The sequence below is a fragment of the Carcharodon carcharias genome, chromosome X (assembly GCF_017639515.1).
Source record: "Carcharodon carcharias isolate sCarCar2 chromosome X, sCarCar2.pri, whole genome shotgun sequence".
Classification (NCBI taxonomy): domain Eukaryota; kingdom Metazoa; phylum Chordata; class Chondrichthyes; order Lamniformes; family Lamnidae; genus Carcharodon; species Carcharodon carcharias.
In genome coordinates this window covers 19689931-19756308 of record NC_054507.1, presented here as the reverse complement: position 1 = coordinate 19756308, position 66378 = coordinate 19689931, and positions in this window count along the sequence as shown.

Sequence of the window (66378 nt, the reverse complement as noted above, 5' to 3'; positions counted from 1 at the left end):
CTTGCTCTTGCTCGGTCTCCTTCTCAGTCTCGCTCTTGCTCGCTCTCCTTCTCAGTCTCACTCTCCTTCTCAGTCTCGCTCTTGCTCGTTCTCCTTCTCAGTCTCGCTCTTGCTCGCTCTCCTTCTAAGTCTCGCTCTTGCTAGATCTCCTTCACAGTCTCGCTCCTGCTCGCTCTCCTTCTCAGTCATGCTCTTGCTCGCTCTCCTTCTCAGTCTTGCTCTTGCTCGCTCTCCTTCTCAGTCTCGCTCTCCTTCTCAGTCTCGCTCTTGCACGCTCTCTGTTTCAGTTTCGCTCCTGCTTGCTCTCCTTCTGAGTCTCGCTCTTTCTCGCTCTCCTTCTCAGTCTCTCCCTTGCTCGCTCTCCTTCTAAAGCTCGCTCTTGCTAGATCTCCTTCACAGTCTCACTCCTGGGTGCAATCCTTCTCAGTCTCGCTTTTGCTCGTTCGCCTTCTAAGTCTCGATCTTGCTCGCACTCCATCTCAGTATCGCTCTTGCTCACTCTCCTTCTCAGTCTCGCTCCTGCTCACTCTCATTCTCAGTCTCGCTGCTGCTCGCTCTCCTACTCAGTCTCGCTCTTGCTCACTCTCCTTCTCAGTCTCGCTCTCGCTCGCTCTCCTCAGTCTCATTATTGCACGCTCTCCTCAGTATCGCTCTTGCTCGCTCTCCTTCTCAGTCTCTCTCTTGCTCGCTCTCATTCTCAGTCTCACTCTTGCTCGCACTCCTTCTCAGTTTTGCTCTTGCTCGCACTCCTTCTCAGTCTCGCTCTCCTTCTCAGTCTCACTCTTGCTTGCTCTACTTCTCAGTCTCGATCTTGCTCGCTCTCCTTTTCAGTATGGCTCTTGATCGCTTTCCTTCTCAGTCTCACTCCTGCTTGCTCTCTTTCTGAGTTTCGCTCTTGCTCGCTCTCCATTTCAGTCTCAACCTTGGGCGCTCTCCTTCTCAGTCTCGCTCTCACTCATTCTCCTTCTCAGTCTCATTATTGCACGCTCTCCTTCTCATTCTCGATCCTGCTGGCTCTCCTTTTCAGTATCGCTCTTTCTCGCTCTCCTTCTCAGTCTCGCTCCTGCTCGCTCTGCTTCTCAGCCTCTCTCTTGCTCGCTCTCCTTCACAGTCTCGCCCCTGCTCGCTTACCTTCTCAGTCTTGCTCTTGCTCGCTCTCCTTCTCACTAGCTGCTGCTCGCTCTGCTTCTCAGTCTCGCTCTTGGACGCTCTCCTTCTCAGAAACGCTCCTGCTAGCTCTACTTCTCAGTCTTGCTCTTGGCAGCTCTCCTTCTCAGTCTCGCTCTTGATCACTCTCCTTCTCAGTCTCTCTTTTGCTTGCTCTCCTTCTCAGTCTCGAACTGGTTGGCACTCCTTCTCAGTCTCACTCCTGCTCACTCTCCTTCTCAGTCTCGCTCCTGCTCGCTCTCCTTCTCAGTCTCACTCTTGCTCGCTCTCCTTCTCAGTCTCACTCCTGCTCGCTCTCCTCAGTCTCGGCTCTCCTACTCAGTCTCGCTCTTGCTCGCTCTCCTTCTCAGTCTCGATCTTGCTCGCTCTCCTTCTCAGTCTCGCTCCTGATCGCTCTCCTTCTCAGTCTCGCTCCTGCGCGCTCTGCTTCTCAGTCTCGCTCTTGAGCGCTCTCCTTCTGTCTCGCCCTTGCTTGCACTCCTTCTCAGTCTCGCTCTTGCTCGCTCTACTTCTCTGTCTCACTCCTGCTCGCTCTCCTTCTCAGTCTCGCTCTTGGGCACTCTCCTTCTCAGTCTCGCTGCTGCCCGCTCTCCTTCTCAGTCTCGCTCTTGCTCGCTCTCCTTCTCAGTCTCACTCTTGCTCGCTCTCCTTCTCAGTATCACTCTTGCACGCTCACCTTCTCAGTCTCGCTCTCGCTCGCTCTCCTCAGTTTCGTTATTGCATGCTCTCTTTCTCAGTCTCGCTCTTGCTCAATCTCTTTCTCAATCTCGCTCTCCTTCTCAGTCTCACTCTTGCTCCATCTCCTTCTCAGTCTCGATATTGCTCGCTCTCCTTCTCAGTCTCGCTCCTGCTCACTCTCCTTATCAGTCTCGCTCCTGCTCACTCTCATTCTCAGTCTCCCTCCTGCTCGCTCTCCTACTCAGTCTCGCTCTTGCTCACTCTCCTTCTCAGTCTCGCTCTCGCTCGCTCTCCTCAGTCTCGTTATTGCACGCTCTCCTCAGTCTCGCTCTTGCTCGCTCTCCTTCTCAGTCTCTCTCTTGCTCGAACTCTTTCTCAGTCTCACTCTTGCTCGCACTCCTTCTCAGTCTCACTCTTGCTTGCTCTACTTCTCAGTCTCGATCTTGCTCACTCTCCTTTTCAGTATCGCTCTTGATCGCTCTCCTTCTCAGTCTCGCTCCTGCTTGCTGTCTTTCTGAGTGACGCTCTTGTTCGCTCTCCATTTCAGTCTCAATCTTGGGCGCTCTCTTTCTCAGTCTCGCTCTCACTCATTCTCCTTCTCAGTCTCATTATTGCACGCTCTTCTTCTCAGTCTCCGTCTTCCTCGCTCTCCTTCTCAGTCTCGCTCTTGCTCGCTCTCCTTCTCAGTCTCGCTCTTGCTCTCACTCCTTCTCAGTCTCGCTCTTGCTCGCTCTCCTTCTCAGTCTCGATCTTGCTCGCTCTCCTTCTCAGTCTCGCTCCTGATCGCTCTCCTTCTCAGTCTCGCTCCTGCGCGCTCTGCTTCTCAGTCTCGCTCTTGAGCGCTCTCCTTCTGTCTCGCCCTTGCTCGCACTCCTTCTCAGTCTCGCTCTTGCTCGCTCTACTTCTCTGTCTCACTCCTGCTCGCTCGCCTTCTCAGTCTCGCTCTTGGGCACTCTCCTTCTCAGTCTCGCTGCTGCCCGCTCTCCTTCTCAGTCTCGCTCTTGCTCGCTCTCCTTCTCAGTCTCACTCTTGCTCGCTCTCCTTCTCAGTATCGCTCTTGCACGCTCACCTTCTCAGTCTCGCTCTCGCTCGCTCTCCTCAGTTTCGTTATTGCATGCTCTCTTTCTCAGTCTCGCTCTTGCTCAATCTCTTTCTCAATTTCGCTTTCCTACTCAGCCTCACTCTTGCTCGAACTCCTTCTCAGTCTCGATCTTGCTCGCTCTCTGTCTCAGTATCGCTCTTGCTCGCTCTCCTTCTCAGTCTCGCTCCTGCTCACTCTCCTTCTCAGTCTCGCTCCTGCTGACTCTCATTCTCAGTCTCCCTCCTGCTCGCTCTGCTACTCAGTCTCGCTCTTGCTCACTCTCCTTCTCAGTCTCGGTCTCGCTCGCTCTCCTCAGTCTCGTTTTTGCACGCTCTCCTTCTCAGTCTCGTTCTTGCTCGCTCTCCTTCTCAGTCTCTCTCTTGCTCGCTCTCTTTCTCAGTCTCACACTTGCTCACACTCCTTCTCAGTCTTGCTCTTGCTCGCTCTCCTTCTCAGTCTCGCTCTCCTTCTCAGTCTCGCTCTTGCTCGCTCTACTTCTCAGTCTCGATCTTGCGCGCTCTCCTTTTCAGTATTGCTCTTGATCGCTCTCCTTCTCAGTCTCGCTGCTGCTTGCTCTCTTTCTGAATCTCGCTCTTGCTCGATCTCCATTTCAGTCTCAATCTTGGGCGCTCTCCTTCTCAGTCTTGCTCTTGCATGCTCACATTCTCAGTCTCGCTCTCGCTCGCTCTCCTCAGTCTCGTTATTGCACGCTCTCCTTCTCAGTCTCGCTCTTGCTCGCTCTCTTTCTCAATCTCGCTCTCCTTCTCAGTCTCACTCTTGCTCCATTTCCTTCTCAGTCTCGATATTGCTCGCTCACCTTCTCAGTCTCGCTCCTGCTCACTCTCCTTATCAGTCTCGCTCCTGCTCACTCTCATTCTCAGTCTCCCTCCTGCTCCCTCTCCTACTCAGTCTCGCTCTTGCTCACTCTCCTTCTCAGTCTCGCTCTCGCTCGCTCTCCTCAGTCTCGTTATTGCACGCTCTCCTCAGTCTCGCTCTTGCTCGCTCTCCTTCTCAGTCTCTCTCTTGCTCGAACTCTTTCTCAGTCTCACTCTTGCTCGCACTCCTTCTCAGTCTCACTCTTGCTTGCTCTACTTCTCAGTCTCGATCTTGCTCACTCTCCTTTTCAGTATCGCTCTTGATCGCTCTCCTTCTCAGTCTCGCTCCTGCTTGCTCTCTTTCTGAGTGACGCTCTTGCTCGCTCTCCATTTCAGTCTCAATCTTGGGCGCTCTCTTTCTCAGTCTCGCTCTCACTCATTCTCCTTCTCAGTCTCATTATTGCACGCTCTTCTTCTCAGTCTCCGTCTTCCTCGCTCTCCTTCTCAGTCTCGCTCTTGCTCGCTCTCCTTCTCAGTCTCGCTCTTGCTCTCACTCCTTCTCAGTCTTGCTCTTGCTCGCTCTCCTTCTCAGTCTCGCTCTTGCTCGCTCTCCTTCTCAGTCTCGATCCTGCTCGCTCTCTTTCTGTCTTGCTCTTGCTCGGTCTCCTTCTCAGTCTCGCTCTTGCTCGCTCTCCTTCTCAGTCTCGCTCTCCTTCTCAGTCTCGCTCTTGCTCGTTCTCCTTCTCAGTCTCGCTCTTGCTCGCTCTCCTTCTAAGTCTCGCTCTTGCTGGACCTCCTTCACAGTCTCACTCTTGGGTGCACTCCTTCTCAGTGTCGCTTTTGCTCATTCGCCTTCTCAGTCTCGCCCCTGCTCGCTCTCCTTCTCAGTCTCGCTCCTGCTCGCTCTCCTTCTCAGTCACGCTCTTGAGCGCTCTCCTTCTGTCTCGCTCTTGCTTGCACTCCTTCTCAGTCTCGCTCTTGCTCGTTCTCCTTCTCAGTCTCGCTCTTGCTCGCTCTCCTTCTAAGTCTAGCTCTTGCTAGATCTCCTTCACAGTCTCACTCTTGGGTGCACTCCTTCTCAGTCTCGCTTTTGCTCATTCGCCTTCTCAATCTCGCCCCTGCTCGCTCTACTTCTCTGTCTCACTCCTGCTTGCTCTCCTTCTCAGTCTCGCTCTTGGGCACTCTCCTTCTCAGTCTCGCTGCTGCCCGCTCTCATTCTCAGTCTCGCTCTTGCTCGCTCTCCTTCTCAGTCTCGCTCTTGCTCGCTCTCCTTCTCAGTATTGCTCCTGCTCGCCCTCCTTCTCAGTCTCGCTCTTGCACGCTCTCCATCTCAGTCTCGCTCTCGCTCGCTCTCTTCAGTCTCACTATTGCATGCTCTCCTTCTCAGTCTCGCTCTTGCTCGCTCTACTTCTCAGTCTCGCTCTTGCTCGCTCTCTTTCTCAGTCTCGCTCTTGCTCGCTCTCCTTCTCAGTCTCGCTCTTGCTCACTCTCCTTTTCAGTATCGCTCTTGATCGCTCTCCTTCTCAGTCTCACTCCTGCTTGCTCTCTTTCTGAGTCTCGCTCTTGCTCGCTCTCCATTTCAGTCTCAATCTTGGGCGCTCTCCTTCTCAGTCTCGCTCTCACTCATTCTCCTTCTCAGTCTCATTATTGCACGCTCTTCTTCTCAGTCACCGTCTTCCTCGCTCTCCTTCTCAGTCTCGCTCTTGCTCGCTCTCCTTCTCAGTCTCGCTCTTGCTCTCACGCCTTCTCAGTCTTGCTCTTGCTCGCTCTCCTTCTCAGTCTCGCTCTTGCTCGCTCTCCTTCTCAGTCTCGATCCTGCTCGCTCTCCTTTTCAGTATCGTTCTTTCTCGCTCTCCTTCTCAGTCTCTCTCTTGCTCGCTCTCGTTGTGTCTTCCACTTGCTCGGTCTCCTTCTCAGTCTCGCTCTTGCTCGCTCTCCTTCTCAGTCTCGCTCTCCTTCTCAGTCTCGCTCTTGCTCGTTCTCCTTCTCAGTCTCGCTCTTGCTCGCTCTCCTTCTAAGTCTCGCTAATGCTAGATCTCCTTCACAGTCTCACTCTTGGGTGCACTCCTTCTCAGTCTCGCTTTTGCTCATTCGCCTTCTCAGTCTCGCCCCTGCTCGCTCTACTTCTCTGTCTCACTCCTGCTTGCTCTCCTTCTCAGTCTCACTCTTGGGCACTCTCCTTCTCAGTCTCGCTGCTGCCCGCTCTCATTCTCAGTCTCGCTCTTGCTCGCTCTACTTCTTAGTCTCGCTCCTGCTCGCCCTCCTTCTCAGTCTCGCTCTTGCACGCTCTCCATCTCAGTCTCGCTCTCGCCCGCTCTCTTCAGTCTCACTATTGCATGCTCTCCTTCTCAGTCTCGCTCTTGCTCGCTCTACTTCTCAGTCTCGCTCTTGCTCGCTCTCTTTCTCAGTCTCGCTCTTGCTCGCTCTCCTTCTCAGTCTCGCTCTTGCTCGCTCCCCTTCTCAGTCTCACTCTCCTTCTCAGTCTTGTTATTGCTCGCTCTCTTTCTCAGTCTCGCTCCTGCTCGCTCTCCTTCTCCGTCTTGCTCTTGCGTGCTCTCCTTCTCAGTCATCCTCTTGCTCGCTCTCCTTCTCAGTCTCGCTCTTGCTCGCTCTCCATCTCAGTCTCGCTCCGGCTCGCTCTCCTTCTCAGTCTTGCTCTTGCTCGCTCTCCTTCTCAGTCTCGCTCTTGCTCGCTCTCCTTCACAGTCTCTCGCTTGCTTGCTCTCTTTCTCAGTCTCGCTCTTGCTCGCACTCGTTCTCAGTCTTGCTCTTGCTCGCTCTCCTTCTCAGTCTCACTCTCCTTCTCAGTCTCACTCTTGCTCGCTCTCCTTCTCAGTCTCGCTCTTCCTCACTCTCCTTCTCAGTCTCACTCTCCTTCCCAGTCTCGCTCTTGCTCACTCTACTTCTCAGTCTCGATTTTGCTCGCTCTCCTTTTCAGTATCGCTCTTGATCGCTCTCCTTCTCAGTCTCGCTCCTGCGGGCTCTCTTTCTGAGTCTCGCTCTTGCTCGCTCTCCATTTCAGTCTCAATCTTGGGTGCTCTCCTTCTCAGTCTCGCTCTCACTCATTCTCCTTCTCAGTCTCATTATTGCACGCTCTCCTTCTCAGTCTCCATCTTCCTCGCTCTCCTCAGTCTCGCTCTTGCTCGCTCTCTTTCTTAGTCTCGCTCTTGCTCGCACTCCTTCTCAGTCTTGCTCTTGCTCGCTCTCCTTCTCAGTCTCGCTCTCCTTCTCAGACTCGCTCTTGCTTGATCGCCTTCTCAGTCTCTCTCTTGCTCACTCTCTTTCTGTCTTGCTCTTGCTCTGTCTCCTTCTCAGTCTCGCTCTTGCTCGCTCTCCTTCTCAGTCTCGCTCTCCTTCTCAGTCTCGCTCTTGCTCGTTCTCCTTCTCAGTCTTGCTCTTGCTCGCTCTCCTTCTAAGTCTCGCTATTGCTAGATCTCCTTCACAGTCTCACTCTTGGGTGCACTCCTTTTCAGTTTCGCTCTTGCTCGTTCGCCTTCTCAGTCTCGCTCCTGCTCGCTCTCCTTCTCAGTCACGCTCTTGCTCGCTCTCCTTCTCAGTCTTGCTCTTGCTCGCTCTCCTTCTCAGTCTCGCTCTCCTTCTCAGTCTCGCTCTTGCACGCTCTCTGTTTCAGTTTCGCTCCTGCTTGCTCTCCTTCTGAGTCTCGCTCTTTCTCGCTCTCCTTCTCAGTCTCTCCCTTGCTCGCTCTCCTTCTAAAGCTCGCTCTTGCTAGATCTCCTTCACAGTCTCACTCCTGGGTGCACTCCTTCTCAGTCTCGCTTTTGCTCGTTCGCCTTCTAAGTCTCGATCTTGCTCGCTCTCCATCTCAGTATCGCTCTTGCACACTCTCCTTCTCAGTCTTGATATTGCTCGCTCTCCTTCTAGGTCTCGCTCCTGCTCACTCTCCTTCTCAGTCTCGCTCCTGCTCACTCTCATTCTCAGTCTCGCTCCTGCTCGCTCTCCTACTCAGTCTCGCTCTTGCTCACTCTCCTTCTCAGTCTCGCTCTCGCTCGCTCTCCTCAGTCTCATTATTGCACGCTCTCCTCAGTATCGCACTTGCTCGCTCTCCTTCTCAGTCTTGCTCTTGCTCGCACTCCTTCTCAGTCTCGCTCTCCTCCTCAGTCTCACTCTTGCTTGATCTACTTCTCAGTCTCGATCTTGCTCGCTCTCCTTTTCAGTATGGCTCATGATCGCTTTCCTTCTCAGTCTCACTCCTGCTTGCTCTCTTTCTGAGTCTCGCTCTTGCTCGCTCTCCATTTCAGTCTCAACCTTGGGCGCTCTCCTTCTCAGTCTCGCTCTCACTCATTCTCCTTCTCAGTCTCATTATTGCACGCTCTCCTTCTCAGTCTCCGTCTTCCTCGCTCTCCTTCTCAGTCTCGCTCTTGCTCGCTCTCCTTCTCAGTCTCGCTCTTGCTCTCACTCCTTCTCAGTCTTGCTCTTGCTCGCTCTCCTTCTCAGTCTCGATCCTGCTCGCTCTCCTTTTCAGTATCGCTCTTTCTCGCTCCCCTTCTCAGTCTCTCTCTTGCTTGCTCTCTTTCTGTCTTGCTCTTGCTCGGTCTCCTTCTCAGTCTTGCTCTTGCTCGCTCTCCTTCTCAGCTTGCTCTCAGCTCGCTCGCTCTCTCAGTCGCTCTTGCTCGCTCTCCTTCTCAGTCTCTCTTGCTCAGTCTCGCTCTCTGTCTCGCTCTTTGCTCGTCTCTCTTGCTCGCTCTCCTTCAGTATCGCTCTCTCGCTGTCTCGCTCTCTCTTCTGAGTCTCGCTCTTGCTCGCTCTCCATTTCAGTCTCGGGCGCTCTCAGTCTCGCTCTCACATTCTCCTTCTCAGTCTCGCTCTAGTCTCTCTTCCTCGCTCTCCTTCTCAGTCTCGCTCTTGCTCGCTCTCCTTCTCAGTCTCGCTCTTGCTCTCACTCCTTCTCAGTCTTGCTCTTGCTCGCTCTCCTTCTCAGTCTCGCTGCTCGCTCTCCTTTTCAGCGCTCTTCTCGCTCCCTTCTCAGTCTCTCTTGCTCTCTCTTGTCTTGCTCTTGCTCTCTCCTTCTCAGTCTTGCTCTTGCTCGCTCTGTCTCGCTCTCCTTCTCAGTCTTGCTCTTGCTCGTTCTCCTTCTCAGTCTCGCTCTTGCTCGCTCTCCTTCTAAGTCTCGCTCTTGCTAGATCTCCTTCACAGTCTCACTCTTGGGTGCACTCCTTCTCAGTCTCGCTTTTGCTCATTCGCCTTCTCAGTCTCGCCCCTGCTCACTCTCCTTCTCAGTCTCGCTCCTGCTCGCTCTCCTTCTCAGTCACGCTCTTGAGCGCTCTCCTTCTGTCTCGCTCTTGCTTGCACTCCTTCTCAGTCTCGCTCTTGCTCGCTCTACTTCTCTGTCTCACTCCTGCTCGCTCTCCTTCTCAGTCTCGCTCTTGGGCACTCTCCTTCTCAGTCTCGCTGCTGCCCGCTCTCATTCTCAGTCTCGCTCTTGCTCGCTCTACTTCTCAGTCTCGCTCTTGCTCGCTCTCCTTCTCAGTATTGCTCCTGCTCACCCTACTTCTCAGTCTCGCTCTTGCACGCTCTCCATCCCATTCTCGCTCTCGCTTGCTCTCCTCAGTCTCATTATTGCATGCTCTCCTTCTCAGTCTCACTCTTGCTCGCTCTACTTCTCAGTCTCGCTCTTGCTCGCTCTCTTTCTCAGTCTCGCTCTTGCTCGCTCTCCATCTCAGTCTCACTCTCATTCTCAGTCTCGCAATTGCTCGCTCTCTTTCTCAGTCTCGCTCCTGCTCGCTCTCCTTCTCCGTCTTGCTCTTGCTCGCTCTCCTTCTCAGTCTCGATATTGCTCGCTCTCCTTCTCAGTCTCGCTCCTGCTCGCTCTCCTTCTCAGTCTCGCTCCTGCTCACTCTCATTCTCAGTCTGCCTCCTGCTCGCTCTCCTACTCAGTCTCGCTCTTGCTCACTCTCCTTCTCAGTCTCGCTCTCGCTCGCTTTCCTCAGTCTCGTAATTGCACGCTCTCCTCAGTCTCGCTCTTGCTCTCTCTTCTTCTCAGTCTCTCTCTTGCTCGCTCTCCTTCTCAGTCTCACTCTTGCTCGTACTCCTTCTCAGTCTTGCTCTTGCTCGCTCTCCTTCTCAGTCTCGCTCTCCTTCTCAGTCTCACTGTTGCTTGCTTTACTTCTCAGTCTCGATCTTGCTCGCTCTCCTTCTCAGTCTCGCTCTTGCTCGTTCTCCTTCTCAGTCTCGCTCTTGCTCGCTCTCCTTCTAAGTCTCGCTCTTGCTAGATCTCCTTCACAGTCTCACTCTTGGGTGCACTCCTTCTCAGTCTCGCTTTTGCTCATTCACCTTCTCAGTCTCACCCCTGATCGCTCTCCTTCTCAGTTTCGCTCCTGCTCGCTCTCCTTCTCAGTCTCGCTCTTGCTCGCTCTCCTTCTCAGTCTCGCTCTCCTTCTCAGTCTCACTCTTGCTCGTTCTCCTTCTCAGTCTCGATCTTGCTCGCTCTCCTTATAAGTCTCGCTCTTGCTAGATCTCCTTCACAGTCTCACTCTTGGGTGCACTCCTTCTCAGTCTCGCTTTTGCTCATTCGCCTTCTCAGTCTCGCCCCTGCTCGCTCTACTTCTCTGTCTCACTCCTGCTTGCTCTCCTTCTCAGTCTCGCTCTTGGGCACTCTCCTTCTCAGTCTCGCTGCTGCCCGCTCTCATTCTCAGTCTCGCTCTTGCTCGCTCTACTTCTCAGTCTCGCTCTTGCTCGCTCTCCTTCTCAGTATTGCTCCTGCTCGCCCTCCTTCTCAGTCTCGCTCTTGCACGCTCTCCATCTCAGTCTCGCTCTCGCTCGCTCTCTACAGTCTCACTATTGCATGCTCTCCTTCTCAGTCTCACTCTTGCTCGCTCTACTTCTCAGTCTCGCTCTTGCTCGCTCTCTTTCTCAGTCTCGCTCTTGCTCGCTCTCCTTCTCAGTCTCGCTCTTGCTCGTTCCCCTTCTCAGTCTCACTCTCCTTCTCAGTCTCGCTTTTGCTCGCTCTCCTTCTCCGTCTTGCTCTTGCGCGCTCTCCTTCTCAGTCATCCTCTTGCTCTCTCTCCTTCTCAGTCTCGCTCTTGCTCACTCTCCGTCTCAGTCTCGCTCCGGCTCGCTCTCCTTCTCAGTCTCGCTCTTGCTCGCTCTCCTTCCCAGTCTCGCTCTTGCTCACTCTCCTTCACAGTCTCTCGCTTGCTCGCTCTCTTTCTCAGTCTCGCTCTTGCTCGCACTCGTTCTCAGTCTTGCTCTTGCTCGCTCTCCTTCTCAGTCTCACTCTCCTTCTCAGTCTCACTCTTGCTCGCTCTCCTTCTCAGTCTCGCTCTTCCTCACTCTCCTTCTCAGTCTCGCTTTCCTTCTCAGTCTCGCTCTTGCTCGCTCTACTTCTCAGTCTCGATCTTGCTCGCTCTCCTTTTCAGTATTGCTCTTGATCGCTCTCCTTCACAGTCTCACTCCTGCTTGCTCTCTTTCTGAGTCTCGCTCTTGCTTGCTATCCATTTCAGTCTCAATCTTGGGCGCTCTCCTTCTCAGTCTCGCTCTCACTCATTCTCCTTCTCAGTCTCATTATTGCACGCTCTCCTTCTCAGTCTCGCTCTTGCATGCTCACCTTCGCAGTCTCGCTCTCGCGCGCTCTCCTCAGTCTCGTTATTGCACGCTCTCCTTCTCAGTCTCGCACTTGCTCGCTCTCTTTCTCAATCTCGCTCTCATTCTCAGTCTCACTCTTGCTCCATCTCCTTTTCAGTCTCGATATTGCTCGCTCTCCTTCTCAGTCATGCTCCTGCTCACTCTCCTTCTCAGTCTCGCTCCTGCTCACTCTCATTCTCAGTCTCCTTCCTGCTCGCTCTCCTACTCAGTCTCACTCTTGCTCGCACTCCTTCTCAGTCTCGCTCTTGCTCGCTCTACTTCTCAGTCTCGATCTTGCTCGCTCTCCTTTTCAATATCACCCTTGATCGCTCTCCTTCTCAGTCTCGCTCCTGCTGGCTCTCTTTCTGAGTCTCGCTCTTGCTCGCTCTCCATTTCAGTCTCAATCTTGGGCGCTCTACTTCTCAGTCTCGCTCTCACTCATTCTCCTTCTCAGTCTCATTATTGCACGCTCTCCTTCTCAGTCTCCATCTTCCTCGCTCTCCTCAGTCTCGCTCTTGCTCGCTCTCTTTCTCAGTCTCGCTCTAGCTCGCACTCCTTCTCAGTCTTGCTCTTGCTCGCTCTCCTTCTCAGTCTCGCTCTCCTTCTCAGTCTCGCTCTTGCTCGTTCTCCTTCTCAGTCTCGCTCTTGCTCGCTCTCCTTCTAAGTCTCGCTATTGCTAGATCTTCTTCACAGTCTCACTCTTGGGTGCACTCCTTTTCATGCTCGCTCTTGCTCGTTCGCCTTCTCAGTCTCGCTCCTGCTCGCTCTCCTTCTCAGTAACGCTCTTGAGCGCTCTCCTTCTCAGTCTCGCTCTTCCTCACACTCCTTCTCAGTCTCGCTCTTGCTCGTTCTCTTTCTCAATCTCGCTCTCCTTCTCAGTCTCACTCTTGCTCCATCTCCTTCTCAGTCTTGATATTGCTCACTCTCCTTCTCAGTCATGCTCCTGCTCACTCTCCTTCTCAGTCTCGCTCCTGCTCACTCTCATTCTCAATCTCCCTCCTGCTCGCTCTCCTACTCAGTCTCGCTCTTGCTCACTCTTCTTCTCCGTCTCGCTCTCGCTCGCTCTCCTCAGTCTCGCTCTTGCTCGCTCTCCTTCTCAGTCTTGCTCTTGCTCGCTCTCCTTCTCAGTCTCGCTCTGCTTCTCAGTCTCGCTCTTGCTCGCTCTACTTCTCAGTCTATCACTTGCTCGCTCTCTTTCTGTCATGCTCTTGCTCGGTCTCCTTCTCAGTCTCGCTCTTGCTCCATCTCCTTCTCAGTCTTGATATTGCTCGCTCTCCTTCTCAGTCATGCTCCTGCTCACTCTCCTTCTCAGTCTCGCTCTTGCTCGCTCTCCATTTCAGTCTCAATCTTGGTCGGTCTCCTTCTCAGTCTTGCTCTCACTCATTCTCCTTCTCAGTCTCATTATTGCACGCTCTCCTTCTCAGTCTCGCTCTTGCACGCTCACCTTCGCAGTCTCGCTCTTGCTCGCTCTCTTTCTCAATCTCGCTCTCCTTCTCAGTCTCACTCTTGCTCCATCTCCTTTTCAGTCTCGATATTGCTCGCTCTCCTTCTCAGTCTCGCTCCTGCTCACTCTCCTTCTCAGTCTCGGTCCTGCTCACTCTCATTCTCTGTCTCCCTCCTGCTCGCTCACCTACTCAGTCTCGCTCTTGCTCACTCTCCTTCTCCGTCTCGCTCTCGCTCGCTCTCCTCAGTCTCGCTCTTGCTCGCTCTCCTTCTCAGTCTCTCTCTTGCTTGCTCTCTTTCTCAGTCTCACTCTTGCTCGCACTCCTTCTCAGTCTTGCTCTTGCTCGCTCTCCTTCTCAGTCTCGCTCTCCTTCTCAGTCTCGCTCTTGCTCGCTCTACTTCTCAGTCTCGATCTTGCTCGCTCTCCTTTTCAGTATCGCCCTTGATCGCTCTCCTTCTCAGTCTCGCTGCTGCTCACTCTCCTTCTCCGTCTCGCTCTTGCTCGCTCTACTTCTCAGTCTCTCTCTTGCTCTCACTCCTTCTCAGTCTTGCTCTTGCTCGCTCTCCTTCTCAGTCTCACTCTCCTTCTCAGTCTCGCTCTTGCTCGCTCTCTTTCTCAATCTCGATATTGCTTGCTCTCCTTCTCAGTCATGCTCCTGCTCACTCTCCTTCTCAGTCTCGCTCCTGCTCACTCTCATTCTCAGTCTCCCTCCTGCACGCTCTCCTACTCAGTTTCGCTCTTGCTCACTCTCCTTCTCCGTCTCGCTCTCGCTCGCTCTCCTAAGTCTCGCTCTTGTTCGCTCTCCTTCTCAGTCTCTCTCTTGCTTGCTCTCTTTCTCAGTCTCACTCTTGCTCTCAATCCTTCTCAGTCTTGCTCTTGCTCGCTCTCCTTCTCAGTCCCGCTCTCCTTCTCAGTCTCGCTCTTGATCGCTCTACTTCTCAGTCTCGATCCTGCTCGCTCTCCTTTTCAGTATCGCACTTTCTCGCTCTTCTTCTCAGTTTCTCTCTTGTTCGCTCTCTTTCTGTCTTGCTCTTGCTCGGTCTCCTTCTCAGTCTCGCTCTTGCTCGCTCTCCTTCTCTGTCTCGCTCCTGCTCGCTCTCCTTCTCAGTCACGCTCTTGAGCGCTCTCCTTCTTTCTCGCTCTTGCTTGCACTCCTTCTCAGTCTCGCTCTTGCTCGCTCTACTTCTCTGTCTCACTCCTGCTCGCTCTCCTTCTCAGTCTCGCTCTTGGGCACTCTCCTTCTCAGTCTCACTGCTGCCAGCTCTCATTCTCAGTATCGCTCTTGCTCGCTCTACTTCTCAGTCTCGCTCTTGCTCGCTCTCCTTCTCAGTATTGCTCCTGCTCACCCTCCTTCTCAGTCGCGCTCTTGCACGCTCTCCATCTCAGTCTCGCTCTCGCTCGCTCTCCTCAGTCTCACTATTGCATGCTCTCCTTCTCTGTCTCGCTCCTGCTCGCTCTCCTTCTCAGTCTCGCTCTTGGGCACTCTCCTTCTCAGTCTCACTGCTGCCAGCTCTCATTCTCAGTATCGCTCTTGCTAGCTCTACTTCTCTGTCTCGCTCTTGCTCGCTCTCCTTCTCCATCTTGCTCTTGCTCGCTCTCCTTCTCAGTCTCGCTCCTGATCTCTCTCCTTCTCAGTCTCGCTCCTGCTCACTCTCATTCTCAGTCTCCCTCCTGCTCGCTCTCCTACTCAGTCTCGCTCTGGCTCACTCTCCTTCTCAGTCTCGCTCTCGCTCGCTCTCCTCAGTCTCGTTATTGCACGCTCTCCTCAGTCTCGCTCTTGCTCGCTCTCCTTCTCAGTCTCTCTCTTGCTCGCTCTCCTTCTCAGTCTCGCTCTTGCTCTCACTCCTTCTCAGTCTTGCTCTTGCTCGCTCTCCTTCTCAGTCTCGCTCTCCTTCTCAGTCTCGCTCTTGCTCGCTCTCCTTCTCAGTCTCGATCCTGCTCGCTCTCCTTTTCAGTATCGCACTTTCTCGCTCTTCTTCTCAGTTTCTCTCTTGCTCGCTCTCTTTCTGTCTTGCTCTTGCTCGGTCTCCTTCTCAGTCTTGCTCTTGCTCGCTCTCCTTCTCAGTCTCGCTCTACTTCTCAGTCTCACTCTTGCTCGCTCCCCTTCTCAGTCTCACTCTCCTTCTCAGTCTCGCTCCTGCTCGCTCTCCTTCTCCGTCTCGCTCTTGCTCGCTCTCCTTCTCAGTCTCGCTCTTGCTCTCACTCCTTCTCAGTCTTGCTCTTGCTCGCTCTCCTTCTCAGTCTCACTCTTGCTCCATCTCCTTCTCAGTCTCGATATTGCTCGCTCTCCTTCTCAGTCATGCTCCTGCTCACTCCCCTTCTCAGTCTCGCTCCTGCTCACTCTCATTCTCAGTCTCCCTCCTGCACGCTCTCCTACTCAGTCTCGCTCTTGCTCACTCTCCTTCTCCGTCACGCTCTCGCTCGCTCTCCTCAGTCTCGCTCTTGCTCGCTCTCCTTCTCAGTCTCTCTCTTGCTTGCTCTCTTTCTCAGTCTCACTCTTGCTCACACTCCTTCTCAGTCTTGCTCTTGCTCGCTCTCCTTCTCAGTCTCGCTCTCGCTCGCTCTCCTCAGTCTCGTTATTGCACGCTCTCCTCAGTCTCGCTCTTGCTCGCACTCCTTCTCAGTCTTGCTCTTGCTCTCACTCCTTCTCAGTCTTGCTCTTGCTCGCTCTCCTTCTCAGTCTCGCTCTCCTTCTCAGTCTCGCTCTTGCTCGCTCTCCTTCTCAGTCTCGATCCTGCTCGCTCTCCTTTTCAGTATCGCACTTTCTCGCTCTTCTTCTCAGTTTCTCTCTTGCTCGCTCTCTTTCTGTCTTGCTCTTGCTCGGTCTCCTTCTCAGTCTTGCTCTTGCTCACTCTCCTTCTCAGTCTCGCTCTACTTCTCAGTATCGCTCTTGCTCGCTCTACTTCTCAGTCTCTCTCTTGCTCGCTCTCTTTCTGTCTTGCTCTTGCTCGGTCTCCTTCTCAGTCTCGCTCTTGCTCGTTCTCCTTCTCAGTCTCGCTCTTGCTCACTCTCCTTCTAAGTCTCGCTATTGCTAGATCTCCTTCACAGTCTCACTCTTGGGTGCACTCCTTTTCAGTCTCGCTCTTGCTCGTTCGCCTCCTCAGTCTTGCTCCTGCTCGCTCTCCTTCTCAGTCACGCTCTTGCTCGCTCTCCTTCTCAGTCTTGCTCTTGCTCTCTCTCCTTCTCAGTCTCGCTCTCCTTCTCAGTCTCGCTCTTGCTCGCTCTCCTTCTCAGTCTCGCTCTTGCTCTCACTCCTTCTCAGTCTTGCTCTTGCTCGCTCTCCTTCTCAGTCTCGCTCTCCTCCTCAGTCTCGCTCTTGCTCGCTCTCCTTCTCAGTCTCGATCCTGCTCGCTCTCCTTTTCAGTATCGCACTTTCTCGCTCTTCTTCTCAGTTTCTCTCTTGCTCGCTCTCTTTCTGTCTTGCTCTTGCTCGGTCTCCTTCTCAGTCTCGCGCTTGCTCGCTCTCCTTCTCTGTCTCGCTCCTGCTCGCTCTCCTTCTCAGTCTCGCTCTTGGGCACTCTCCTTCTCAGTCTCACTGCTGCCAGCTCTCATTCTCAGTATCGCTCTTGCTAGCTCTACTTCTCTGTCTCGCTCTTGCTCGCTCTCCTTCTCCATCTTGCTCTTGCTCGCTCTCCTTCTCAGTCTCGCTCCTGATCACTCTCCTTCTCAGTCTCGCTCCTGCTCACTCTCATTCTCAGTCTCCCTCCTGCTCGCTCTCCTACTCAGTCTCGCTCTGGCTCACTCTCCTTCTCAGTCTCGCTCTCGCTCGCTCTCCTCAGTCTCGTTATTGCACGCTCTCCTCAGTCTCGCTCTTGCTCGCTCTCCTTCTCAGTCTCTCTCTTGCTCGCTCTCCTTCTCAGTCTCGCTCTTGCTCTCACTCCTTCTCAGTCTTGCTCTTGCTCGCTCTCCTTCTCAGTCTCGCTCTCCTTCTCAGTCTCGCTCTTGCTCGCTCTCCTTCTCAGTCTCGATCCTGCTCGCTCTCCTTTTCAGTATCGCACTTTCTCGCTCTTCTTCTCAGTTTCTCTCTTGCTCGCTCTCTTTCTGTCTTGCTCTTGCTCGGTCTCCTTCTCAGTCTTGCTCTTGCTCGCTCTCCTTCTCAGTCTCGCTCTACTTCTCAGTCTCACTCTTGCTCGCTCCCCTTCTCAGTCTCACTCTCCTTCTCAGTCTCGCTCCTGCTCGCTCTCCTTCTCCGTCTCGCTCTTGCTCGCTCTCCTTCTCAGTCTCGCTCTTGCTCTCACTCCTTCTCAGTCTTGCTCTTGCTCGCTCTCCTTCTCAGTCTCACTCTTGCTCCATCTCCTTCTCAGTCTCGATATTGCTCGCTCTCCTTCTCAGTCATGCTCCTGCTCACTCCCCTTCTCAGTCTCGCTCCTGCTCACTCTCATTCTCAGTCTCCCTCCTGCACGCTCTCTTACTCAGTCTCGCTCTTGCTCACTCTCCTTCTCCGTCACGCTCTCGCTCGCTCTCCTCAGTCTCGCTCTTGCTCGCTCTCCTTCTCAGTCTCTCTCTTGCTTGCTCTCTTTCTCAGTCTCACTCTTGCTCACACTCCTTCTCAGTCTTGCTCTTGCTCGCTCTCCTTCTCAGTCTCGCTCTCGCTCGCTCTCCTCAGTCTCGTTATTGCACGCTCTCCTCAGTCTCGCTCTTGCTCGCACTCCTTCTCAGTCTTGCTCTTGCTCTCACTCCTTCTCAGTCTTGCTCTTGCTCGCTCTCCTTCTCAGTCTCGCTCTCCTTCTCAGTCTCGCTCTTGCTCGCTCTCCTTCTCAGTCTCGATCCTGCTCGCTCTCCTTTTCAGTATCGCACTTTCTCGCTCTTCTTCTCAGTTTCTCTCTTGCTCGCTCTCTTTCTGTCTTGCTCTTGCTCGGTCTCCTTCTCAGTCTTGCTCTTGCTCACTCTCCTTCTCAGTCTCGCTCTACTTCTCAGTATCGCTCTTGCTCGCTCTACTTCTCAGTCTCTCTCTTGCTCGCTCTCTTTCTGTCTTGCTCTTGCTCGGTCTCCTTCTCAGTCTCGCTCTTGCTCGTGCTCCTTCTCAGTCTCGCTCTTGCTCACTCTCCTTCTAAGTCTCGCTATTGCTAGATCTCCTTCACAGTCTCACTCTTGGGTGCACTCCTTTTCAGTCTCGCTCTTGCTCGTTCGCCTCCTCAGTCTTGCTCCTGCTCGCTCTCCTTCTCAGTCACGCTCTTGCTCGCTCTCCTTCTCAGTCTTGCTCTTGCTCTCTCTCCTTCTCAGTCTCGCTCTCCTTCTCAGTCTCGCTCTTGCTCGCTCTCCTTCTCAGTCTCGCTCTTGCTCTCACTCCTTCTCAGTCTTGCTCTTGCTCGCTCTCCTTCTCAGTCTCGCTCTCCTCCTCAGTCTCGCTCTTGCTCGCTCTCCTTCTCAGTCTCGATCCTGCTCGCTCTCCTTTTCAGTATCGCACTTTCTCGCTCTTCTTCTCAGTTTCTCTCTTGCTCGCTCTCTTTCTGTCTTGCTCTTGCTCGGTCTCCTTCTCAGTCTCGCGCTTGCTCGCTCTCCTTCTCTGTCTCGCTCCTGCTCGCTCTCCTTCTCAGTCTCGCTCTTGGGCACTCTCCTTCTCAGTCTCACTGCTGCCAGCTCTCATTCTCAGTATCGCTCTTGCTAGCTCTACTTCTCTGTCTCGCTCTTGCTCGCTCTCCTTCTCCATCTTGCTCTTGCTCGCTCTCCTTCTCAGTCTCGCTCCTGATCACTCTCCTTCTCAGTCTCGCTCCTGCTCACTCTCATTCTCAGTCTCCCTCCTGCTCGCTCTCCTACTCAGTCTCGCTCTGGCTCACTCTCCTTCTCAGTCTCGCTCTCGCTCGCTCTCCTCAGTCTCGTTATTGCACGCTCTCCTCAGTCTCGCTCTTGCTCGCTCTCCTTCTCAGTCTCTCTCTTGCTCGCTCTCCTTCTCAGTCTCGCTCTTGCTCTCACTCCTTCTCAGTCTTGCTCTTGCTCGCTCTCCTTCTCAGTCTCGCTCTCCTTCTCAGTCTCGCTCTTGCTCGCTCTCCTTCTCAGTCTCGATCCTGCTCGCTCTCCTTTTCAGTATCGCACTTTCTCGCTCTTCTTCTCAGTTTCTCTCTTGCTCGCTCTCTTTCTGTCTTGCTCTTGCTCGGTCTCCTTCTCAGTCTTGCTCTTGCTCGCTCTCCTTCTCAGTCTCGCTCTACTTCTCAGTCTCACTCTTGCTCGCTCCCCTTCTCAGTCTCACTCTCCTTCTCAGTCTCGCTCCTGCTCGCTCTCCTTCTCCGTCTCGCTCTTGCTCGCTCTCCTTCTCAGTCTCGCTCTTGCTCTCACTCCTTCTCAGTCTTGCTCTTGCTCGCTCTCCTTCTCAGTCTCACTCTTGCTCCATCTCCTTCTCAGTCTCGATATTGCTCGCTCTCCTTCTCAGTCATGCTCCTGCTCACTCCCCTTCTCAGTCTCGCTCCTGCTCACTCTCATTCTCAGTCTCCCTCCTGCACGCTCTCCTACTCAGTCTCGCTCTTGCTCACTCTCCTTCTCCGTCACGCTCTCGCTCGCTCTCCTCAGTCTCGCTCTTGCTCGCTCTCCTTCTCAGTCTCTCTCTTGCTTGCTCTCTTTCTCAGTCTCACTCTTGCTCACACTCCTTCTCAGTCTTGCTCTTGCTCGCTCTCCTTCTCAGTCTCGCTCTCGCTCGCTCTCCTCAGTCTCGTTATTGCACGCTCTCCTCAGTCTCGCTCTTGCTCGCACTCCTTCTCAGTCTTGCTCTTGCTCTCACTCCTTCTCAGTCTTGCTCTTGCTCGCTCTCCTTCTCAGTCTCGCTCTCCTTCTCAGTCTCGCTCTTGCTCGCTCTCCTTCTCAGTCTCGATCCTGCTCGCTCTCCTTTTCAGTATCGCACTTTCTCGCTCTTCTTCTCAGTTTCTCTCTTGCTCGCTCTCTTTCTGTCTTGCTCTTGCTCGGTCTCCTTCTCAGTCTTGCTCTTGCTCACTCTCCTTCTCAGTCTCGCTCTACTTCTCAGTATCGCTCTTGCTCGCTCTACTTCTCAGTCTCTCTCTTGCTCGCTCTCTTTCTGTCTTGCTCTTGCTCGGTCTCCTTCTCAGTCTCGCTCTTGCTCGTTCTCCTTCTCAGACTCGCTCTTGCTCACTCTCCTTCTAAGTCTCGCTATTGCTAGATCTCCTTCACAGTCTCACTCTTGGGTGCACTCCTTTTCAGTCTCGCTCTTGCTCGTTCGCCTCCTCAGTCTTGCTCCTGCTCGCTCTCCTTCTCAGTCACGCTCTTGCTCGCTCTCCTTCTCAGTCTTGCTCTTGCTCTCTCTCCTTCTCAGTCTCGCTCTCCTTCTCAGTCTCGCTCTTGCTCGCTCTCCTTCTCAGTCTCGCTCTTGCTCTCACTCCTTCTCAGTCTTGCTCTTGCTCGCTCTCCTTCTCAGTCTCGCTCTCCTTCTCTGTCTCGCTCCTGCTCGCTCTCCTTCTCAGTCTCGCTCTTGGGCACTCTCCTTCTCAGTCTCACTGCTGCCAGCTCTCATTCTCAGTATCGCTCTTGCTAGCTCTACTTCTCTGTCTCGCTCTTGCTCGCTCTCCTTCTCAGTATTGCTCCTGCTCACCCTCCTTCTCAGTCTCGCTCTTGCACGCTCTCCATCTCAGTCTCGCTCTCGCTCGCTCTCCTCAGTCTCACTATTGCATGCTCTCCTTCTCAGTCTCGCTCTTGCTCGCTGTACTTCTCAGTCTCGCTCTTGCTCGCTCCCCTTCTCAGTCTCACTCTCCTTCTCAGTCTGGCTATTGCTCTCTCTCTTTCTCAGTCTCGCTCCTGCTCGCTCTCCTTCTCCTTCTTGCTCTTGCTCGCTCTCCTTCTCAGTCTCGCTCCTGATCACTCTCCTTCTCAGTCTCGCTCCTGCTCACTCTCATTCTCAGTCTCCCTCCTACTCGCTCTCCTACTCAGTCTCGCTCTGGCTCACTCTCCTTCTCAGTCTCGCTCTCGCTCGCTCTCCTCAGTCTCGTTATTGCACGCTCTCCTCAGTCTCGCTCTTGCTCGCTCTCCTTCTCAGTCTCTCTCTTGCTCGCTCTCCTTCTCAGTCTCGCTCTTGCTCTCACTCCTTCTCAGTCTTGCTCTTGCTCGCTCTCCTTCTCAGTCTCGCTCTCCTTCTCAGTCTCGCTCTTGCTCGCTCTCCTTCTCAGTCTCGATCCTGCTCGCTCTCCTTTTCAGTATCGCACTTTCTCGCTCTTCTTCTCAGTTTCTCTCTTGCTCGCTCTCTTTCTGTCTTGCTCTTGCTCGGTCTCCTTCTCAGTCTTGCTCTTGCTCGCTCTCCTTCTCAGTCTCGCTCTACTTCTCAGTCTCACTCTTGCTCGCTCCCCTTCTCAGTCTCACTCTCCTTCTCAGTCTCGCTATTGCTCGCTCTCTTTCTCAGTCTCGCTCCTGCTCGCTCTCCTTCTCCGTCTCGCTCTTGCTCGCTCTCCTTCTCAGTCTCGCTCTTGCTCTCACTCCTTCTCAGTCTTGCTCTTGCTCGCTCTCCTTCTCAGTCTCACTCTTGCTCCATCTCCTTCTCAGTCTCGATATTGCTCGCTCTCCTTCTCAGTCATGCTCCTGCTCACTCTCCTTCTCAGTCTCACTCCTGCTCACTCTCATTCTCAGTCTCCCTCCTGCACGCTCTCCTACTCAGTCTCGCTCTTGCTCACTCTCCTTCTCCGTCACGCTCTCGCTCGCTCTCCTCAGTCTCGCTCTTGCTCGCTCTCCTTCTCAGTCTCTCTCTTGCTTGCTCTCTTTCTCAGTCTCACTCTTGCTCACACTCCTTCTCAGTCTCGCTCTCGCTCGCTCTCCTCAGTCTCGTTATTGCACGCTCTCCTCAGTCTCGCTCTTGCTCGCACTCCTTCTCAGTCTCGCTCTTGCTCTCACTCCTTCTCAGTCTTGCTCTTGCTCGCTCTCCTTCTCAGTCTCGCTCTCCTTCTCAGTCTCGCTCTTGCTCGCTCTCCTTCTCAGTCTCGATCCTGCTCGCTCTCCTTTTCAGTATCGCACTTTCTCGCTCTTCTTCTCAGTTTCTCTCTTGCTCGCTCTCTTTCTGTCTTGCTCTTGCTCGGTCTCCTTCTCAGTCTTGCTCTTGCTCGCTCTCCTTCTCAGTCTCGCTCTACTTCTCAGTCTCACTCTTGCTCGCTCCCCTTCTCAGTCTCACTCTCCTTCTCAGTCTCGCTATTGCTCGCTCTCTTTCTCAGTCTCGCTCCTGCTCGCTCTCCTTCTCCGTCTCGCTCTTGCTCGCTCTCCTTCTCAGTCTCGCTCTTGCTCTCACTCCTTCTCAGTCTTGCTCTTGCTCGCTCTCCTTCTCAGTCTCACTCTTGCTCCATCTCCTTCTCAGTCTCGATATTGCTCGCTCTCCTTCTCAGTCATGCTCCTGCTCACTCTCCTTCTCAGTCTCACTCCTGCTCACTCTCATTCTCAGTCTCCCTCCTGCACGCTCTCCTACTCAGTCTCGCTCTTGCTCACTCTCCTTCTCCGTCACGCTCTCGCTCGCTCTCCTCAGTCTCGCTCTTGCTCGCTCTCCTTCTCCGTCTCTCTCTTGCTTGCTCTCTTTCTCAGTCTCACTCTTGCTCACACTCCTTCTCAGTCTCGCTCTCGCTCGCTCTCCTCAGTCTCGTTATTGCACGCTCTCCTCAGTCTCGCTCTTGCTCGCACTCCTTCTCAGTCTCGCTCTTGCTCTCACTCCTTCTCAGTCTTGCTCTTGCTCGCTCTCCTTCTCAGTCTCGCTCTCCTTCTCAGTCTCGCTCTTGCTCGCTCTCCTTCTCAGTCTCGATCCTGCTCGCTCTCCTTTTCAGTATCGCACTTTCTCGCTCTTCTTCTCAGTTTCTCTCTTGCTCGCTCTCTTTCTGTCTTGCTCTTGCTCAGTCTCCTTCTCAGTCTTGCTCTTGCTCGCTCTCCTTCTCAGTCTCGCTCTACTTCTCAGTCTCGCTCTTGCTCGCTCTACTTCTCAGTCTCTCTCTTGCTCGCTCTCTTTCTGTCTTGCTCTTGCTCGGTCTCCTTCTCAGTCTCGCTCTTGCTCGTTCTCCTTCTCAGTCTCGCTCTTGCTCACTCTCCTTCTAAGTCTCGCTACTGCTAGATCTCCTTCACAGTCTCACTCTTGGGTGCACTCCTTTTCAGTCTCGCTCTTGCTCGTTCGCCTCCTCAGTCTTGCTCCTGCTCGCTCTCCTTCTCAGTCACGCTCTTGCTCGCTCTCCTTCTCAGTCTTGCTCTTGCTCTCTCTCCTTCTCAGTCTCGCTCTCCTTCTCAGTCTCGCTCTTGCTCGCTCTCCTTCTCAGTCTCGCTCTTGCTCTCACTCCTTCTCAGTCTTGCTCTTGCTCGCTCTCCTTCTCAGTCTCGCTCTGCTCCTCAGTCTCGCTCTTGCTCGCTCTCCTTCTCAGTCTCGATCCTGCTCGCTCTCCTTTTCAGTATCGCACTTTCTCGTTCTTCTTCTCAGTTTCTCTCTTGCTCGCTCTCTTTCTGTCTTGCTCTTGCTCGGTCTCCTTCTCAGTCTCGCTCTTGCTCGTTCTCCTTCTCAGTCTCGCTCTTGCTCACTCTCCTTCTAAGTCTCGCTACTGCTAGATCTCCTTCACAGTCTCACTCTTGGGTGCACTCCTTTTCAGTCTCGCTCTTGCTCGTTCGCCTCCTCAGTCTTGCTCCTGCTCGCTCTCCTTCTCAGTCACGCTCTTGCTCGCTCTCCTTCTCAGTCTTGCTCTTGCTCTCTCTCCTTCTCAGTCTCGCTCTCCTTCTCAGTCTCGCTCTTGCTCGCTCTCCTTCTCAGTCTCGCTCTTGCTCTCACTCCTTCTCAGTCTTGCTCTTGCTCGCTCTCCTTCTCAGTCTCGCTCTGCTCCTCAGTCTCGCTCTTGCTCGCTCTCCTTCTCAGTCTCGATCCTGCTCGCTCTCCTTTTCAGTATCGCACTTTCTCGCTCTTCTTCTCAGTTTCTCTCTTGCTCGCTCTCTTTCTGTCTTGCTCTTGCTCGGTCTCCTTCTCAGTCTCGCGCTTGCTCGCTCTCCTTTTCTGTCTCGCTCCTGCTCGCTCTCCTTCTCAGTCACGCTCTTGAGCGCTCTCTTTCTGTCTCGCTCTTGCTTGCACTCCTTCTCAGTCTCGCTCTTGCTCGCTCTACTTCTCTGTCTCACTCCTGCTCGCTCTCCTTCTCAGTCTCGCTCTTGGGCACTGTCCATCTCCGTCTCGCTGCTGCCAGCTCTCATTCTCAGTCTCGCTCTTGCTCGCTCTCCTTCTCAGTATTGCTCCTGCTCACCCTCCTTCTCAGTCTCGCTCTTGCAAGCTCTCCATCTCAGTCTCGCTCTCGCTCGTTCTGCTCAGTCACACTATTGCTTGCTCTCCTTCTCAGTCTCGCTCTTGCTCGCTGTACTTCTCTGTCTCGCTCTCGCTCGCTCTCTTTCTCAGTCTCGCTCTTGCTCGCTCTCCTTCTCAGTAACGCTCTTGCTCGCTTCCCTTCTCAGTCTCACTCTCCTTCTCAGTCTCGCTATTGCTCGCTCTCTTTCTCAGTCTCACTCCTGCTCGCTCTCCTTCTCCATCTTGCTCTTGCTCGGTCTCCTTCTCAGTCTCGATATTGCTCGCTCTCCTTCTCAGTCTCGCTCCTGATCACTCTCCTTCTCAGTCTCGCTCCTGCTCACTCTCATTCTCAGTCTCCCTCCTGCTTGCTCTCCTACTCAGTCTCGCTCTTGCTCACTCTCCTTCTCCGTCTCGCTCTCGCTCGCTCTCCTCAGTCTCGCTCTTGCTCACTCTCCTTCTCAGTCTTGCTCTTGCTCGCTCTCCTTCTCAGTCTCGCTCTCCTTCTCAGTCTCGCTGTTGCTCGCTCTACTTCTCAGTCTCGATCTTGCTCGCTCTCCTTTTCAGTATCGCCCTTGATCGCTCTCCTTCTCAGTCTCGCTGCTGCTCGCTCTCCTTCTCCGTCTCGCTCTTGCTCGCTCTACTTCTCAGTCTCTCTCTTGCTCTCACTCCTTCTCAGTCTTGCTCTTGCTCGCTCTCCTTCTCAGTCTCGCTCTCCTTCTCAGTCTCGCTCTTGCTCGCTCTCTTTCTCAATCTCGATATTGCTTGCTCTCCTTCTCAGTCATGCTCCTGCTCACTCTCCTTCTCAGTCTCGCTCCTGCTCACTCTCATTCTCAGTCTCCCTCCTGCACGCTCTCCTACTCAGTTTCGCTCTTGCTCACTCTCCTTCTCCGTCTCGCTCTCGCTCGCTCTCCTAAGTCTCGCTCTTGTTCGCTCTCCTTCTCAGTCTCTCTCTTGCTTGCTCTCTTTCTCAGTCTCACTCTTGCTCTCACTCCTTCTCAGTCTTGCTCTTGCTCGCTCTCCTTCTCAGTCCCGCTCTCCTTCTCAGTCTCGCTCTTGATCGCTCTACTTCTCAGTCTCGATCCTGCTCGCTCTCCTTTTCAGTATCGCACTTTCTCGCTCTTCTTCTCAGTTTCTCTCTTGTTCGCTCTCTTTCTGTCTTGCTCTTGCTCGGTCTCCTTCTCAGTCTCGCTCTTGCTCGCTCTCCTTCTCTGTCTCGCTCCTGCTCGCTCTCCTTCTCAGTCACGCTCTTGAGCGCTCTCCTTCTTTCTCGCTCTTGCTTGCACTCCTTCTCAGTCTCGCTCTTGCTCGCTCTACTTCTGTCTCACACCTGCTCGCTCTCCTTCTCAGTCTCGCTCTTGGGCACTCTCCTTCTCAGTCTCACTGCTGCCAGCTCTCATTCTCAGTATCGCTCTTGCTCGCTCTACTTCTCAGTCTCGCTCTTGCTCGCTCTCCTTCTCAGTATTGCTCCTGCTCACCCTCCTTCTCAGTCGCGCTCTTGCACGCTCTCCATCTCAGTCTCGCTCTCGCTCGCTCTCCTCAGTCTCACTATTGCATGCTCTCCTTCTCAGTCTCGCTCTTGCTCGCTGTACTTCTCAGTCTCGCTCTTGCTCGCTCCCCTTCTCAGTCTCACTCTCCTTCTCAGTCTGGCTATTGCTCTCTCTCTTTCTCAGTCTCGCTCCTGCTCGCTCTCCTTCTCCATCTTGCTCTTGCTCGCTCTCCTTCTCAGTCTCGCTCCTGATCACTCTCCTTCTCAGTCTCGCTCCTGCTCACTCTCATTCTCAGTCTCCCTCCTGCTCGCTCTCCTACTCAGTCTCGCTCTGGCTCACTCTCCTTCTCAGTCTCGCTCTCGCTCGCTCTCCTCAGTCTCGTTATTGCACGCTCTCCTCAGTCTCGCTCTTGCTCGCTCTCCTTCTCAGTCTCTCTCTTGCTCGCTCTCCTTCTCAGTCTCGCTCTTGCTCTCACTCCTTCTCAGTCTTGCTCTTGCTCGCTCTCCTTCTCAGTCTCGCTCTCCTTCTCAGTCTCGCTCTTGCTCGCTCTCCTTCTCAGTCTCGATCCTGCTCGCTCTCCTTTTCAGTATCGCACTTTCTCGCTCTTCTTCTCAGTTTCTCTCTTGCTCGCTCTCTTTCTGTCTTGCTCTTGCTCGGTCTCCTTCTCAGTCTTGCTCTTGCTCGCTCTCCTTCTCAGTCTCGCTCTACTTCTCAGTCTCACTCTTGCTCGCTCCCCTTCTCAGTCTCACTCTCCTTCTCAGTCTCGCTCCTGCTCGCTCTCCTTCTCCGTCTCGCTCTTGCTCGCTCTCCTTCTCAGTCTCGCTCTTGCTCTCACTCCTTCTCAGTCTTGCTCTTGCTCGCTCTCCTTCTCAGTCTCACTCTTGCTCCATCTCCTTCTCAGTCTCGATATTGCTCGCTCTCCTTCTCAGTCATGCTCCTGCTCACTCCCCTTCTCAGTCTCGCTCCTGCTCACTCTCATTCTCAGTCTCCCTCCTGCACGCTCTCCTACTCAGTCTCGCTCTTGCTCACTCTCCTTCTCCGTCACGCTCTCGCTCGCTCTCCTCAGTCTCGCTCTTGCTCGCTCTCCTTCTCAGTCTCTCTCTTGCTTGCTCTCTTTCTCAGTCTCACTCTTGCTCACACTCCTTCTCAGTCTTGCTCTTGCTCGCTCTCCTTCTCAGTCTCGCTCTCGCTCGCTCTCCTCAGTCTCGTTATTGCACGCTCTCCTCAGTCTCGCTCTTGCTCGCACTCCTTCTCAGTCTTGCTCTTGCTCTCACTCCTTCTCAGTCTTGCTCTTGCTCGCTCTCCTTCTCAGTCTCGCTCTCCTTCTCAGTCTCGCTCTTGCTCGCTCTCCTTCTCAGTCTCGATCCTGCTCGCTCTCCTTTTCAGTATCGCACTTTCTCGCTCTTCTTCTCAGTTTCTCTCTTGCTCGCTCTCTTTCTGTCTTGCTCTTGCTCGGTCTCCTTCTCAGTCTTGCTCTTGCTCACTCTCCTTCTCAGTCTCGCTCTACTTCTCAGTATCGCTCTTGCTCGCTCTACTTCTCAGTCTCTCTCTTGCTCGCTCTCTTTCTGTCTTGCTCTTGCTCGGTCTCCTTCTCAGTCTCGCTCTTGCTCGTTCTCCTTCTCAGTCTCGCTCTTGCTCACTCTCCTTCTAAGTCTCGCTATTGCTAGATCTCCTTCACAGTCTCACTCTTGGGTGCACTCCTTTTCAGTCTCGCTCTTGCTCGTTCGCCTCCTCAGTCTTGCTCCTGCTCGCTCTCCTTCTCAGTCACGCTCTTGCTCGCTCTCCTTCTCAGTCTTGCTCTTGCTCTCTCTCCTTCTCAGTCTCGCTCTCCTTCTCAGTCTCGCTCTTGCTCGCTCTCCTTCTCAGTCTCGCTCTTGCTCTCACTCCTTCTCAGTCTTGCTCTTGCTCGCTCTCCTTCTCAGTCTCGCTCTCCTCCTCAGTCTCGCTCTTGCTCGCTCTCCTTCTCAGTCTCGCTCTTGCTCGCTCTCCTTCTCTGTCTCGCTCCTGCTCGCTCTCCTTCTCAGTCACGCTCTTGAGCGCTCTCCTTCTTTCTCGCTCTTGCTTGCACTCCTTCTCAGTCTCGCTCTTGCTCGCTCTACTTCTGTCTCACACCTGCTCGCTCTCCTTCTCAGTCTCGCTCTTGGGCACTCTCCTTCTCAGTCTCACTGCTGCCAGCTCTCATTCTCAGTATCGCTCTTGCTCGCTCTACTTCTCAGTCTCGCTCTTGCTTGCTCTCCTTCTCAGTATTGCTCCTGCTCACCCTCCTTCTCAGTCGCGCTCTTGCACGCTCTCCATCTCAGTCTCGCTCTCGCTCGCTCTCCTCAGTCTCACTATTGCATGCTCTCCTTCTCAGTCTCGCTCTTGCTCGCTGTACTTCTCAGTCTCGCTCTTGCTCGCTCCCCTTCTCAGTCTCACTCTCCTTCTCAGTCTGGCTATTGCTCTCTCTCTTTCTCAGTCTCGCTCCTGCTCGCTCTCCTTCTCCATCTTGCTCTTGCTCGCTCTCCTTCTCAGTCTCGCTCCTGATCACTCTCCTTCTCAGTCTCGCTCCTGCTCACTCTCATTCTCAGTCTCCCTCCTGCTCGCTCTCCTACTCAGTCTCGCTCTGGCTCACTCTCCTTCTCAGTCTCGCTCTCGCTCGCTCTCCTCAGTCTCGTTATTGCACGCTCTCCTCAGTCTCGCTCTTGCTCGCTCTCCTTCTCAGTCTCTCTCTTGCTCGCTCTCCTTCTCAGTCTCGCTCTTGCTCTCACTCCTTCTCAGTCTTGCTCTTGCTCGCTCTCCTTCTCAGTCTCGCTCTCCTTCTCAGTCTCGCTCTTGCTCGCTCTCCTTCTCAGTCTCGATCCTGCTCGCTCTCCTTTTCAGTATCGCACTTTCTCGCTCTTCTTCTCAGTTTCTCTCTTGCTCGCTCTCTTTCTGTCTTGCTCTTGCTCGGTCTCCTTCTCAGTCTTGCTCTTGCTCGCTCTCCTTCTCAGTCTCGCTCTACTTCTCAGTCTCACTCTTGCTCGCTCCCCTTCTCAGTCTCACTCTCCTTCTCAGTCTCGCTCCTGCTCACTCTCCTTCTCCGTCTCGCTCTTGCTCGCTCTCCTTCTCAGTCTCGCTCTTGCTCTCACTCCTTCTCAGTCTTGCTCTTGCTCGCTCTCCTTCTCAGTCTCACTCTTGCTCCATCTCCTTCTCAGTCTCGATATTGCTCGCTCTCCTTCTCAGTCATGCTCCTGCTCACTCCCCTTCTCAGTCTCGCTCCTGCTCACTCTCATTCTCAGTCTCCCTCCTGCACGCTCTCCTACTCAGTCTCGCTCTTGCTCACTCTCCTTCTCCGTCACGCTCTCGCTCGCTCTCCTCAGTCTCGCTCTTGCTCGCTCTCCTTCTCAGTCTCTCTCTTGCTTGCTCTCTTTCTCAGTCTCACTCTTGCTCACACTCCTTCTCAGTCTTGCTCTTGCTCGCTCTCCTTCTCAGTCTCGCTCTCGCTCGCTCTCCTCAGTCTCGTTATTGCACGCTCTCCTCAGTCTCGCTCTTGCTCGCACTCCTTCTCAGTCTTGCTCTTGCTCTCACTCCTTCTCAGTCTTGCTCTTGCTCGCTCTCCTTCTCAGTCTCGCTCTCCTTCTCAGTCTCGCTCTTGCTCGCTCTCCTTCTCAGTCTCGATCCTGCTCGCTCTCCTTTTCAGTATCGCACTTTCTCGCTCTTCTTCTCAGTTTCTCTCTTGCTCGCTCTCTTTCTGTCTTGCTCTTGCTCGGTCTCCTTCTCAGTCTTGCTCTTGCTCACTCTCCTTCTCAGTCTCGCTCTACTTCTCAGTATCGCTCTTGCTCGCTCTACTTCTCAGTCTCTCTCTTGCTCGCTCTCTTTCTGTCTTGCTCTTGCTCGGTCTCCTTCTCAGTCTCGCTCTTGCTCGTTCTCCTTCTCAGTCTCGCTCTTGCTCACTCTCCTTCTAAGTCTCGCTATTGCTAGATCTCCTTCACAGTCTCACTCTTGGGTGCACTCCTTTTCAGTCTCGCTCTTGCTCGTTCGCCTCCTCAGTCTTGCTCCTGCTCGCTCTCCTTCTCAGTCATGCTCTTGCTCGCTCTCCTTCTCAGTCTTGCTCTTGCTCTCTCTCCTTCTCAGTCTCGCTCTCCTTCTCAGTCTCGCTCTTGCTCGCTCTCCTTCTCAGTCTCGCTCTTGCTCTCACTCCTTCTCAGTCTTGCTCTTGCTCGCTCTCCTTCTCAGTCTCGCTCTCCTCCTCAGTCTCGCTCTTGCTCGCTCTCCTTCTCAGTCTCGATCCTGCTCGCTCTCCTTTTCAGTATCGCACTTTCTCGCTCTTCTTCTCAGTTTCTCTCTTGCTCGCTCTCTTTCTGTCTTGCTCTTGCTCGGTCTCCTTCTCAGTCTCGCGCTTGCTCGCTCTCCTTCTCTGTCTCGCTCCTGCTCGCTCTCCTTCTCAGTCTCGCTCTTGGGCACTCTCCTTCTCAGTCTCACTGCTGCCAGCTCTCATTCTCAGTATCGCTCTTGCTAGCTCTACTTCTCTGTCTCGCTCTTGCTTGCTCTCCTTCTCAGTATTGCTCCTGCTCACCCTCCTTCTCAGTCTCGCTCTTGCACGCTCTCCATCTCAGTCTCGCTCTCGCTCGCTCTCCTCAGTCTCACTATTGCATGCTCTCCTTCTCAGTCTCGCTCTTGCTCGCTGTACTTCTCAGTCTCGCTCTTGCTCGCTCCCCTTCTCAGTCTCACTCTCCTTCTCAGTCTGGCTATTGCTCTCTCTCTTTCTCAGTCTCGCTCCTGCTCGCTCTCCTTCTCCATCTTGCTCTTGCTCTCTCTCCTTCTCAGTCTCGCTCCTGATCACTCTCCTTCTCAGTCTCGCTCCTGCTCACTCTCATTCTCAGTCTCCCTCCTACTCGCTCTCCTACTCAGTCTCGCTCTGGCTCACTCTCCTTCTCAGTCTCGCTCTCGCTCGCTCTCCTCAGTCTCGTTATTGCACGCTCTCCTCAGTCTCGCTCTTGCTCGCTCTCCTTCTCAGTCTCTCTCTTGCTCGCTCTCCTTCTCAGTCTCGCTCTTGCTCTCACTCCTTCTCAGTCTTGCTCTTGCTCGCTCTCCTTCTCAGTCTCGCTCTCCTTCTCAGTCTCGCTCTTGCTCGCTCTCCTTCTCAGTCTCGATCCTGCTCGCTCTCCTTTTCAGTATCGCACTTTCTCGCTCTTCTTCTCAGTTTCTCTCTTGCTCGCTCTCTTTCTGTCTTGCTCTTGCTCGGTCTCCTTCTCAGTCTTGCTCTTGCTCGCTCTCCTTCTCAGTCTCGCTCTACTTCTCAGTCTCACTCTTGCTCGCTCCCCTTCTCAGTCTCACTCTCCTTCTCAGTCTCGCTATTGCTCGCTCTCTTTCTCAGTCTCGCTCCTGCTCGCTCTCCTTCTCCGTCTCGCTCTTGCTCGCTCTCCTTCTCAGTCTCGCTCTTGCTCTCACTCCTTCTCAGTCTTGCTCTTGCTCGCTCTCCTTCTCAGTCTCACTCTTGCTCCATCTCCTTCTCAGTCTCGATATTGCTCGCTCTCCTTCTCAGTCATGCTCCTGCTCACTCTCCTTCTCAGTCTCACTCCTGCTCACTCTCATTCTCAGTCTCCCTCCTGCACGCTCTCCTACTCAGTCTCGCTCTTGCTCACTCTCCTTCTCCGTCACGCTCTCGCTCGCTCTCCTCAGTCTCGCTCTTGCTCGCTCTCCTTCTCAGTCTCTCTCTTGCTTGCTCTCTTTCTCAGTCTCACTCTTGCTCACACTCCTTCTCAGTCTCGCTCTCGCTCGCTCTCCTCAGTCTCGTTATTGCACGCTCTCCTCAGTCTCGCTCTTGCTCGCACTCCTTCTCAGTCTCGCTCTTGCTCTCACTCCTTCTCAGTCTTGCTCTTGCTCGCTCTCCTTCTCAGTCTCGCTCTCCTTCTCAGTCTCGCTCTTGCTCGCTCTCCTTCTCAGTCTCGATCCTGCTCGCTCTCCTTTTCAGTATCGCACTTTCTCGCTCTTCTTCTCAGTTTCTCTCTTGCTCGCTCTCTTTCTGTCTTGCTCTTGCTCAGTCTCCTTCTCAGTCTTGCTCTTGCTCGCTCTCCTTCTCAGTCTCGCTCTACTTCTCAGTCTCGCTCTTGCTCGCTCTACTTCTCAGTCTCTCTCTTGCTCGCTCTCTTTCTGTCTTGCTCTTGCTCGGTCTCCTTCTCAGTCTCGCTCTTGCTCGTTCTCCTTCTCAGTCTCGCTCTTGCTCACTCTCCTTCTAAGTCTCGCTACTGCTAGATCTCCTTCACAGTCTCACTCTTGGGTGCACTCCTTTTCAGTCTCGCTCTTGCTCGTTCGCCTCCTCAGTCTTGCTCCTGCTCGCTCTCCTTCTCAGTCACGCTCTTGCTCGCTCTCCTTCTCAGTCTTGCTCTTGCTCTCTCTCCTTCTCAGTCTCGCTCTCCTTCTCAGTCTCGCTCTTGCTCGCTCTCCTTCTCAGTCTCGCTCTTGCTCTCACTCCTTCTCAGTCTTGCTCTTGCTCGCTCTCCTTCTCAGTCTCGCTCTGCTCCTCAGTCTCGCTCTTGCTCGCTCTCCTTCTCAGTCTCGATCCTGCTCGCTCTCCTTTTCAGTATCGCACTTTCTCGCTCTTCTTCTCAGTTTCTCTCTTGCTCGGTCTCTTTCTGTCTTGCTCTTGCTCGGTCTCCTTCTCAGTCTCGCGCTTGCTCGCTCTCCTTTTCTGTCTCGCTCCTGCTCGCTCTCCTTCTCAGTCACGCTCTTGAGCGCTCTCTTTCTGTCTCGCTCTTGCTTGCACTCCTTCTCAGTCTCGCTCTTGCTCGCTCTACTTCTCTGTCTCACTCCTGCTCGCTCTCCTTCTCAGTCTCGCTCTTGGGCACTGTCCTTCTCCGTCTCGCTGCTGCCAGCTCTCATTCTCAGTCTCGCTCTTGCTCGCTCTCCTTCTCAGTATTGCTCCTGCTCACCCTCCTTCTCAGTCTCGCTCTTGCAAGCTCTCCATCTCAGTCTCGCTCTCGCTCGTTCTGCTCAGTCACACTATTGCTTGCTCTCCTTCTCAGTCTCGCTCTTGCTCGCTGTACTTCTCTGTCTCGCTCTCGCTCGCTCTCTTTCTCAGTCTCGCTCTTGCTCGCTCTCCTTCTCAGTAACGCTCTTGCTCGCTTCCCTTCTCAGTCTCACTCTCCTTCTCAGTCTCGCTATTGCTCGCTCTCTTTCTCAGTCTCGCTCCTGCTCGCTCTCCTTCTCCATCTTGCTCTTGCTCGGTCTCCTTCTCAGTCTCGATATTGCTCGCTCTCCTTCTCAGTCTCGCTCCTGATCACTCTCCTTCTCAGTCTCGCTCCTGCTCACTCTCATTCTCAGTCTCCCTCCTGCTTGCTCTCCTACTCAGTCTCGCTCTTGCTCACTCTCCTTCTCAGTCTCGCTCTCGCTCGCTCTCCTCAGTCTCGTTATTGCACGCTCTCCTCAGTCTCGCTCTTGCTCGCACTCCTTCTCAGTCTTGCTCTTGCTCGCTCTCCTTCTCAGTCTCGCTCTCCTTCTCAGTCTCGCTCTTGCTCGCTCTCTTTCTCAATGTCGCTCTCCTTCTCAGTCTCACTCTTGCTCCATCTCCTTCTCAGTCTCGATATTGCTCGCTCTCCTTCTCAGTCATGCTCCTGCTCACTCTCCTTCTCAGTCTCGCTCCTGCTCACTCTCATTCTCAGTCTCCCTCCTGCACGCTCTCCTTCTCAGTCTCGCTCTTGCTCTCTCCCCTTCTCAGTCCCACTCTCCTTCTCAGTCTCGCTCTTGCTCGCTCTCCGTCTCAGTCTCGCTCCTGCTCGCTCTCCTTCTCAGTCTCGCTCTTGCTCGCTCTCCGTCTCAGTCTCGCTCTTGCTAGATCTCCTTCTCAGTGTCGCTCTTGGTTGCACTCCTTCTCAGTCTCGCTTTTGCTCGTTCGTCTTCTCAGTCTCGCTCTTGCTCGCTCTACTTCTCAGTCTCGCTCTTGGGCACTCTCCTTCTCAGTCTCGCTCTTGCTCGCTCTCCTTCTCAGTCTCGCTCTTGCTCGCCTCTCCTTCTCAGTATTGCTCCTGCTCGCTTTCCTTCTCAGTCTCGCTCTTGCTCGCTCTCCTTCTCAGTCTCGCTCCTGCTCGCTCTCATTCTCAGTCTCGCTCCTGCTCGCTCTCCTTCTCAGTCTCGCTCTTGCTCTCTCTCTTTCTCAGTCTCGCTCTCCTTCTCAGTCTCGCTCTTGCTCTCTCCCCTTCTCAGTCCCACGCTCCTTCTCAGTCTCGCTCTTGCTCGCTCTCCATCTCAGTCTCGCACCTGCTCGCTCTCCTTCTCAGTCTTGCTCTTGCTCTCTCTCTTTCTCAGTCTCGCTCTCCTTCTCAGTCTCGCTCTTGCTCTCTCCCCTTCTCAGTCCCACGCTCCTTCTCAGTCTCGCTCTTGCTCGCTCTCCATCTCAGTCTCGCTCTTGCTCGCTCTCCGTCTCAGTCTCGCTCTTGCTAGATCTCCTTCTCAGTGTCGCTCTTGGTTGCACTCCTTCTCAGTCTCGCTTTTGCTCGTTCGTCTTCTCAGTCTCGCTCTTGCTCGCTCTACTTCTCAGTCTCGCTCTTGGGCACTCTCCTTCTCAGTCTCGCTCTTGCTCGCTCTCCTTCTCAGTCTCGCTCTTGCTCGCCTCTCCTTCTCAGTATTGCTCCTGCTCGCTTTCCTTCTCAGTCTCGCTCTTGCTCGCTCTCCTTCTCAGTCTCGCTCCTGCTCGCTCTCATTCTCAGTCTCGCTCCTGCTCGCTCTCTTTCTCAGTCTCGCTCTTGCTCTCTCTCTTTCTCAGTCTCGCTCTCCTTCTCAGTCTCGCTCTTGCTCTCTCCCCTTCTCATTCCCACGCTCCTTCTCAGTCTCGCTCTTGCTCGCTCTCCATCTCAGTCTCGCACCTGCTCGCTCTCCTTCTCAGTCTCGCTCTCGCTCGCTCTCCTCAGTCTCACTATTGCATGCTCTCTTTCTCAGTCTCGGTCTTGCTCGCTCTTCTCAGTCTCGCTCTTGCTCGCTCCCTTTCTCAATCTCGCTCTTGCTCGCTCTACTTCTCAGTCTCGCTCTTGCTCGCTCTCTTTCTCAGTCTCGCTCTTGCTCGCTCTCCTGCTCAGTCTCGCTCTTGCTCGCTCCCCTTCTCAGTCTCACAATCATTCTCAGTCTCGCTCTTGTTCGCTCTCTTTCTCAGTCTCTCTCCTGCTCGCTCTCCTTCTCAGTCTCGCTCTCCTTCTCAATCTCGCACTTGCTCGTTCTCCTTCTCAGTCTCGCTCTTGCTCGCTCTCCTTCTAAGTCTCGCTCTTGCTAGATCTCCTTCACAGTCTCACTCTTGGGTGCAATCCTTCTCAGTCTCGCTCTTGCACGCTCTCCATCTCAGTCTCGCTCTCGATCGCTCTCCTAAGTCTCACCATTGCATGCTCTCCTTCTCAGTCTCGCTCTTGCTTGCTATTCTCAGTCTCGCTCTTGCTCGCTGTCTTTCTCAGTCTCGCTCTTGCTCGCTCTCCTTCTCAGTCTTGCTCTTGCTCGCTCCCCTTCTCAGTCTCACTATCCTTCTCAGTCTCGCTGTTGCTCGCTCTCCTTCTCAGTCTCGCACCTGCTCGCTCTCCTTCAGAGTCTCGCTCTTGCTCGCTCTCCATCTCAGTCTCGCTCTCGCTCGCTCTCCTCAGTCTCACTATTGCATGCTCTCTTTCTCAGTCTCGGTCTTGCTCGCTCTTCTCAGTCTCGCTCTTGCTCGCTCCCTTTCTCAATCTCGCTCTTGCTCGCTCTACTTCTCAGTCTCGCTCTTGCTCGCTCTCTTTCTCAGTCTCGCTCTTGCTCGCTCTCCTGCTCAGTCTCGCTCTTGCTCGCTCCCCTTCTCAGTCTCACAATCATTCTCAGTCTCGCTCTTGTTCGCTCTCTTTCTCAGTCTCTCTCCTGCTCGCTCTCCTTCTCAGTCTCGCTCTCCTTCTCAATCTCGCACTTGCTCGTTCTCCTTCTCAGTCTCGCTCTTGCTCGCTCTCCTTCTAAGTCTCGCTCTTGCTAGATCTCCTTCACAGTCTCACTCTTGGGTGCAATCCTTCTCAGTCTCGCTCTTGCACGCTCTCCATCTCAGTCTCGCTGTTGATCGCTCTCCTAAGTCTCACCATTGCATGCTCTCCTTCTCAGTCTCGCTCTTGCTTGCTATTCTCAGTCTCGCTCTTGCTCGCTGTCTTTCTCAGTCTCGCTCTTGCTCGCTCTCCTTCTCAGTCTCGCTCTTGCTCTCTCCCCTTCTCAGTCTCACTATCCTTCTCAGTCTCGCTGTTGCTCGCTCTCTTTCTCAGTCTCGCTCCTGCTCGCTCTCCTTCTCAGTCTTGCTCTTGCGCGCTCTCCTTCTCAGTCATACTCTTGCTCGCTCTCCTTCTCAGTCTCGCTCTTGCTCGTTCTCCATCTCAGTCTCACTCCTGCTCGCTCTCCTTTTCAGTCTCGCTCTTGCTCACTCTCAGACTCAGTCTCGCTTTGCTCACTCTCCTTCTCAGTCTCTCTCTTGCTCGCTCCCTTTCTCAGTCTCGCTCTTGCTCGCACTCCTTCTCAGTCTTGCTCTTGCTCGCTCTCCTTCTCAGTCTCGCTCTCCTTCTCAGTCTCGCTCTTGCTTGCTCTCCTTCTCAGTCTCGATCCTGCTCGCTCACCTTTTCAGTATCGCTCTTTCTCGCTCTCCTTCTCAGTCTCTCTCTTGCTCGCTCTCTTTCTGTCTTGCTCTTGCTCGGTCTCCTTCTCAGTCTTGCTCTCCTTCTCAGTCTCGCTCTTGCTCGTTCTCCTTCTCAGTCTCGCTCTTGCTCGCTGTCTTTCTCAGTCTCGCTCTTGCTCGCTCTCCTTCTCAGTCTTGCTCTTGCTCGCTCCCCTTCTCAGTCTCACTATCCTTCTCAGTCTCGCTGTTGCTCGCTCTCTTTCTCAGTCTCGCTCCTGCTCGCTCTCCTTCTCAGTCTTGCTCTTGCGCGCTCTCCTTCTCAGTCATACTCTTGCTCACTCTCCTTCTCAGTCTCGCTCTTGCTCGTTCTCCGTCTCAGTCTCACTCCTGCTCGCTCTCCTTTTCAGTCTCGCTCTTGCTCACTCTCAGACTCAGTCTCGCTTTGCTCACTCTCCTTCTCAGTCTCTCTCTTGCTCGCTCCCTTTCTCAGTCTCGCTCTTGCTCGCACTCCTTCTCAGTCTTGCTCTTGCTCGCTCTCCTTCTCAGTCTCGCTCTCCTTCTCAGTCTCGCTCTTGTTCGCTCTCTTTCTCAGTCTCTCTCCTGCTCGCTCTCCTTCTCAGTCTCGCTCTCCTTCTCAATCTCGCACTTGCTCGTTCTCCTTCTCAGTCTCGCTCTTGCTCGCTCTCCTTCTAAGTCTCGCTCTTGCTAGATCTCCTTCACAGTCTCACTCTTGGGTGCAATCCTTCTCAGTCTCGCTCTTGCACGCTCTCCATCTCAGTCTCGCTGTCGATCGCTCTCCTAAGTCTCACCATTGCATGCTCTCCTTCTCAGTCTCGCTCTTGCTTGCTATTCTCAGTCTCGCTCTTGCTCGCTGTCTTTCTCAGTCTCGCTCTTGCTCGCTCTCCTTCTCAGTCTCGCTCTTGCTCGCTCCCCTTCTCAGTCTCACTATCCTTCTCAGTCTCGCTCTTGCTTGCTCTCCTTCTCAGTCTCGCTCCTGCTCGCTCTCATTCTCAGTCTCGCTCCTGCTCGCTCTCCTTCTCAGTCTCGCTCTTGCTCTCTCTCTTTCTCAGTCTCGCTCTCCTTCTCAGTCTCGCTCTTGCTTTCTCCCCTTTTCAGTCCCACGCTCCTTCTCAGTCTCGCTCTTGCTCGCTCTCCATCTCAGTCTCGCACCTGCTCGCTCTCCTTCAGAGTCTCGCTCTTGCTCGCTCTCCATCTCAGTCTCGCTCTCGCTCGCTCTCCTCAGTCTCACTATTGCATGCTCTCTTTCTCAGTCTCGGTCTTGCTCGCTCTTCTCAGTCTCGCTCTTGCTCGCTCCCTTTCTCAATCTCGCTCTTGCTCGCTCTACTTCTCAGTCTCGCTCTTGCTCGCTCTCTTTCTCAGTCTCGCTCTTGCTCGCTCTCCTGCTCAGTCTCGCTCTTGCTCGCTCCCCTTCTCAGTCTCACAATCATTCTCAGTCTCGCTCTTGTTCGCTCTCTTTCTCAGTCTCTCTCCTGCTCGCTCTCCTTCTCAGTCTCGCTCTCCTTCTCAATCTCGCACTTGCTCGTTCTCCTTCTCAGTCTCGCTCTTGCTCGCTCTCCTTCTAAGTCTCGCTCTTGCTAGATCTCCTTCACAGTCTCACTCTTGGGTGCAATCCTTCTCAGTCTCGCTCTTGCACGCTCTCCATCTCAGTCTCGCTGTCGATCGCTCTCCTAAGTCTCACCATTGCATGCTCTCCTTCTCAGTCTCGCTCTTGCTTGCTATTCTCAGTCTCGCTCTTGCTCGCTGTCTTTCTCAGTCTCGCTCTTGCTCGCTCTCCTTCTCAGTCTCGCTCTTGCTCTCTCCCCTTCTCAGTCTCACTATCCTTCTCAGTCTCGCTGTTGCTCGCTCTCTTTCTCAGTCTCGCTCCTGCTCGCTCTCCTTCTCAGTCTTGCTCTTGCGCGCTCTCCTTCTCAGTCATACTCTTGCTCGCTCTCCTTCTCAGTCTCGCTCTTGCTCGTTCTCCATCTCAGTCTCACTCCTGCTCGCTCTCCTTTTCAGTCTCGCTCTTGCTCACTCTCAGACTCAGTCTCGCTTTGCTCACTCTCCTTCTCAGTCTCTCTCTTGCTCGCTCCCTTTCTCAGTCTCGCTCTTGCTCGCACTCCTTCTCAGTCTTGCTCTTGCTCGCTCTCCTTCTCAGTCTCGCTCTCCTTCTCAGTCTCGCTCTTGTTCGCTCTCTTTCTCAGTCTCTCTCCTGCTCGCTCTCCTTCTCAGTCTCGCTCTCCTTCTCAATCTCGCACTTGCTCGTTCTCCTTCTCAGTCTCGCTCTTGCTCGCTCTCCTTCTAAGTCTCGCTCTTGCTAGATCTCCTTCACAGTCTCACTCTTGGGTGCAATCCTTCTCAGTCTCGCTCTTGCACGCTCTCCATCTCAGTCTCGCTCTCGATCGCTCTCCTAAGTCTCACCATTGCATGCTCTCCTTCTCAGTCTCGCTCTTGCTTGCTATTCTCAGTCTCGCTCTTGCTCACTGTCTTTCTCAGTCTCGCTCTTGCTCGCTCTCCTTCTCAGTCTCGCTCTTGCTCGCTCCCCTTCTCAGTCTCACTATCCTTCTCAGACTCGCTGTTGCTCGCTCTCCTTCTCAGTCTTGCTCTTGCGCGCTCTCCTTCTCAGTCATACTCTTGCTCACTCTCCTTCTCAGTCTCGCTCTTGCTCGTTCTCCGTCTCAGTCTCACTCCTGCTCGCTCTCCTTTTCAGTCTCGCTCTTGCTCACTCTCAGACTCAGTCTCGCTTTGCTCACTCTCCTTCTCAGTCTCTCTCTTGCTCGCTCCCTTTCTCAGTCTCGCTCTTGCTCGCACTCCTTCTCAGTCTTGCTCTTGCTCGCTCTCCTTCTCAGTCTCGCTCTCCTTCTCAGTCTCGCTCTTACTCGCTCTCCTTCTAAGTCTTGCTCTTGCTAGATCTCCTTCACAGTCTCACTCTTGGGTGCAATCCTTCTCAGTCTCGCTCTTGCACGCTCTCCATCTCAGTCTCGCTGTCGATCGCTCTCCTAAGTCTCACCATTGCATGCTCTCCTTCTCAGTCTCGCTCTTGCTTGCTATTCTCAGTCTCGCTCTTGCTCGCTGTCTTTCTCAGTCTCGCTCTTGCTCGCTCTCCTTCTCAGTCTCGCTCTTGCTCGCTCCCCTTCTCAGTCTCACTATCCTTCTCAGTCTCGCTCTTGCTTGCTCTCCTTCTCAGTCTCGCTCCTGCTCGCTCTCATTCTCAGTCTCGCTCCTGCTCGCTCTCCTTCTCAGTCTCGCTCTTGCTCTCTCTCTTTCTCAGTCTCGCTCTCCTTCTCAGTCTCGCTCTTGCTTTCTCCCCTTTTCAGTCCCACGCTCCTTCTCAGTCTCGCTCTTGCTCGCTCTCCATCTCAGTCTCGCACCTGCTCGCTCTCCTTCAGAGTCTCGCTCTTGCTCGCTCTCCATCTCAGTCTCGCTCTCGCTCGCTCTCCTCAGTCTCAATATTGCATGCTCTCTTTCTCAGTCTCGGTCTTGCTCGCTCTTCTCAGTCTCGCTCTTGCTCGCTCCCTTTCTCAATCTCGCTCTTGCTCGCTCTACTTCTCAGTCTCGCTCTTGCTCGCTCTCTTTCTCAGTCTCGCTCTTGCTCGCTCTCCTGCTCAGTCTCGCTCTTGCTCGCTCCCCTTCTCAGTCTCACAATCATTCTCAGTCTCGCTCTTGTTCGCTCTCTTTCTCAGTCTCTCTCCTGCTCGCTCTCCTTCTCAGTCTCGCTCTCCTTCTCAATCTCGCACTTGCTCGTTCTCCTTCTCAGTCTCGCTCTTGCTCGCTCTCCTTCTAAGTCTCGCTCTTGCTAGATCTCCTTCACAGTCTCACTCTTGGGTGCAATCCTTCTCAGTCTCGCTCTTGCACGCTCTCCATCTCAGTCTCGCTGTCGATCGCTCTCCTAAGTCTCACCATTGCATGCTCTCCTTCTCAGTCTCGCTCTTGCTTGCTATTCTCAGTCTCGCTCTTGCTCGCTGTCTTTCTCAGTCTCGCTCTTGCTCGCTCTCCTTCTCAGTCTCGCTCTTGCTCTCTCCCCTTCTCAGTCTCACTATCCTTCTCAGTCTCGCTGTTGCTCGCTCTCTTTCTCAGTCTCGCTCCTGCTCGCTCTCCTTCTCAGTCTTGCTCTTGCGCGCTCTCCTTCTCAGTCATACTCTTGCTCGCTCTCCTTCTCAGTCTCGCTCTTGCTCGTTCTCCATCTCAGTCTCACTCCTGCTCGCTCTCCTTTTCAGTCTCGCTCTTGCTCACTCTCAGACTCAGTCTCGCTTTGCTCACTCTCCTTCTCAGTCTCTCTCTTGCTCGCTCCCTTTCTCAGTCTCGCTCTTGCTCGCACTCCTTCTCAGTCTTGCTCTTGCTCGCTCTCCTTCTCAGTCTCGCTCTCCTTCTCAGTCTCGCTCTTGTTCGCTCTCTTTCTCAGTCTCTCTCCTGCTCGCTCTCCTTCTCAGTCTCGCTCTCCTTCTCAATCTCGCACTTGCTCGTTCTCCTTCTCAGTCTCGCTCTTGCTCGCTCTCCTTCTAAGTCTCGCTCTTGCTAGATCTCCTTCACAGTCTCACTCTTGGGTGCAATCCTTCTCAGTCTCGCTCTTGCACGCTCTCCATCTCAGTCTCGCTCTCGATCGCTCTCCTAAGTCTCACCATTGCATGCTCTCCTTCTCAGTCTCGCTCTTGCTTGCTATTCTCAGTCTCGCTCTTGCTCACTGTCTTTCTCAGTCTCGCTCTTGCTCGCTCTCCTTCTCAGTCTCGCTCTTGCTCGCTCCCCTTCTCAGTCTCACTATCCTTCTCAGACTCGCTGTTGCTCGCTCTCCTTCTCAGTCTTGCTCTTGCGCGCTCTCCTTCTCAGTCATACTCTTGCTCACTCTCCTTCTCAGTCTCGCTCTTGCTCGTTCTCCGTCTCAGTCTCACTCCTGCTCGCTCTCCTTTTCAGTCTCGCTCTTGCTCACTCTCAGACTCAGTCTCGCTTTGCTCACTCTCCTTCTCAGTCTCTCTCTTGCTCGCTCCCTTTCTCAGTCTCGCTCTTGCTCGCACTCCTTCTCAGTCTTGCTCTTGCTCGCTCTCCTTCTCAGTCTCGCTCTCCTTCTCAGTCTCGCTCTTACTCGCTCTCCTTTTCAGTCTCGCTCTTGCTCGCTCTCCTTCTCAGTCTCGCTCTCCTTCTCAGGCTCGCTCTTGCTCGTTCTCCTTCTCAGTCTCGCTCTTGCTCACTCTCCTTCTAAGTCTCGCTATTGCTAGATCTCCTTCACAGTCTCACTCTTGGGTGCACTCCTTTTCAGTCTCGCTCTTGCTCCTTCGCCTTCTCAGTCTTGCTCCTGCTCGCTCTCCTTCTCAGTCATGCTCTTGCTCGCTCTCCTTCTAAGTCTCGCTATTGCTACATCTCCTTCACAGTCTCACTCTTGGGTGCACTCCTTTTCAGTCTCGCTCTTGCTTGTTCGCCTTCTCAGTCTCGCTCCTGCTCGCTCTCCTTCTCAGTCACGCTCTTGCTCGCTCTCCTTCTCAGTCTCGCTCTTCCTCACTCTCCTTCTCAGTCTTGCTCTTGCTCGCTCTCCTTCTCAGTCTCGCTCTCCTTCTCAGTCTCGCTCTTGCTCGCTCTCTGTTTCAGTTTCGCTCCGGCTTTCTCTCCTTCTGAGTCTCGCTCTTTCTTGCTCTCCTTCTCAGTCTCGCTCTTGCTCGCTCTTCTGTTTCAGTTTCGCTCCTGCTTGCTCTCCTTCTGAGTCTCGCTCTTTCTCGCTCTCCTTCTCAGTCTCTCTCTTGCTCGCTCTCCTTCTAAGTCTCGCTCTTGCTAGATCTCCTTCACAGTCTCACTCCTGGGTGCACTCCTTCTCAGTCTCGCTTTTGCTCGTTTGCCTTCTCAGTCTCGCTCTTGCTTGCTCTCCTTCTCAGTCTCTCTCTTGCTTGCTCTCTTTCTCAGTCTCACTCTTGCTCGCACTCCTTTTCAGTCTTGCTCTTGCTCGCTCTCCTTCTCAGTCTCGCTCTCCTTCTCAGTCTCGCTCTTGCTCGCTCTACTTCTCAGTCTCGATCTTGCTCGCTCTCCTTTTCAGTATCGCTCTTGATCACACTCCTTCTCAGTCTCCATCTTCCTCGCTCTCATTCTCAGTCTCGCTCTTGCTCGCTCTCCATTTCAGTCTCGATCTTGGGCGCTCTCCTTCTCAGTCTCGCTCTCACTCATTCTCCTTCTCAGTCTCGTTATTGCATGCTCTCCTTCTCAGTCTCGCTCTTCCTCGCTCTCCTTCTCAGTCTTGCTCTTGCTCGCTCTCTTTCTCAGTCTCACTCTTGCTCGCTCTCCTTCTCAGTCTCGATCTTGCTCGCTCTCCTCAGTCTCGCTCCTGCTCGCTCTCGTTCTCAGTCTCGCTCTTGCTCTCTCTCTTTCTCAGTCTTGCTCTCCTTCTCAGTCTCGCTCTTGCTCTCTCCCCTTCTCAGTCTCACTCTCCTTCTCAGTCTCGCTCTTGCTCCCTCTCCGTCTCAGTCTCGCTCCTGCTCCCTCTCCTTCTCAGTCTCGCTCTTGCTCGCTCTCCGTCTCAGTCTCGCCCTTGCTAGATCTCCTTCTCTTGGTTGCACTCCTTCTCAGTCTCGCTTTTGCTCGTTCGTCTTCTCAGTCTCGCTCTTGCTCGCTCTCCTTCTCAGTCTCGCTCTTGGGCACTCTCCTTCTCAGTCTCGCTCCTGCTCCCTCTCCTTCTCAGTTTTGCTCTTGCTCGCCTCTCCTTCTCAGTATGGCTCCTGCTCGCTCTCCTTCTCAGTCTTGCTCTTGCTCGCTCTCCTTCTCAGTCTCGCTTTGCTTGGTCTCCTTCTCAGTCTCTCTCTTGCTCGCTCTCTTTCTCAGTCTCGCTCTTGCTCGCACTCCTTCTCAGTCTTGCTCTTGCTCGATCTCCTTCTCAGTCTCGCTTTTTCTCGCTCTCCTTCTCAGTCTCGCTCTACTTCTCAGTCTCGCTCTTGCTCGCTCTCCTTCTCAGTCTCGCTCTTGCTCAGTCTCCTTCTCAGTCTCGCTCTTGCTCGCTCTCCTCAGTCTTGCTCCTGCTCAGTCTCCTTCTCAGTCTCCCTCTTGCTCACTCTCCTTCTCAGTCTCGCTCCTGCTCGCTCTCCTTCTCAGACTCGCTCTTGCTCACTCTCCTTCTCAGTCTCGCTCTTGCTCGCTCTCCTCAGTCTCACTCCGGCTCGCTCTCCTTCTCAGTCTCACTCCTCTTGCTCTGCTTCTCAGTCTCGGTCTTGCTCGCTCTCCTTCTCAGTCTTGCTCCTGCTCGCTCTCCTTCTCAGTCTCGCTCCTAGGCGTTCTCCTTCTCAATCTCACTCCTGCTCGCTCTCCTTCTCATGCTCACCCTTGCTCGTTCTCCTTCACATTCTCGCCCCTGCTCGCTTTCCTTCTCAGTCTTGCTCTTGATCGCGCTCCTTCTCAGACTCGCTCTTGCTCGCTCTCCTTCTCAGTCTCGCTCCTGCTAGCTCTCCTTCTCAGTCACGCTCTTGGCCTCTCTCCTTCTCAGTCTCTCTCTTGCTCGCTCTCCTTCTCAGTCTCTCTTTTGCTCTCTCTCCTTCTCGGTCTCGAACTGGTTTGCTCTCCTTCTCAGTCTCACTCCTGCTCGCTCTCCTTCTCAGTCTCGCTCCTGCTCGCTCTCCTTCTCAGTCTCGCTCTTTCTCGATCTCCTTCTCAGTCTTGCTCTTGCTCGCTCTCCTTCTCAGTCTCGCTCCTACTCGCTCTCCTTCTCAGTCTCACTCTTGCTCGATCTCCTTCTCAGTCTCGCTCTTGGGCACTGTCCTTCTCAGTCTTGCTGCTGCTCGCTCTCCTTCTAAGTCTCGCTCTTGGGCGCTCTCCATCTCAGTCCTGCTCTTGCTCGCTCTTCTTCTCAGTCTCGCTCTTGATCGCTCTCCTTCTCAGTGTCACTCCTGCTCGCTTTCCTTCTCAGTCTCGCTCTTGCTCGCTCTCCCTCTCAGTCTCGTTCCTGCTTGCTGTCATTCTCAGTCTTGCTCCGGCTCGCTCTCCTTCTCACTCTCGCTCTTGGGTGCTCTCCATCACAGTCCCGCTCTTGCTCGCTCTCCTTATCAGTCGCGCTGCTGCTCGCACTCCTTCTCAGTCTTGCTCTTGCTCGCTCTCCTTCTCAGTCTCGCTCTCCTTCTCAGTCTCGCTCTTGCTTGCTCTCCTTCTCAGTCTCGATCCTGCTCGCTCTGCTTTTCAGTATCGCTCTTTCTCGCTCTCCTTCTCAGTCTCTCTCTTGCTCGCTCTCTTTCTGTCGTGCTCTTGCTCGGTCTCCTTCTCAGTCTCGCACTTGTTCGGTCTCCTTCTCAGTCTCGCTCTTGCTCGATCTCCTTCTCAGTCTCGCTCCTGTTCACTCTCCTTGTCAGTCTCACTCCTCCTCGCTCTCCTTCTCAGTCTTGCTCCTGCTCGCTCTCCTTCTCAGTCTCGCTTCTGCTCGCTTTCCTTCTCAGTCTCGCTCTTGCTCGCTCTCCTTCTCAGTCTCGCTCCTGCTCGCTCTCCTTCTCAGTCTCGCTCCTGCTCACTCTCCTTCTCAGTCACGCTCCTGAGCGCTCTCCTTCTGTCTCGCTCTTGCTCGCACTCCTTCTCGGTCTCGCTCTTGCTCACTCTACTTCTCTGTCTCACTCCTGCTCGCTCTCCTTCTCAGTCTCGCTCTTGGGCACTCTCCTTCTCAGTCTTGCTGCTGCCCGCTCTCCTTCTGAGTCTCGCTACTGCTCACTCTCCTTCTCAGTCTTGCTCCTGCTCACTCTCATTGTCAGACTACCTCCTGCTCGCTCTCCTACTCAGTCTTGCTCTTGCTTGCTCTCCTTCTCAGTCTCTCTCTTGCTCGCTCTCTTTCTGTCGTGCTCTTGCTCGGTCTCCTTCTCAGTCTCGCACTTGTTCGGTCTCCTTCTCAGTCTCGCTCTTGCTCGATCTCCTTCTCAGTCTTGCTCCTGTTCACTCTCCTTGTCAGTCTCACTCCTCCTCGCTCTCCTTCTCAGTCTTGCTCCTGCTCGCTCTCCTTCTCAGTCTCGCTTCTGCTCGCTTTCCTTCTCAGTCTCGCTCTTGCTCGCTCTCCTTCTCAGTCTCGCTCCTGCTCGCTCTCCTTCTCAGTCTCGCTCCTGCTCACTCTCCTTCTCAGTCACGCTCCTGAGCGCTCTCCTTCTGTCTCGCTCTTGCTCGCACTCCTTCTCGGTCTCGCTCTTGCTCACTCTACTTCTCTGTCTCACTCCTGCTCGCTCTCCTTCTCAGTCTCGCTCTTGGGCACTCTCCTTCTCAGTCTTGCTGCTGCCCGCTCTCCTTCGGAGTCTCGCTACTGCTCACTCTCCTTCTCAGTCTTGCTCCTGCTCACTCTCATTGTCAGACTACCTCCTGCTCGCTCTCCTACTCAGTCTTGCTCTTGCTCACTCTCCTTCTCTGTCTCGCTCTTGCTTGCTCTCTTTCTCAGTCTCGCTCTTGCTCGCTCTATTTCTCAGTCTCGCTCTTGCTCGCTCTCTTTCTCAGTCTCGCTCTTGGTCGCTCCCCTTCTCAGTCTCACTATCCTTCTCAGTCTCGCTCTTGCTCGCTCTCTTTCTCAGTCTCTTTGCTGCTCGCTCTCGTTCTCAGTCTTGCTCTTGCGCACTCTCCTTCTCAGTCATCCTCTTGCTCGCTCTCCTTCTCAATCTCGCTTTGCTCGCTCTCCGTCTCAGTCTCACTCCTGCTCGCTCTCCTTCTCAGTCTCGCTCTTGCTCGCTCTCCTCCTCAGTCTCGCTCTTGCTCGCTCTCTTTCTCATTCTCGCTCTTGGTCGCACTCCTTCTCAGTCTTGCTCTTGCTCGCTCTCCTTCTCAGTCTCGCTCTCCTAAGTCTCGCCCTTGCTCGCTCTCTGTCTCAGTTTCGCTCCTGCTTGCTCTCCTTCTGAGTCTCGCTCTTTCTCGCTCTCCTTCTCAGTCTCTCTCTTCCTCGCTCTCCTTCTCAGTCTCGCTCTCCTTCTCAGTCTCGCTCTCGCTCGCTCTCCTTCTCAGTCTCGCTCTCCTTCTCAGTCTCGCTCTTGTTCGTTCTCCTTCTCAGTCTCGCCCTTGCTCGCTCTCCTTCTAAGTCTAGCTCTTGCTAGATCTCCTTCACAGTCTCACTCTTGGGTGCACTCCTTCTCAGTCTCGCTCTCCTTCTCAGTCTAGCTCTTGCTCGTTCGCCTTCTCAGTCTCGCTCCTGCTTGCTCTCCTTCTCAGTCTCGCTCTTGAGCGCTCTCCTTCTGTCTCGCTCTTGCTCGCACTCCTTATCAGTCTCGCTCTTGCTCGCTCTACTTCTCTGTCTCACTCCTGCTCGCTCTCCTTCTCAGTCTCGCTCTTGGGCACTCTCCTTCTCAGTCTCACTTCTGCCCGCTCTCCTTCTCAGTCTCGCTCTTGCTCGCTCTCCTTCTCAGTCTCGATCTTGCTCGCTCTCCTTCTCAGTATCGCTCCTGCTCGCTCTCCTTCTCAGTCTCGCTCTTGCACGCTCACCTTCTCAGTCTCGCTCTCACTCGCTCTCCTCAGTCTCGTTATTGCATGCTCACCTTCTCAGTCTTGCTCTTGCTCGCTCTCTTTCTCAATCTTGCTCTCCATCTCAGTCTCACTCTTGCTCGAATTCCTTCTCAGTCTCGATCTTGCTCGCTCTCCGTCTCAGTATCGCTCTTGCTCGCTCTCCTTCCCAGTCTCGCTCCTGCTCACTCTCCTTCTCAGTCTCGCTCCTGCTGAATCTCATTCTCAGTCTCCCTCCTGCTCGCTCTCCTACTCAGTCTCGCTCTTGCTCACTCTCCTTCTCAGTGTCGGTCTTGCTCGCTCTCCTCAGTCTCGTTAATGCACGCTCTCCTTCTCAGTCTCGTTCTTGCTCGCTCTCCTTCTCAGTCTCTCTCTTGCTCGCTCTCTTTCTCAGTCTCACTCTTGCTCGCACTCCTTCTCAGTCTTGCTCTTGCTCGCTCTCCTTCTCAGTCTTGCTCTCCTTCTCAGTCTCGCTCTTGCTTGCTCTACTTCTCAGTCTCGATCTTGCTCGCTCTCCTTTACAGTATTGCTCTTGATCGCTCTCCTTCTCAGTCTCGCTCCTGCATGCTCTCTTTCTGAGTCTCGCTCTTGCTCGATCTCCATTTCAGTCTTAATCTTGGGCGCTCTCCTTCTCAGTCTCGCTCTCACTCATTCTCCTTCTCAGTCTCATTATTGCACGCTCTCCTTCTCAGTCTCGCTCTTGCATGCTCACCTTCTCAGTCTCGCTCTTGCTCGCTCTCTTTCTCAATCTCGCTCTCCTTCTCAGTCTCACACTTGCTCCATCTCCTCAGTCCAGTTATTGCACGCTCTCCTCAGTCTCGCTCTTGCTCGCTCTCCTTTTCAGTATCGCTCTTGATCGCTCTCCTTCTCAGTCTCGCTCCTGCTTGCTCTCTTTCTGAGTCTCGCTCTTGCTCGCTCTCCATTTCAGTCTCAATCTTGGGCGCTCTCCTTCTCAGTATCGCTCTCACTCATTCTCCTTCTCAGTCTCATTATTGCATGCTCTCCTTCTCAGTCTCGCTCTTGCTCGCGCTCCTTAGTCTCGCTCTTGCTCGCACTCCTTCTCAGTCTTGCTCTTGCTCGCTCTCCTTCCCAGTCTCGCTCTCCTTCTCAGTCTCGCTCTTGCTCGCTCTCCTTCTCAGTCTCGATCCTGCTCGCTCTCCTTTTCAGTATCGCTCTTTCTCGCTCTCCTTCACAGTCTCTCTCTTGCTCGCTCTCTTTCTGTCTTGCTCTTTATCGGTCTCCTTCTCAGTCTCGCTCTTGCTCGCATTCCTTCTCAGTCTCGCTCTCCTTCTCAGTCTCGCTCTTGCTCGTTCGCCTTCTCAGTCTCGCTCCTGCTCGCTCTCCTTCTCAGTCACACTCTTGCTCGCTCTCCTTCTCAGTCTCGCTCTTCCTCACGCTCGTTCTCAGTCTTGCTCTTGCTCGCTCTCCTTCTCAGTCTCGCTCTCCTTCACAGTCTCACTCCTGGGTGCACTCCTTCTCAGTCTCGCTTTTGCTCATTCGCCTTCTCAGTCTCGCTCCTGCTTGCTCTCCTTCTCAGTCTCGCTCTTGGGCACTCTCCTTCTCAGTCTTGCTGCTGCCCGCTCTCCTTCTGAGTCTCGCTACTGCTCACTCTCCTTCTCAGTCTTGCTCCTGCTCACTCTCATTGTCAGACTACCTCCTGCTCGCTCTCCTACTCAGTCTTGCTCTTGCTTGCTCTCCTTCTCAGTCTCTCTCTTGCTCGCTCTCTTTCTGTCGTGCTCTTGCTCGGTCTCCTTCTCAGTCTCGCACTTGTTCGGTCTCCTTCTCAGTCTCGCTCCTGTTCACTCTCCTTGTCAGTCTCACTCCTCCTCGCTCTCCTTCTCAGTCTTGCTCCTGCTCGCTCTCCTTCTCAGTCTCGCTTCTGCTCGCTTTCCTTCTCAGTCTCGCTCTTGCTCGGTCTCCTTCTCAGTCTCGCTCCTGCTCGCTCTCCTTCTCAGTCTCGCTCCTGCTCACTCTCCTTCTCAGTCACGCTCCTGAGCGCTCTCCTTCTGTCTCGCTCTTGCTCGCACTCCTTCTCGGTCTCGCTCTTGCTCACTCTACTTCTCTGTCTCACTCCTGCTCGCTCTCCTTCTCAGTCTCGCTCTTGGGCACTCTCCTTCTCAGTCTTGCTGCTGCCCGCTCTCCTTCTGAGTCTCGCTACTGCTCACTCTCCTTCTCAGTCTTGCTCCTGCTCACTCTCATTGTCAGACTACCTCCTGCTCGCTCTCCTACTCAGTCTTGCTCTTGCTCACTCTCCTTCTCAGTCTCGCTCTTGCTTGCTCTCTTTCTCAGTCTCGCTCTTGCTCGCTCTATTTCTCAGTCTCGCTCTTGCTCGCTCTCTTTCTCAGTCTCGCTCTTGGTCGCTCCCCTTCTCAGTCTCACTATCCTTCTCAGTCTCGCTCTTGCTCGCTCTCTTTCTCAGTCTCTTTGCTGCTCGCTCTCGTTCTCAGTCTTGCTCTTGCGCACTCTCCTTCTCAGTCATCCTCTTGCTCGCTCTCCTTCTCAATCTCGCTTTGCTCGCTCTCCGTCTCAGTCTCACTCCTGCTCGCTCTCCTTCTCAGTCTCGCTCTTGCTCGCTCTCCTCCTCAGTCTCGCTCTTGCTCGCTCTCTTTCTCATTCTCGCTCTTGGTCGCACTCCTTCTAAGTCTCGCCCTTGCTCGCTCTCTGTCTCAGTTTCGCTCCTGCTTGCTCTCCTTCTGAGTCTCGCTCTTTCTCGCTCTCCTTCTCAGTCTCTCTCTTCCTCGCTCTCCTTCTCAGTCTCGCTCTCCTTCTCAGTCTCGCTCTCGCTCGCTCTCCTTCTCAGTCTCGCTCTCCTTCTCAGTCTCGCTCTTGTTCGTTCTCCTTCTCAGTCTCGCCCTTGCTCGCTCTCCTTCTAAGTCTAGCTCTTGCTAGATCTCCTTCACAGTCTCACTCTTGGGTGCACTCCTTCTCAGTCTCGCTCTCCTTCTCAGTCTAGCTCTTGCTCGTTCGCCTTCTCAGTCTCGCTCCTGCTTGCTCTCCTTCTCAGTCTCGCTCTTGAGCGCTTTCCTTCTGTCTCGCTCTTGCTCGCACTCCTTATCAGTCTCGCTCTTGCTCGCTCTACTTCTCTGTCTCACTCCTGCTCGCTCTCCTTCTCAGTCTCGCTCTTGGGCACTCTCCTTCTCAGTCTCACTTCTGCCCGCTCTCCTTCTCAGTCTCGCTCTTGCTCGCTCTCCTTCTCAGTCTCGATCTTGCTCGCTCTCCTTCTCAGTATCGCTCCTGCTCGCTCTCCTTCTCAGTCTCGCTCTTGCACGCTCACCTTCTCAGTCTCGCTCTCACTCGCTCTCCTCAGTCTCGTTATTGCATGCTCACCTTCTCAGTCTCGCTCTTGCTCGCTCTCTTTCTCAATCTTGCTCTCCATCTCAGTCTCACTCTTGCTCGAATTCCTTCTCAGTCTCGATCTTGCTCGCTCTCCGTCTCAGTATCGCTCTTGCTCGCTCTCCTTCTCAGTCTCGCTCCTGCTCACTCTCCTTCTCAGTCTCGCTCCTGCTGAATCTCATTCTCAGTCTCCCTCCTGCTCGCTCTCCTACTCAGTCTCGCTCTTGCTCACTCTCCTTCTCAGTGTCGGTCTTGCTCGCTCTCCTCAGTCTCGTTAATGCATGCTCTCCTTCTCAGTCTCGTTCTTGCTCGCTCTCCTTCTCAGTCTCTCTCTTGCTCGCTCTCTTTCTCAGTCTCACTCTTGCTCGCACTCCTTCTCAGTCTTGCTCTTGCTCGCTCTCCTTCTCAGTCTCGCTCTCCTTCTCAGTCTCGCTCTTGCTTGCTCTACTTCTCAGTCTCGATCTTGCTCGCTCTCCTTTACAGTATTGCTCTTGATCGCTCTCCTTCTCAGTCTCGCTCCTGCATGCTCTCTTTCTGAGTCTCGCTCTTGCTCGATCTCCATTTCAGTCTTAATCTTGGGCGCTCTCCTTCTCAGTCTCGCTCTCACTCATTCTCCTTCTCAGTCTCATTATTGCACGCTCTCCTTCTCAGTCTCGCTCTTGCATGCTCACCTTCTCAGTCTCGCTCTTGCTCGCTCTCTTTCTCAATCTCGCTCTCCTTCTCAGTCTCACACTTGCTCCATCTCCTCAGTCCAGTTATTGCACGCTCTCCTCAGTCTCGCTCTTGCTCGCTCTCCTTTTCAGTATCGCTCTTGATCGCTCTCCTTCTCAGTCTCGCTCCTGCTTGCTCTCTTTCTGAGTCTCGCTCTTGCTCGCTCTCCATTTCAGTCTCAATCTTGGGCGCTCTCCTTCTCAGTATCGCTCTCACTCATTCTCCTTCTCAGTCTCATTATTGCATGCTCTCCTTCTCAGTCTCGCTCTTGCTCGCGCTCCTTAGTCTCGCTCTTGCTCGCACTCCTTCTCAGTCTTGCTCTTGCTCGCTCTCCTTCCCAGTCTCGCTCTCCTTCTCAGTCTCGCTCTTGCTCGCTCTCCTTCTCAGTCTCGATCCTGCTCGCTCTCCTTTTCAGTATCGCTCTTTCTCGCTCTCCTTCACAGTCTCTCTCTTGCTCGCTCTCTTTCTGTCTTGCTCTTTATCGGTCTCCTTCTCAGTCTCGCTCTTGCTCGCATTCCTTCTCAGTCTCGCTCTCCTTCTCAGTCTCGCTCTTGCTCGTTCGCCTTCTCAGTCTCGCTCCTGCTCGCTCTCCTTCTCAGTCACACTCTTGCTCGCTCTCCTTCTCAGTCTCGCTCTTCCTCACTCTCCTTCTCAGTCTTGCTCTTGCTCGCTCTCCTTCTCAGTCTCGCTCTCCTTCACAGTCTCACTCCTGGGTGCACTCCTTCTCAGTCTCGCTTTTGCTCATTCGCCTTCTCAGTCTCGCTCCTGCTTGCTCTCCTTCTCAGTCACGCTCTTGAGCGCTCTCCTTCTGTCTCGCTCTTGCTCGCACTCCTTCTCAGTCTCGCTGCTGCCCACTCTCCTTCTCAGTCTCGCTCTTGCTCACTCTCCATCTCAGTCTCACTCCTGCTCGCTCTCCTTCTCAGTCTCGCTCTTGCTCACTCTCCTTCTCAGTCTCGCTTTGCTCGCTCTTCTTCTCAGTCTCTCTCTAGCTCGCTCTCTTTCTCAGTCTCGCTCTTGCTCGCACTCCGTCACAGTCTTGCTCTTGCTCGCTCTCCTTCTCAGTCTCGCTCTCCTCCTCAGTCTCGCTCTTGATCGCTCTCTTTCTCATTCTCGCTCTTGCTCGCACTCCTTCTCAGTCTTGCTCTTGCTCGCTCTCCTTCTCAGTCTCGCTCCTGCTCACTCTCCTTCTCAGTCTAGCTCCTGCTGAATCTCATTCTCAGTCTCTCTCCTGCTCGCTCTCCTACTCAGTCTCGCTCTTGCTCACTCTCCTTCTCAGTGTCGGTCTTGCTCGCTCTCCTCAGTCTCGTTATTGCACGCTCTCCTTCTCAGTCTCGTTCTTGCTCGCTCTCCTTCTCAGTCTCTCTCTTGCTCGCTCTCTTTCTCAGTCTCACTCTTGCTCGCACTCCTTCTCAGTCTTGCTCTTGCTCGCTCTCCTTCTCAGTCTCGCTCTCCTTCTCAGTCTCGCTCTCACTCATTCTCCTTCTCAGTCTCATTATTGCACGCTCTCCTTCTCTGTCTTGCTCTTGCATGCTCACCTTCTCAGTCTCGCTCTTGCTCGCTCTCTTTCTCAATCTCGCTCTCCTTCTCAGTCTCAATCTTGCTCCATCTCCTTCTCAGTCTCGATCTTTCTCGCTCTCCGTCTCAGTATCGCTCTTGCTCGCTCTCCTTCTCAGTCTCGATATTGCTCGCTCTCCTTCTCAGTTTCGCTCCTGCTCACTCTCCTTCTCAGTCTCGCTCCTGCTCACTCTCATTCTCAGTCTCCCTCCTGCTCGCTCTCCTACTCAGTCTCGCTCTTGCTCACTCTCCTTCTCAGTCTCTTTCTTGCTCGCTCTCCTTTTCAGTATCGCTCTTGATCGCTCTCCTTCTCAGTCTCGCTCCTGCTTGCTCTCTTTCTGAGTCTCGCTCTTGCTCGCTCTCCATTTCAGTCTCAATCTTGGGCGCTCTCCTTTTCAGTATCGCTCTCACTCATTCTCCTTCTCAGTCTCGCTCTCGCTCGCTCTCCTCAGTCTCGTTACTGCACGCTCTCCTCAGTCTCGCTCTTGCTCGCTCTCCTTCTCAGTCTCTCTCTTGCTCGCTCTCCTTTTCAGTATCGCTCTTGATCGCTCTCCTTCTCAGTCTCGCTCCTGCTTGCTCTCTTTCTGAGTCTCGCTCTTGCTCGCTCTCCATTTCAGTCTCAATCTTGGGCGCTCTCCTTCTCAGTATCGCTCTCACTCATTCTCCTTCTCAGTCTCATTATTGCATGCTCTCCTTCTCAGTCTCGCTCTTGCTCGCGCTCCTTCTCAGTCTCGCTCTTGCTCGCACTCCTTCTCAGTCTTGCTCTTGCTCGCTCTCCTTCTCAGTCTCGCTCTCCTTCTCAGTCTCGCTCTTGCTCGCTCTCCTTTTCAGTATCGCTCTTTCTCGCTCTCCTTCTCAGTCTCTCTCTTGCTCGCTCTCTTTCTGTCTTGCTCTTGCTCGGTCTCCTTCTCAGTCTCGCTCTTGCTCGCATTCCTTCTCAGTCTCGCTCTCCTTCTCAGTCTCGCTCTTGCTCGTTTGCCTTCTCAGTCTCACTCCTGCTCGCTCTCCTTCTCAGTCACGCTCTTGCTCGCTCTCCTTCTCAGTCTCGCTCTTCCTCACTCTTCTTCTCAATCTCGCTCTCCTTCTCAGTCTCGCTATTGCTCACTCTACTTCTCAGTCTCGCTCTTGCTCGCTCTCCTTTACAGTATTGCTCTTGATCGCTCTCCTTCTCAGTCTCGCTCCTGCTTGCTCTCTTTCTGAGTCTCGCTCTTGCTCGATCTCCATTTCAGTCTCAATCTTGGGCGCTCTCCTTCTCAGTCTCGCTCTCACTCATTCTCCTTCTCAGTCTCATTATTGCACGCTCTCCTTATCAGTCTTGCTCTTGCATGCTCACCTTCTCAGTCTCGCTCTTGCTTGCTCTCTTTCTCAATCTCGCTCTCCTTCTCAGTCTCACTCTTGCTCCATCTCCTTCTCAGTCTCGATCTTTCTCGCTCTCCGTCTCAGTATCGCTCTTGCTCGCTCTCCTTATCAGTCTCGATATTGCTCGCTCTCCTTCTCAGTTTCGCTCCTGCTCACTCTCCTTCTCAGTCTCGCTCCTGCTCACTCTCATTCTCAGTCTCCCTCCTGCTCACTCTCCTTCTCAGTCTCGCTCTCGCTTGCTCTCCTCAGTCTCGTTATTGCACGCTCTCCTCAGTCTCGCTCTTGCTCGCTCTCCTTCTCAGTCTCTCTCTTGCTCGCTCTCCTTTTCAGTATCGCTCTTGATCGCTCTCCTTCTCAGTCTCGCTCCTGCTTGCTCTCTTTCTGAGACTCGCTCTTGCTCGCTCTCCATTTCAGTCTCAATCTTGGGCGCTCTCCTTCTCAGTATCGCTCTCACTCATTCTCCTTCTCAGTCTCGCTCTCGCTCGCTCTCCTCAGACTCGTTATTGCACACTCTCCTCAGTCTCGCTCTTGCTCGCTCTCCTTCTCAGTCTCTCTCTTGCCAACTCTCCTTCTCAGTCTCGCTCTTGCACGCTCTCCTCAGTCTCGCTCTTGCTCGCTCTCCTTCTCAGTCTCTCTCTTGCTCGCTCTCTTTCTCAGTCTCACTCTTGCTCGCACTCCTTCTCAGTCTCGCTCTTGCTCGCTCTACTTCTCAGTCTCGATCTTGCTCGCTCTCCTTTTCAGTCTCGCTCTTGCTCGCTCTCCTTCTCAGTCTCGCTCTCCTCAGGCTCGCTCTTGCTCGTTCTCCTTCTCAGTCTCGCTCTTGCTCACTCTCCTTCTAAGTCTCGCTATTGCTAGATCTCCTTCACAGTCTCACTCTTGGGTGCACTCCTTTTCAGTCTCGCTCTTGCTCCTTCGCCTTCTCAGTCTTGCTCCTGCTCGCTCTCCTTCTCAGTCACGCTCTTGCTCGCTCTCCTTCTAAGTCTCGCTATTGCTACATCTCCTTCACAGTCTCACTCTTGGGTGCACTCCTTTTCAGTCTCGCTCTTGCTCGTTCGCCTTCTCAGTCTCGCTCCTGCTCGCTCTCCTTCTCAGTCACGCTCTTGCTCGCTCTCCTTCTCAGTCTCGCTCTTCCTCACTCTCCTTCTCAGTCTTGCTCTTGCTCGCTCTCCTTCTCAGTCTCGCTCTCCTTCTCAGTCTCGCTCTTGCTCGCTCTCTGTTTCAGTTTCGCTCCGGCTTTCTCTCCTTCTGAGTCTCGCTCTTTCTTGCTCTCCTTCTCAGTCTCGCTCTTGCTCGCTCTTCTGTTTCAGTTTCGCTCCTGCTTGCTCTCCTTCTGAGTCTCGCTCTTTCTCGCTCTCCTTCTCAGTCTCTCTCTTGCTCGCTCTCCTTCTAAGTCTCGCTCTTGCTAGATCTCCTTCACAGTCTCACTCCTGGGTGCACTCCTTCTCAGTCTCGCTTTTGCTCGTTTGCCTTCTCAGTCTCGCTCTTGCTTGCTCTCCTTCTCAGTCTCTCTCTTGCTTGCTCTCTTTCTCAGTCTCACTCTTGCTCGCACTCCTTTTCAGTCTTGCTCTTGCTCGCTCTCCTTCTCAGTCTCGCTCTCCTTCTCAGTCTCGCTCTTGCTCGCTCTACTTCTCAGTCTCGATCTTGCTCGCTCTCCTTTTCAGTATCGCTCTTGATCACACTCCTTCTCAGTCTCCATCTTCCTCGCTCTCATTCTCAGTCTCGCTCTTGCTCGCTCTCCATTTCAGTCTCGATCTTGGGCGCTCTCCTTCTCAGTCTCGCTCTCACTCATTCTCCTTCTCAGTCTCGTTATTGCATGCTCTCCTTCTCAGTCTCGCTCTTCCTCGCTCTCCTTCTCAGTCTCGCTCTTGCTCGCTCTCTTTCTCAGTCTCACTCTTGCTCGCTCTCCTTCTCAGTCTCGATCTTGCTCGCTCTCCTCAGTCTCGCTCCTGCTCGCTCTCGTTCTCAGTCTCGCTCTTGCTCTCTCTCTTTCTCAGTCTTGCTCTCCTTCTCAGTCTCGCTCTTGCTCTCTCCCCTTCTCAGTCTCACTCTCCTTCTCAGTCTCGCTCTTGCTCCCTCTCCGTCTCAGTCTCGCTCCTGCTCCCTCTCCTTCTCAGTCTCGCTCTTGCTCACTCTCCGTCTCAGTCTCGCCCTTGCTAGATCTCCTTCTCTTGGTTGCACTCCTTCTCAGTCTCGCTTTTGCTCGTTCGTCTTCTCAGTCTCGCTCTTGCTCGCTCTCCTTCTCAGTCTCGCTCTTGGGCACTCTCCTTCTCAGTCTCGCTCCTGCTCCCTCTCCTTCTCAGTTTTGCTCTTGCTCGCCTCTCCTTCTCAGTATGGCTCCTGCTCGCTCTCCTTCTCAGTCTTGCTCTTGCTCGCTCTCCTTCTCAGTCTCGCTTTGCTTGGTCTCCTTCTCAGTCTCTCTCTTGCTCGCTCTCTTTCTCAGTCTCGCTCTTGCTCGCACTCCTTCTCAGTCTTGCTCTTGCTCGATCTCCTTCTCAGTCTCGCTTTTTCTCGCTCTCCTTCTCAGTCTCGCTCTACTTCTCAGTCTCGCTCTTGCTCGCTCTCCTTCTCAGTCTCGCTCTTGCTCAGTCTCCTTCTCAGTCTCGCTCTTGCTCGCTCTCCTCAGTCTTGCTCCTGCTCAGTCTCCTTCTCAGTCTCCCTCTTGCTCACTCTCCTTCTCAGTCTCGCTCCTGCTCGCTCTCCTTCTCAGACTCGCTCTTGCTCACTCTCCTTCTCAGTCTCGCTCTTGCTCGCTCTCCTCAGTCTCACTCCGGCTCGCTCTCCTTCTCAGTCTCACTCCTCTTGCTCTGCTTCTCAGTCTCGGTCTTGCTCGCTCTCCTTCTCAGTCTTGCTCCTGCTCGCTCTCCTTCTCAGTCTCGCTCCTAGGCGTTCTCCTTCTCAATCTCACTCCTGCTCGCTCTCCTTCTCATGCTCACCCTTGCTCGTTCTCCTTCACATTCTCGCCCCTGCTCGCTTTCCTTCTCAGTCTTGCTCTTGATCGCGCTCCTTCTCAGACTCGCTCTTGCTCGCTCTCCTTCTCAGTCTCGCTCCTGCTAGCTCTCCTTCTCAGTCACGCTCTTGGCCTCTCTCCTTCTCAGTCTCTCTCTTGCTCGTTCTCCTTCTCAGTCTCTCTTTTGCTCTCTCTCCTTCTCGGTCTCGAACTGGTTTGCTCTCCTTCTCAGTCTCACTCCTGCTCGCTCTCCTTCTCAGTCTCGCTCCTGCTCGCTCTCCTTCTCAGTCTCGCTCTTTCTCGATCTCCTTCTCAGTCTTGCTCTTGCTCGCTCTCCTTCTCAGTCTCGCTCCTACTCGCTCTCCTTCTCAGTCTCACTCTTGCTCGATCTCCTTCTCAGTCTCGCTCTTGGGCACTGTCCTTCTCAGTCTTGCTGCTGCTCGCTCTCCTTCTAAGTCTCGCTCTTGGGCGCTCTCCATCTCAGTCCTGCTCTTGCTCGCTCTTCTTCTCAGTCTCGCTCTTGATCGCTCTCCTTCTCAGTGTCACTCCTGCTCGCTTTCCTTCTCAGTCTCGCTCTTGCTCGCTCTCCCTCTCAGTCTCGTTCCTGCTTGCTGTCATTCTCAGTCTTGCTCCGGCTCGCTCTCCTTCTCACTCTCGCTCTTGGGTGCTCTCCATCACAGTCCCGCTCTTGCTCGCTCTCCTTATCAGTCGCGCTGCTGCTCGCACTCCTTCTCAGTCTTGCTCTTGCTCGCTCTCCTTCTCAGTCTCGTTCTCCTTCTCAGTCTCGCTCTTGCTTGCTCTCCTTCTCAGTCTCGATCCTGCTCGCTCTGCTTTTCAGTATCGCTCTTTCTCGCTCTCCTTCTCAGTCTCTCTCTTGCTCGCTCTCCTTTTCAGTATCGCTCTTGATCGCTCTCCTTCTCAGTCTCGCTCCTGCTTGCTCTCTTTCTGAGACTCGCTCTTGCTCGCTCTCCATTTCAGTCTCAATCTTGGGCGCTCTCCTTCTCAGTATCGCTCTCACTCATTCTCCTTCTCAGTCTCGCTCTCGCTCGCTCTCCTCAGACTCGTTATTGCACACTCTCCTCAGTCTCGCTCTTGCTCGCTCTCCTTCTCAGTCTCTCTCTTGCCAACTCTCCTTCTCAGTCTCGCTCTTGCTCGCTCTCCTCAGTCTCGTTATTGCACGCTCTCCTCAGTCTCGCTCTTGCTCGCTCTCCTTCTCAGTCTCTCTCTTGCTCGCTCTCTTTCTCAGTCTCACTCTTGCTCGCACTCCTTCTCAGTCTCGCTCTTGCTCGCTCTACTTCTCAGTCTCGATCTTGCTCGCTCTCCTTTTCAGTATCGCTCTTGATCGCTCTCCTTCACAGTCTCGCTCCTGCTTGCTCTCTTTCTGAGTCACGCTCTTGCTCGCTCTCCATTTCAGTCTCAATCTTGGGTGCTCTCCATCTCAATCTCGCTCTCACTCATTCTCCTTCTCAGTCTCATTATTGCACGCTCTCCTTCTCAGTCTCCATCTTTCTCGCTCTCCTTTTCAGTATCGCTCTTGATCGCTCTCCTTCTCAGTCTCGCTCCTGCTTGCTCTCTTTCTGAGTCTCGCTCTTGCTCGCTCTCCATTTCAGTCTCAATCTTGGGTGCTCTCCTTCTCAATCTCACTCTCACTCATTCTCCTTCTCAGTCTCATTATTGCACGCTCTCCTTCTCAGTCTCCATCTTTCTCGCTCTCCTTCTCAGTCTCGCTCTTGCTCGCTCTCCTTCTCAGTCTCGCTCTTGCTCTCACTCCTTCTCAGTCTTGCTCTTGCTCGCTCTATTTCTCAGTCTCGCTCTCTTTCTCAGTCTCGCTCTTGCTCGCTCTCCTTCTAAGTCTCGCTCTTGCTAGATCTCCTTCACAGTCTCACTCTTGGGTGCACTCCTTCTCAGTCTCGCTTTTGCTCATTCGCCTTCTCAGTCTCGCTCCTGTTCGCTCTCCTTCTCAGTCACGGTCTTGAGCGCTCTCCTTCTGTCTCGCTCTTGCTCGCTCTCCTTCTCAGTCTCGCTCTCCTTCTCAGTCATGCTCTTGAGCGCTCTCCTTCTGTCTCGCTCTTGCTCGCACTCCTTCTCAGTCCCGCTCTTGCTCGCTCTACTTCTCTGTCTCACTCCTGCTCACTCTCCTTCTCAGTCTTGCTCTTGGGCACTCTCCTTCTCAGTCTCGCTGCTGCCCGCTCTCATTCTCAGTCTCGCTCTTGCTCGCTCTACTTCTCAGTCTCGCTCTTGCTCGCTCTCCTTCTCAGTCTCGCTCTTGCTCGCTCACTTCTCAGTCTCACTCTCCTTCTCAGTCTCGCTATTGCTCGCTCTCTTTCTCAGTCTCGCTCCTGCTCGCTCTCCTTCTCAGTCTTGCTCTTGCGTGCTCTCCTTCTCAGTCATCCTCTTGCTCGCTCTCCTTCTCAGTCTCGCTCTTGCTCGCTCTCCGTCTCAGTCTCGCTCCTACTCGCTCTCCTTCTCAGTCTCGCTCTTTCTCGCTCTCCTTCTCAGTCTCACTCTTGCTCGCTCTCCTTCTCAGAGTCGTTCGTGCTCACCCTGCTTCTCAGTCTCGTTATTGCTCGCTCGCCTTCTTAGTCTCGCTCTTGCTCGCTCTCCTTCTCAGTCTCGCTCTTAGGCGCTCTCCTTCTCAGTCTTGCTGTTGCTTGCTCTCCTTCTCAGTCGCGCTCCTGCTCGCTCTCCTTCTCAGTCTTGCTCCTGCCTCGCTCTCATTCTCAGTCTCGCGCCGCAGGGCTCTCCTTCTCAGTCTCGCTCTTGGGCACTCTCCTTCTCAGTCTCGCTACTGCTCGCTCTCCTTCTTAGTCTCGCTGTTGGGCACTCTCCTTCTCAGTCTCGCTCTTTGCCGCTCTCCTTCTCAGTCTCGCTCCTGCTCATTCTCCTTCTCAGTCTTGCTCATGCTCATTCTCCTTCTCAGTCTCGCTCTTGGGCGCTCTCCTTCTCAGTCTCGCTCTTGCTTGATCTCCCTCTCAGTCTCGCTCCTGCTTGCTCTCATTCTAAGTCTCGCTCCGGCTCGCTCTCCTTCACACTCTCGCTCTTGGTCGCTCTCCATCTCAGTCCCGCTATTGCTCGCTCTCCTTCTCAGTCTCGCTGCTGCTCGATCTGCTTCTAAGTCTTGCTCTTGCTCGCTCTCCTTCTCAGTCTCGCCCTTAGGCACTCTGCTTCTCAGTCTCGCTCCTGCTCGCTCTCCTTCTCAGACTCGCTCCTTCTTGCTTTCCTTCTCAGTCTCACTCTTGCTCGCTCTCCTTCTGTCTCGTTATTGCTCGCTCACCTTCTCAGTCTCGCTCTTGCTCGCTCTACTTCTCAGTATCGATCCTGCTCGCTCTCCATCTCAGTCTCGCTCTTGCTCGCTCTCCTTCTCAGTCTCGCTCCTGCTCAGTCTCCTTCTCAGTCTCGCTCTTGCTCGCTCTTCTCAGTCTCGGTCTTGCTCGCTCTCCTTCTCAGTCTTGCTCCTGCTCGCTCTCCTTCTCAGTCTCGCTCCTAGGCGCTCTCCTTCTCAAGCTCACTCCTGCTAGCTCTCCTTCTCATGCTCACCCTTGCTCGTTCTCCTTCACAGTCTCGCCCTTGCTCGCTTTCCTTCTCGATCTTGCTCTTGATCGCTCTCCTTCTCCGTCTCGCTCTTGCTCGCTCTCGTTCTCAGTCTCGCTCTTGGCCACTCTCCTTCTCAGTCTCGTGCTTGGGCACTCTCCTTCTCAGTCTCGCTGCTGCCCACTCTCCTTCTCAGTCTCGCTCTTGCTTGCTCTCCTTCTGTCTCGCTCTTGCTTGCTCTCCTTCTCAGTATTGATCCTGCTCGCTCTCCTTCTCAGTCTCGCTCTTGCACGCACACCTTCTCAGTCTCGCTCTCGCTCGCTCTCAGTCTCGTTAATGCACGCTCTCCTTCTCAGTCTCACTCTTGCTCGATCTCCTTCTCAGTCTCGATCTTGCTCACTCTCCATCTCAGTATCGCTCTTGCTTGCTCTCCTTCTCAGTCTCCATATTGCTCGCTCTCCTTCTCAGTCTCGCTCCTGCTCACTATCCTTCTCAGTCTTGCTCCTGCTCACTCTCATTCTCAGACTACCTCCTGCTCGCTCTCCTACTCAGACTCACTCTTGCTCACTCTCCTTCTCAGTCTCGCTCTTGCTCGCTCTCTTTCTCAGTCTCGCTCTTGCTCGCTCTCCTTCTCAGTCTCGCTCTCGCTCGCTCCCCTTCTCAGTCTCACTATCCTTCTCAGTCTTGCTCTTGCTCGCTCTCTTTCTCAGTCTCTCTCCTGCTCGCTCTCCTTCTCAGTCTTGCTCTTGAGCGCTCTCCTTCTCAGTCACCCTCTTGCTCGCTCTCCTTCTCAGTCTCGCTCTTGCTCGCTCTCCGTCTCAGTCTCACTCCTGCTCGCTCTCCTTCTCAGTCTCGCTCTTGCTCACTCTCCTTCTCAGTCTCGCTTTGCTCGCTCTTCTTCTCAGTCTCTCTCTAGCTCGCTCTCTTTCACAGTCTCGCTCTTGCTCGCACTCCGTCTCAGTCTTGCTCTTGCTCGCTCTCCTTCTCAGTCTCACTCTCCTCCTCAGTCTCGCGCTTGCTCGCTCTCTTTCTCATTCTCGCTCTTGCTCACTCTCCTTCTCAGTCTCGCTCTCCTTCTCAGTCTCGCTCTTACTCGCTCTCTGTCTCAGTTTCGCTCCTGCTTGCTCTCCTTCTGAGTCTCGCTCTTTCTCGCTCTCCTTCTCAGTCTCTCTCTTCCTCGCTCTCCTTCTCAGTCTCGCTCTCCTTCTCAGTCTCACTCTCGCTCGGTCTCCTTCTCAGTCTCGCTCTCCTTCTCAGTCTCGCTCTTGCTCATTCTCCTTCTCAGTCTCGCTCTTGCTCGCTCTCCTTCTAAGTCTCGCTCTTGCTAGATCTCCTTCACAGTCTCACTCTTGGGTGCACACCTTCTCAGTCTCGCTCTCCTTCTCAGTCTCGCTCTTGCTCACTCTCCTTCTCAGTCTCGCTCTTGCTCGCTCTCCGTCTCAGTCTCACTCCTGCTCACTCTCCTTCTCAGTCTCGCTCTTGCTCACTCTCCTTCTCAATCTCGCTTTGCTCGCTCTTCTTCTCAGTCTCTCTCTAGCTCGCTCTCTTTCACAGTCTCGCTCTTGCTCGCACTCCGTCTCAGTCTTGCTCTTGCTCGCTCTCCTTCTCAGTCTCACTCTCCTCCTCAGTCTCGCGCTTGCTCGCTCTCTTTCTCATTCTCGCTCTTGCTCGCTCTCCTTCTCAGTCTCGCTCTCCTTCTCAGTCTCGCTCTTACTCGCTCTCTGTCTCAGTTTCGCTCCTGCTTGCTCTCCTTCTGAGTCTCGCTCTTTCTCGCTCTCCTTCTCAGTCTCTCTCTTCCTCGCTCACCTTCTCAGTCTCGCTCTCCTTCTCAGTCTCACTCTCGCTCGGTCTCCTTCTCAGTCTCGCTCTCCTTCTCAGTCTCGCTCTTGCTCATTCTCCTTCTCAGTCTCGCTCTTGCTCGCTCTCCTTCTAAGTCTCGCTCTTGCTAGATCTCCTTCACAGTCTCACTCTTGGGTGCACTCCTTCTCAGTCTCGCTCTCCTTCTCAGTCTCGCTCTTGCTCGTTCGCCTTCTCAGTCTCGCTCCTGCTCGCTCTCCTTCTCAGTCTCGCTCTTGAGCGCTCTCCTTCTGTCTCGCTCTTGCTCGCACTCCTTATCAGTCTCGCTCTTGCTCGCTCTACTTCTCTGTCTCACTCCTGCTCGCTCTATTCCTCAGTCTCGCTCTTGGGCAATCTCCTTCTCAGTCTCGCTGCTGCCCGCTCTCCTTCTCAGTCTCGCTCTTGCTCGCTCTCCTTCTCAGTCTCGATCTTGCTCGCTCTCCTTCTCAGTATCGCTCCTGCTCGCTCTCCTTCTCAGTCTCGCTCTTGAGCGCTCTCCTTCTGTCTCGCTCTTGCTCGCACTCCTTATCAGTCTCGATCTTGCTCGCTCTCCTTCTCAGTCTCGCTCTTGCACGCTCACCTTCTCAGTCTTGCTCTCACTCGCTCTCCTCAGTCTCGTTATTGCATGCTCTCCTTCTCAGTCTCGCTGCTGCCCGCTCTCCTTCTCAGTCTCGCTCTTGCTCGCTGTCCTTCTCAGTCTCGATCTTGCTCGCTCTCCTTCTCAGTATCGCTCCTGCTTGCTCTCCTTCTCAGTCTCGCTCTTGAGCGCTCTCCTTCTGTCTCGCTCTTGCTCGCACTCCTTCTCAGTCTCGCTCTTGCACGCTCACCTTCTCAGTCTTGCTCTCACTCGCTCTCCTCAGTCTCGTTATTGCATGCTCTCCTTCTCAGTCTCGCTCTTGCTCGCTCTCTTTCTCAATCTCGCTCTCCTTCTCAGTCTCACTCTTGCTCGAACTCCTTCTCAGTCTCGATCTTGCTCGCTCTCCGTCTCAGTATCGCTTTGCTCGCTCTCCTTCTCAGTCTCGCTCCTGCTCACTCTCCTTCTCAGTCTCGCTCCTGCTGAATCTCATTCTCAGTCTCCCTCCTGCTCGCTCTCCTACTCAGTCTCGCTCTTGCTCACTCTCCTCAGTGTCGGTCTTGCTCGCTCTCCTCAGTCTCGTTATTGCACGCTCTCCTTCTCAGTCTCGTTCTTGCTCGCTCTCCTTCTCAGTCTCTCTCTTGCTCGCTCTCTTTCTCAGTCTCACTCTTGCTCGCACTCCTTCTCAGTCTTGCTCTTGCTCGCTCTCCTTCTCAGTCTCGCTCTCCTTCTCAGTCTCGCTCTTGCTCATTCTCCTTCTCAGTCTCACTCTTGCTCGCTCTCCTTCTTAGTCTCGCTGTTGGGCACTCTCCTTCTCAGTCTCGCTCTTGGCCGCTCTCCTTCTCAGTCTCGCTCCTGCTCATTCTCCTTCTCAGTCTTGCTCATGCTCATTCTCCTTCTCAGTCTCGCTCTTGGGCGCTCTCCTTCTCAGTATCGCTCTTGCTTGATCTCCCTCTCAGTCTCGCTCCTGCTTGCTCTCATTCTAAGTCTCGCTCCGGCTCGCTCTCCTTCACAGTCTCGCTCTTTGGCGCTCTCCATCTCAGTCCCGCTATTGCTCGCTCTCCTTCTCAGTCTCGCTGCTGCTCGATCTGCTTCTAAGTCTTGCTCTTGCTCGCTCTCCTTCTCAGTCTCGCCCTTAGGCACTCTGCTTCTCAGTCTCGCTCCTGCTCGCTCTCCTTCTCAGACTCGCTCCTTCTTGCTTTCCTTCTCAGTCTCACTCTTGCTCGCTCTCCTTCTGTCTCGTTATTGCTCGCTCACCTTCTCAGTCTCGCTCTTGCTCGCTCTACTTCTCAGTATCGATCCTGCTCGCTCTCCATCTCAGTCTCGCTCTTGCTCGCTCTCCTTCTCAGTCTCGCTCCTGCTCAGTCTCCTTCTCAGTCTCGCTCTTGCTCGCTCTTCTCAGTCTCGGTCTTGCTCGCTCTCCTTCTCAGTCTTGCTCCTGCTCGCTCTCCTTCTCAGTCTCGCTCCTAGGCGCTCTCCTTCTCAATCTCACTCCTGCTAGCTCTCCTTCTCATGCTCACCCTTGCTCGTTCTCCTTCACAGTCTCGCCCTTGCTCGCTTTCCTTCTCAATCTTGCTCTTGATCGCTCTCGTTCTCAGTCTCGCTCTTGGCCGCTCTCCTTCTCAGTCTCGTGCTTGGGCACTCTCCTTCTCAGTCGCGCTGCTGCCCACTCTTCTTCTCAGTCTCGCTCTTGCTTGCTCTCCTTCTGTCTCGCTCTTGCTCGCTCTCCTTCTCAGTATTGATCCTGCTCGCTCTCCTTCTCAGACTCGCTCTTGCACGCACACCTTCTCAGTCTCGCTCTCGCTCGCTCTCAGTCTCGTTAATGCACGCTCTCCTTCTCAGTCTCACTCTTGCTCGATCTCCTTCTCAGTCTCGATCTTGCTCGCTCTCCATCTCAGTATCGCTCTTGCTTGCTCTCCTTCTCAGTCTCCATATTGCTCGCTCTCCTTCTCAGTCTCGCTCCTGCTCACTCTCCTTCTCAGTCTTGCTCCTGCTCACTCTCATTCTCAGACTACCTCCTGCTCGCTCTCCTACTCAGTCTCACTCTTGCTCACTCTCCTTCTCAGTCTCGCTCTTGCTCACTCTCTTTCTCAGTCTCGCTCTTGCTCACTCTATTTCTCAGTCTCGCTCTTGCTCGCTCTCTTTCTCAGTCTCGCTCTTGCTCGCTCTCCTTCTCAGTCTCGCTCTCGCTCGCTCCCCTTCTCAGTCTCACTATCCTTCTCAGTCTTGCTCTTGCTCGCTCTCTTTCTCAGTCTCTCTCCTGCTCGCTCTCCTTCTCAGTCTTGCTCTTGAGCGCTCTCCTTCTCAGTCACCCTCTTGCTCGCTCTCCTTCTCAGTCTCGCTCTTGCTCGCTCTCCGTCTCAGTCTCACTCCTGCTCGCTCTCCTTCTCAGTCTCGCTCTTGCTCACTCTCCTTCTCAGTCTCGCTTTGCTCGCTCTTCTTCTCAGTCTCTCTCTAGCTCGCTCTCTTTCACAGTCTCGCTCTTGCTCGCACTCCGTCTCAGTCTTGCTCTTGCTCACTCTCCTTCTCAGTCTCACTCTCCTCCTCAGTCTCGCGCTTGCTCGCTCTCTTTCTCATTCTCGCTCTTGCTCGCTCTCCTTCTCAGTCTCGCTCTCCTTCTCAGTCTCGCTCTTACTCGCTCTCTGTCTCAGTTTCGCTCCTGCTTGCTCTCCTTCTGAGTCTCGCTCTTTCTCACTCTCCTTCTCAGTCTCTCTCTTCCTCGCTCTCCTTCTCAGTCTCGCTCTCCTTCTCAGTCTCACTCTCGCTCGGTCTCCTTCTCAGTCTCGCTCTCCTTCTCAGTCTCGCTCTTGCTCATTCTCCTTCTCAGTCTCGCTCTTGCTCGCTCTCCTTCTAAGTCTCGCTCTTGCTAGATCTCCTTCACAGTCTCACTCTTGGGTGCACTCCTTCTCAGTCTCGCTCTCCTTCTCAGTCTCGCTCTTGCTCGTTCGCCTTCTCAGTCTCGCTCCTGCTCGCTCTCCTTCTCAGTCTCGCTCTTGAGCGCTCTCCTTCTGTCTCGCTCTTGCTCGCACTCCTTATCAGTCTCGCTCTTGCTCGCTCTACTTCTCTGTCTCACTCCTGCTCGCTCTATTCCTCAGTCTCGCTCTTGGGCAATCTCCTTCTCAGTCTCGCTGCTGCCCGCTATCCTTCTCAGTCTCGCTCTTGCTCGCTCTCCTTCTCAGTCTCGATCTTGCTCGCTCTCCTTCTCAGTATCGCTCCTGCTCGCTCTCCTTCTCAGTCTCGCTCTTGAGCGCTCTCCTTCTGTCTCGCTCTTGCTCGCACTCCTTATCAGTCTCGCTCTTGCTCGCTCTCCTTCTCAGTCTCGCTCTTGCACGCTCACCTTCTCAGTCTTGCTCTCACTCGCTCTCCTCAGCCTCGTTATTGCATGATCTCCTTCTCAGTCTCGCTCTTGCTCGCTCTTTCTCAATCTCGCTCTCCTTCTCAGTCTCACTCTTGCTCGAACTCCTTCTCAGTCTCGATCTTGCCCGCTCTCCGTCTCAGTATCGCTCTTGCTCGCTCTCCTTCTCAGTCTCGCTCCTGCTCACTCTCCTTCTCAGTCTAGCTCCTGCTGAATCTCATTCTCAGTCTCCCTCCTGCTCGCTCTCCTACTCAGTCTCGCTCTTGCTCACTCTCCTTCTCAGTGTCGGTCTTGCTCGCTCTCCTCAGTCTCGTTATTGCACGCTCTCCTTCTCAGTCTCGTTCTTGCTCGCTCTCCTTCTCAGTCTCTCTCTTGCTCGCTCTCTTTCTCAGTCTCACTCTTGCTCGCACTCCTTCTCAGTCTCGCTCTTGCTCGCTCTTTCTCAGTCTCTCTCCTGCTCACTCTCCTTCTCAGTCTTGCTCTTGAGCGCTCTCCTTCTCAGTCATCCTCTTGCTCGCTCTCCTTCTCAGTCTCGCTCTTGCTCACTCTCCGTCTCAGTCTCACTCCTGCTCGCTCTCCTTCTCAGTCTCGCTCTTGCTCACTCTCCTTCTCAGTCTCGCTTTGCTCGCTCTTCTTCTCAGTCTCTCTCTAGCTCGCTCTCTTTCTCAGTCTCGCTCTTGCTCGCACTCCTTCTCAGTCTTGCTCTTGCTCGCTCTCCTTCTCAGTCTCGCTCTCCTCCTCAGTCTCGCTCTTG